This window comes from Sciurus carolinensis, chromosome X (genome assembly GCF_902686445.1).
Source record: "Sciurus carolinensis chromosome X, mSciCar1.2, whole genome shotgun sequence".
Taxonomy (NCBI): domain Eukaryota; kingdom Metazoa; phylum Chordata; class Mammalia; order Rodentia; family Sciuridae; genus Sciurus; species Sciurus carolinensis.
Genome location: NC_062232.1, coordinates 99815655 through 99886650, shown reverse-complemented (window position 1 = coordinate 99886650; position 70996 = coordinate 99815655). Strand labels below are relative to the sequence as shown.

The window sequence follows — 70996 nt, the reverse complement described above, 5'->3', positions numbered from 1 at the left end:
ATGGGCATTTGGATTGTTTCCAGCTTTGGGTACTTTATAAATAATGTAAAATTTGCCTTTTTTTAAAAAGTGGGAAGTAGGGTGATCCCAACTAAATCAAGTTGGGTCTTTTCCCTCACTTCTTATGGGGCCCCAGCACCAGGAGAGAATCCTTTTACTTTAAAAAGGATGATGAAAACAAATCTTATACATTTTGATGATATTGCTCCTTTATACCAGTATCTTGTGCGCTTGAGTATCTACAAATCCCAATCAATACATGGAAAAGAAACTAAAGCCTCCGAAGGTACACTTTGGATTCGACGATGGAACATACGGAACTGGGCACAGTGGCACAACTGTTAATTCCAGTTACTACGTAGGCAGGAGGGTCGCGAGTTCAAGGCAGCCTGGGCAACACAGTGAGACCCGCCCCCCTCCCTCCTAATACATCTCAAAAAAGAAAAAACCCACAATTTGTTCCCCAAGTGAGGCAAAATTGGGATAGTATTCTTTATCTGAGGACAATTATGCTAAGTACCCCCCCACAGAACCTATATTTTGATCTTAAAAAAAAAAAACTAAATTTTCAAGATGAAAAGATTCCATTTATTACAAATAGGAACATGAGATAGCTACAATTCCATTACTCCGAACTGAAAGCGGGTAACTGCTTTGTATGCCGGGATATGTAGTCCCCGAAAGAGTCGTTTCTAGTCAAGATGGCCGAGTTGCTAATGACGCGCGAAGGGGCGGGCCTCAAGGGAGTCCCAGTCGCGAGGGGATTGGGCGGCGCGGGGATTCAGCAGGCGGGAAGTAAAGACCAGGTGTTAGAACCTTTCCACTGAAGCCTCGCGAGATTTTGAGGCCCAATGGAACACGGAGCTCGGCTTATCACTAAGGGCATTTGTTGGGGGCGGAGCTCCAACGGGAGCTGCCCGCGAGTCGTAGGTGCCCAGCGTAACGGCGTTGACTGAGCGGCCGCTCGGAGGAGCGTAACCGTGGCCATGAAGGAAGAGAAGGAGCAAAGGCCTAAGGAGAAGCGAGTAACCCTGTTAACGCCCCCGGGGGCCACAGCCAGCAGCGGTGCGGTTTCGTTGGAAGGAGCCAAAGGGGACGATAAGCAAGATCGCAACAGGGAGAAGAAAGAAGCCCTAAGCAAGGTGCCCGGCCGGCAGTTGGCCCGAGAGAGGGCGGGACGGGTCCACTGCCCGTGGAGGTTGACTGGAATGGGGTTACTTCTTCCTTTTCGGGTTCTTCTGTCTCTTCGTCTGAATGAAAATCACTTCACTTTGTCTTATATATTAGCCCGAAATGGGGGGAATCCCTCCCGCTCAAGCTCTGGGGTGGGGTTAGGAAAAGGAGGAATTCCCCAGACAAGGGTTTGGGTTAGAGCTTCGAGATGATAATGGGAAGGGAGGGCGGCAGTAAAGAGAATGAGGAATAAAGTTTAATTGGAGAGAATTGTTAACGAAGGGGACATCGGGGTGGAAGTAGTTTGCGGTAGGAGTGTTAATCGGGGCGAGTTGGGGGAGAGGACTAGGGGGATTGTCTGCAGAGACAGATCGAGAACATCCTGTTTGAACATGAGAGCAGTGGGCGAATTTTTATACGCGTTACAGAGTTTTTAAATCTTTAAGCCTAATGGTCAAGGATTTTGTTTTAGGGTGTGTTAGACGTGGGTGAGAGATACTAAATTAAAATTTCATGGCAAAAGACCAGGGCTGGCATACTAATTTGCCACTAGATCTGTTGGGAAAATGAATAGTAGAAAATATTTCCCAAATCTGGTAAATTGTCCCACTGTGGGATAACAGCAGATCCGGAGATTTTCCTTACCCCAGGCGGTTCTCATTTCCAAGAATTTTAAAAAACCGCGTTATTATTACGTTTGACTAATTCTGAGCATTGAACTACAGAAGAATATTTTCTCTTGGGTTTTAATAAGTGATCTTTTATTTTAAAGCTGGTCTTCAGGGACTGTGATTCTTTCAGATATGACAGGAAATTGACTTGTACTAATTTTATTTTCCTTATTCGTTTCCTAAGGTGGTAATTCGAAGATTACCTCCCACTTTGACCAAGGAACAACTTCAGGAACATCTTCAACCTATGCCTGAGCATGATTATTTTGAGTTTTTTTCTAATGACACTAGGTAAAAGGAAAAAAAAAAAAGAGGGAGGGGTAAATGAAAAAGGTTTCTTCCATTCTTTTTATCCAGCTAATGTTTTTCATTTGATTTTTGATCCTGTCTTTTTAATATATGTGTACTTATAATTCAGCCAGACACATGCAAGCAGATTTACACTATTGCTTTCCTTTCTGCAGTTTGTATCCTCATATGTATGCCAGAGCATACATCAACTTTAAAAACCAAGAGGACATTCTTTTGTTCAGGGATCGCTTTGATGGTTATGTATTCCTTGACAATAAAGGTGAGTCTTTGTAACTGAACTAGAGAGGAGTTTGTCATTTTTATGTTTAAAACAATATACATATCCCAGTGTTTTCTCCATGACTTTGTAGGTAGCTTTTCTAAAATCCTAGGTGATAAAATGTACATTTAAAAAGCTTTACACATTTGATAAGCTTATTGCAGGCTTATAAATTGGTCGTCCTGGGGTATTTCTATTAACCTGTTATTTCTTTAATTTGATCAACTGAGTGAAATTGCCACAGTTTTCTCCTTGTGCGACATATTTTTTTTGCCCTGATTTAGACCTGCTGTTCTGACTGTTTAGTCACAGCAGCAATACTGGTAAATGACTCTTTAAACTTGTATGACAAGTTTTAAATATTTACTTCTCACCCTGCTTCAAGAACCATTTATTTAATTATTTAATTCATATCCTTTAAGATAACAGTTGTATATACCTAAAACATCAAACTTGATCTCCTGCATTATATCCAAGAGGGTCCAGTCTATAAGGAAGGAATATTTCTGCCTAAACTCACTTTTTATTTAAAACTTGCTGCTTGCAACATTTAGCCAGAAAATATCCAAGTTATCATTTCTCACCTTTTGGGGGCTTGTAATCATAGGTAAATGGTGTGGTTTTTTTTTTTTTTTTTTTCTTAGTATTACTTCAGTTTGGTAAGATTTATATCTCTGTCAGGTATCATGCCAATAAAAGCTTGAAGAAGGATCACCAACTGTGTTTATCCAACTTGTGTGTGTGTGTGTGTGTGTGTGTGTGTGTGTGCAGGGATCAAACCTGGGGCCTTGTGCAGGCTAAACTTGCACTCTCCCTACCCTTGTCCCACTTTTGTTAATTTCCCCAAACCATCTAGATTTCCACCCTATTTTTTGAATAAAAAATAGTTTTCCATCTTTTTAATTCCAATAGATAGTAATGATTTCTTATTTACTTAGCCTGGAAATTCAAGTTGTGTTTAATTTTTGCATTTCTTTTTTTGTAAATTTCAATTTCATACAAGTGATGAGTCTTGTCAATTTATTGTTTTTTATTATTCACCTAGACCTAATTATACTTCTATATTTTACGGCATCATCAGCTAATGCTTAGGCAACCACTGTCTGAATTTACAGGATTTCCTATTTCTGTATAATCCAATCTATTGCATAAAATTGATCTTTCTGAGAAGGTGATTTAAGTTAACAGTTGTGGGAAAAAAAGTGTAAACTCAGACTGTTAGCCAAAGCCTTCCATAGTCTGCTTTGCTTCTGCTTTTTCAGCCTGTTTTCCACAAATTCCCTCTGCTTTAGTCTGGTGTATTTATTCCATTCTTTCTCAGATATATCAGTTATTAAGCTGATTCTGCATTTGTTAGGATTTCTTTTTTTTTTTCTTTTTTTTTTTTTTTGCGGTGCTGGGGATTGAACCCAGGGCACTCTACCAACTGAACTATCTCCCCAGCCCCAGGATTTCTTTTCTTTTTTAAAGTGTGCTTTTTTAAAATTTTTTTAGATGTTGACAGATCTTTATTTTATTCATTTATTTATATATGGTGCTGAGAATCGAACCTGAGTGCCTCACACGTGTCTGACAAGCACTCTACCACTGGGCCACAACCCCAGCCCTCTTTTTTAATATTTATTTTTGTTGTAGATGGACACCATACCTTTATTTAATTTACTTAGTTTTATATGGTCCTGAGGCTGGAACCCAGTGCCTCACACATACTAGGCATGCATGCCACCACTGAGCTACACCCCAGCTCCATTTGCTAGGACTTCTAAAACCCTATTTCCTCCATAACTGCTTTGTGATGTCTTTAGGTCAATTCTTATTCTCATTTATGTCTACATGCCAATGATCAAAGTAGTAGTTTGTACCTTGTATGACATTGTTCTGTGGCAGGAATCTGGTGAACTTTTTCCCTAGTAATTGTTTGGGTTTTTTCTTTTTGAGATATAACTCACATACCATGAAATTTACCCACTTAAAGTATATGACTCCTTGGTTTCTGGTATATTCACAAAGTTGTGCAGTTAACTCCAGAATGTTTTCATCATTCCAGAAAGAAACCCATATCTATTAGTAGTTATCTCCTATTTTCCCCTTCCCCCAGCCCCTAATAACCAGTAATCTACTTTGTATCTTACAGATTTCTTTATTCTGGACATCTCATGTATACAGAATCATACAATATGTGGTCTTTTATGACTGGCTTCTTTAACTTAGCATAATGTTCTCAAAGTTCATCCATGTTATAGCATGTATCATCACTTCATTCTTTTTTTTTGTTATTTTCTGCATTTAAATTGTGGCAAAATTCATATAAAATTTATCATCTTAATCACTGTTAAGGGTACACTTGGTAGTGCTAGTATATTCATAATGTGCAACTAATCTTTAGAAATTTTTTATCTTGCACCAGGCACAGTGGCACATGTCTGTAATCACAGCAACTCGGGAGGCTGAGGCAGGAGGATCACAAGTTCAAAGCCAGTTTCAGCAACACAGTGAGACCCTGTCTCAATAATAAAAAGGTGTGGGGATGTAGCTCAGTGGTAAAGTGCATCTGGGCTCAATGCTAGTACAAGAAAAAAAATTTTTTTATATTGCAAAACTGATAATTTACCCATTAAACAACTCCCCATGTCCTCCTCACACCCAGCACCATCATTCTACTGTCTGTCTCTATGAATTTGACTACCCTAGATACCTCAAATAAGTGGAATCATACAGTACCTTTTTGTAACTGGCTTCACTTAGCATAGCATTCTCAAGGTTCATCCATGTTGTATTATGTATCAGAATTTCATTTTTAATGCCAGTATTCTATTGTACATATTTTGTTTATCCTTTCATCTATCAAGGGACACTTGGGTTGCTTCTACTCTTGGTTATTAGGAATGATACTGCTATGAAAATGGGTGTGCAAATATGGAATTTCTGTCATGCGGTAATTGATTTTTCTTTTTTTTTTTTTTAATTGATTTTTTTTTTCGTTTTCTTTTTTTTCCTGAGGATTGAACCCAGGGCTTCAGACATACTAAGCAGGCACTCTACCACTGAGTTACACCCCCAGCCTCTATTTTTTATTTTTTGAGGAATAAAAAATAGTATTTTCCCTAACAGGTACATCATTTTACATCCCCACCAAAAAATAACAAATGTTCTAATTTTTTCACATCCTCATCAGCACATTATTTTGTTTATTTGTGTGGTGGATTTTTTTGTTTATTTATTTATTTATTTATTTTTTGTACCAGGGATTGAACCCAGGGGCGTTCAACCACTGAGCTACGTCCCCAGTCGGTTTTATTTTTTTTTATTTTGAGACAGGGTCTAGCTAAGTTGCTTAGGGCCTAAGTTGCTGAGGCTGATTTTGAACTTGGAATCCTCCAGTCTCAGGCTCCTGAGCTGTTGGGATTACAGGTGTGCCCCACTGTGCCCAGCATTTTCAGTTTTTTTGATAGTTGCCATCTTAATGGGTGATATCTTATGGTTATAATTTGCATTTCCTTACTTACTAGTGATGTTGAGTATCTTTCCATAGGTTTGTTGGCCATTTGCATACCAACTTTGGAGATAAGTCTTTCTTTTTTTGTATTATTAGGGATTGAACCCAGGTCCTATGCATGTTAGGCAAGCATTCTAGGCATGTGTCCTACCACTGAGCGTATCCTTAACCCTAAGAAATTTCTATTCAAGTACTTTGACCATTTTTTAATTATTGTTGTTGTTGAGTTGTAGGATTTCTTTATATATTCTGGATATTACCCCTTGTCAGATAATATGTGGAAATATTTTCTTCCACTCCATGGGTTATCTTTTCACTCTGTTGAATTTGTCCTTTGGTGCAGTTTTTTAAATTATTTTTAATACCTTTATTTTATTTATTAATTTGTATGGTGCCAAGGATCGAACCCAATGCCTCACATAATAGGCAAGTGCTCCACCACTGAGTGCTCTACCCCAGCCCTGTTGCACAGTTTTTAATTTTGATATAGCCCAATTAATTTTTTTAACAAGAGTTTTAGTGTGGTGAGAACATTTCACATGAGATCTGCCCCCTCTTTTTATGTTTGTTGCCTGTCCTTTTCGTGTCTTGGAGTTTTTGGTTTTTGTTTTTTTACTGATAACAGGTTTTTTCTTTCAGCTTTATTGAGGTATAATTGACAAATTGATATATGTTTAAATTATATAACATGATATCGATATACATATGTATTGTGAAATTATCACAATGAATTTAGTTAACACACCTATCACTTCATATAGCTACCCTTTTAAAAATAACTTTTTGAGATATAATTCACATATCATTAAAGTTTACCCTTTTAAAATATATACTTCACTGACTTTTCATATATTCAGAGTTGTGCAACCATCACCACCATCTAATTTTAGGATATATTCCTCACCCCAAAGAGAAACCCCATTAGTCATTAACTCCTATTCTCACCACCACAATCCCCAGCTCTGAGCAACCATTAATCTAGTTTCTACCTCTTTAAATTTGCCTGTTGGATATTCCTAATTTTTTTAAATAAAAATTTGTAGGGTTTCTTTTCACATATCAAAATACTACATTTTATAAGTTGAATTTAAATGAATATTTTACTTACCTGCCATATCTTCATCAGTGTACTTTGAGACAGGGTCTTGCTATGTTGCCCAGGCTGATCTCAAATTCTTGGACTCAAGCTATCCCTGCCTTAGCCTCCCAAGCTATTGGTACTACAGGTGTGTGCCACCACACTGAACTTGCTGCCATATCACTAATTATGTTAATAGTGTGAATTTTGGGCTCCATTGTTAGCCAGTTGATTACAATTGTGCCAGTGCAATTTATGCAATTTGGGAGACTTTCAAATGACTGCCATCTAAGGAGACCTAGAAAATAGTGGGTAGATTCTCTTGTATCCACCTTTTACATTTTATTTGTTATAGCAAGTGTGTTTTTTTTCTAAACAGGTCAGGAATATCCTGCTATAGTAGAATTTGCACCTTTTCAAAAAGCTGCAAAAAAGAAGACTAAGAAAAGAGATACCAAAGTTGGGACTATTGATGATGGTACAGTATGGCTCTAGTTACATAATGCTGTTGCCATGGTTTTTTTTTTTTTTTAAAGAATGCCTTTGTAAGAATTCATTAGACCTCAGTACTTTAAATTAGAAAATATAGAATAAAGTTAATGAAAAATGTTATTTCAGTGAAAGCTTTGCTTAATTGTTAGAATAGAGATGGGTTTCTTGCAGAGTTTCTGCGTTCTGGCTAGTGGCATTTCATTCATCTACCACTAAGCAATATGATATTGACTACTGAGTGGGAAATTATCATGGGTTTATTAACTAGAAGACAATGGGGAAAATCAGATGTTTCCAAGTACAGTTGCTCCTGGTGACACCTTATCATTGTTATGATTATTTATTTGATTTTCAGTTTCCATCATCTTTATAAAGAAGGTTTGAACTATGATAGAAAAATTTCCATACCCAAGTAACTCCATATAAAGTTGTTGAAGTAGTCGGTACTATTTTCTAGACTTTGAATAGTAGTAATTAGGTTGAATAGAAATATAGGAATTAAAAAACTGCAGTAATTTCTATGTTAGGTAAACCAGCTCCAGATTTTAAGATCTCTGTATTGTTATGTTGGACAAGTATTGTGTAACTCTTGTTATATTGGATAAGGATTTAGTATAGATGCTTTGTATAAGAGATTGGTATTTTAGGATCATCTAGTTGGAATTTACATCATTTGTTATTATAAAAAGTATGTTATTAAACAGTAAAAACTCAATAACATAGCTGCTTATTGATGATACCACAGATTTAAATATGGAAGATAGATCAAGTGACATATTCAACAATGTACAGAAATGAGCAATATAACAACCCAGATGTATGGCTCTTTCTGATGTCAGAAGTTTCTAGGACAGAACTCCAGGAATTACTGTTACTTCCCATCCCATATCTAGGACTTTCCCTCCATCCCACCAGTTTATCTTTTTGGAACACCTGATTTTCCTATGCTGAATTTACTTAAAGTGAAGTGTATTCATACAGGAATTGCTTACATGTTATACCTAATACTCTCTGAAGGTTCCACATCTATAACTTTCAGTTCTCCCATAAGTGTGACTCTTGATTTTAGTAGTAGTTTTGATTTTTAACAGCAAACTGTAACATCCCTGGTGAGTCTGTTTAAATGTGTGGTGTCTCATTTTTCTTGACCCAGATTCCCATAGTGGGTATCCACAGTAAAGGGAGTTCCAAGAGTAAGTGACCAGTTAAGCCCTAAATAGTCTATCTTCTGTATTTTTTCAGTCTTTTATGAAGTAAAAATTATCTTCTTTGCTAAATAAGTATCCTAGATATTTCCTTTTCTGTTTAAAGTCTCAATTTTCTGGCTTCTTAAATGATTATTTAGATCCAGAATATAGAAAATTTTTGGAAAGTTATGCCACAGATAATGAGAAAATGACATCTACTCCAGAGACACTGCTAGAAGAAATAGAAGCCAAAAACAGAGAATTAATAGGTAAGTGGGCAAAGGAATTGGGGGCAACAGCTTTTACATCAGGTGCCTAAGTCTGTCTCCTCCTTCCCTCGCTTGATCTGTGTGACCTTGGGGAAGTTACTCCCTCCTCTGAGCTTATTTCTTCTGTTGGAACATGCAGATGATAATACCTGTCTCACAGAATCATGAGAATGCACTGATAAGATGGGACAAATTCTTGGTGACCTGCCTAGTATCACGTAAATAAAAAGTTTAAAGATTAATAAGGCATGTTTAGACAGTGGTAAGCCTTTGAAGGTCAACTAGTATTATATTTCAAAAAAATTTTTTGACCTGAAAATATCAAAAAATGAAATTAGTTACTGCAAAATTGAAAACCCCTTGGAAAAATTCTAGCTTGAGTGCTGGTTCTAAGTAAGGTTGACATTACAGTATCAGTTTTAAACAGGAGGATAGGATTGACCAGGATTTATACTCCTAGGAATTTATCTTCAGGATGTGTGTGTCAAAAAGTTGACTGCAGCCGGGCATGGTGATACACGCCTGTAATCCCAGTGGTTTAGGAGGCTGAGGCAGGAGAATTGCAAGTCCAAAGCCAGTCTCAGCAACGTAGCAAGGCCCCAAGCAACTTTGCAAGACCCTGTCTCTAGATAAAAAATAAAAAGGACTGGGGATGTGGCTCAGTGGTTGAGCATCCCTGGGTTCAATCCCCAATACCCAGCCCCGCCCCCCCAAAAAAATGACTGCAAGGCTTATAGCTTTTTTCAGAATGTTAAAAAATTAACTTAAATATTCTTCTAAAACTTGATTTTTATTAATGGCTGCATAAGATAAGTCCATTTTGGGTATCTTTCTTAGAATAAATTCCCTTAGTGGAAATATGGGGTCAAAAGGATTGGATATTTTTAGTCCCTTCACTCAGTTTGTTTCCACTTGAACAAATTTGTACTCCTGTCAGTAAAACAAGAGAATGACCTTTGTACTTAACTCTCACTAACTGCAAATTTATTCTTAAAAGATTGATTTGTTATTTTACTGGGAGTTTTTTTCACTTTTTAAAAGTATTTTAAACCTTTATTGTTGAAATCAAATACTATTAAACTTCTTTTTGATAATATAATTATGAACTGTCTAAGGGGTATAGTTTTTTCATCTTAGGTGGGTGGCATGAAATGCCAGAAAGTGGAATCCTTTCTAGGGGTTGATAAATATTATTAATAATCTGTTTACATTTATGTAGCTAAAAAGACAACCCCACTTTTGAGCTTCCTGAAGAACAAGCAGGTAAATCTTGTTTTTATAGTTCTCTCTTTAATTTCATTAGTTCACATTCTATAAACATTTTAAGAGCATTGGACTCATAGGAGAAATAGCCACTCTTTACATAATTATTCCTTAAAGAATTGGCTCCTTGGTCTCACTTTGTCCCTTTCCTTCATTCTGGTTGTGGACCCAGGGGTTCACTCTGCAAATCTGCAGAGCCCCTAACTCATCCCAAAGATATTCTTGACACACACTGAAAGACTCTGAAAATATAGAAAGGCAGCGGTGGGAGACTGATTTAGCAGGTCCTCTTCTACTTTCTCATTTTCTGAGTAGGGTGGGGGTTTAAGGAGGTGGTAGAAAGTAGGAAGGGAAGATGATCCAGTTTAGTGGGTGCCTACCATGTCTTTGGATTGATTAGGGTTTTACTGATGTTTGTTTTCTTTGAAGACTTATGTCGATGTCTCTTTCTAGAGAATGAGAGAAGAAAAGAGGGAAGAAAGAAGGCGGCGAGAAATAGAAAGAAAAAGACAAAGAGAAGAAGAGAGAAGGAAGTGGAAAGAGGAGGAAAAAAGAAAAAGGAAGGATATAGAAAAGCTAAAGAAGATAGATAGAATTCCAGAAAGGGACAAATTAAAGGACGAACCAAAGATTAAGGTATGAAAATAATTGAAACCGACTACATGTTGCTGAAAACTGCATGTATTTATTTCTTTTTGCATGTATCTTGTGTTTGTGTAAATGAGTTTTTTTGTTTTTGTTTTTGTTTTTTGGATTTTGTCCTTTTTTGCAGGGGGGGTGGTGTAGAAATAAAAATCTTTCCTGTTAAAATTATTTTTAAAATTAAGATCATTTAAAAGGGTTAAGTAGTTTATATGATATTTAGTGAAGATCTGTGTTTTTTTAATCATTGAAAATGTTTGATATTTGGATTATTAGTCTCAGTTCACAGTAAATGAGGGCTCAGGGCTGGCTGGCATGAATTTTGGGTTTTATTCAGCTTTTCCTTCATAATTGATACATGAAGTTGCCTCATCTGTTTGTTTTCCACTGTCTTCAGGTACACAGGTTTCTGTTACAAGCTGTGAATCAGAAAAATGTAAGGACCAATTACATGATACAGAGCACCTAGTATCATGTCACACACACAGGTCTTAGCTCCTCAGTCCTTCTGGTGGTGGTGGTGGTAGTGTTACCTGTTAAACCCCTTCAGCCTGATATGGGTCTTTTTAAAAGCTGAGCTATTTAAATTCCTACCTTAAAAGGAAGCCCAGGTGATTTCCTAATGCTCTGCTGTGTACCCAGAAGCTTCAATGACATACAGCCAGAGGACAACCAGGCCTATTAGCTCTTTCTCATCATCTTATATGCCTCTCATAACTGGCTGCCTTGTGGGAGGACTAGGGATAAATATCCTACAAGAAATATTCTTCCCTCTCACATGACTCCCATGTTATCTTCTTGCATCTAACTGAGAATCTGTGAGCTGCAGATGCTGATCAGTGCATTGCATGTAGGAAGAAAAAACCCTGTAGAAAGATCCCAACCTTGCTGCTTCCCTTCTGAGGGCATGGCTTGGGCAGCTCTTACTTCCTGGGGAAGTACTAGTACCTAGTACTTCAGAAAGTCAGAGAACATCTCACAGAGGTGGCAGCAGGGTCTCCTTTTACCTCCTAAAACTCAGCAGTTTATGTGGCTAGGGTTCCCTCGAGTCTCTATGGGACTCATTATTGGTAATAAGGTGCTTAGGGGAAAGGCGAGTTTCCCATTTTAATTCTTTCCAGCAATCTCTTTGTCTGCCGTGCCACAAGTGATTTGACTTGCTATTCCTGATGATCAGCAAGGCAGAAGGTAGAGCCAGCCATGCTAGAGACATTCATTAATGTTCTTATTAGAATAATGAACATCTTGGCTTCAAATACAGATGTTCATTAAAGAAATAAGAACACTTCCAATGAAACCTGCACATGGTATCCTCACTTTACACTGGTGCTTTCTTTGTGTCCAGTTTGGACTTCTATTTGCAGTGGCTGGCTGTGTGCTAGAATGCTCCATGCTTAAGTCTTCTGATGCTTTGCCTTTTGCTTGGTGACTTGGATGATGCCTTTACCCTGAGATTGACCTTATATGAAGCCCTCACTTTGAGACATAAAATTCTTCTATTTTGCCTAAGAATCTCTCTGACTACACTTAAGTGTGGGTATTCTAGAGAGATTTATAGCAGTGATGTGAGAAAGAATGGCATTTTTGAACATATATATATGTGTATCATATATATATGTTTGTGTATGTATGTGTATGTATATACATATATATGTATATATATATGCCATTGAATGGAGTTCCTACTCAGTAGAGATGGAACTTCCCCATCTGTAATAAAAGGCATTTGGATTTTTAAATCAAATACCAGGTAATTCTTGCTATTCATCTCTAATGATAATTTTTACCACCATAAGTATGTTATTCTCAGGCTCAAGGCAGAATTATTCCTGCAATGGATCTCTCCTTTGGTGACCAAGATATTTGTCATTCCAAGTACATAGACAGTTCTACAGTAATGATCTGCCTAACATTTTAAATTTGTGGAATATTTTCCCATCAAATTATATTGATAGACATACTGGTGTGCTACAAAAGCATACGTGGAGATGTACATTGGTTCACTTACAGGTTGACCCATTCAAAGCCAAAGGAGTCTTGATCCCATTGCCACAAAGTGATTAAGCCACTTAATTTGGGTGGATAACACTTTCACATTAATAGCATTACTATTCTGATGCACTAATTGTTCACCTGAAAGATTAAGAATACCTGCAGAGATAAGGGGGCCTTCTACAATCTAAATTTTAAATATTTAGTATATTGTTTTAATTGAATCAAAAGACAGTGACCCACCCTTCAAAATCAAACAACATGTTCTCTTTAAAGCTGCTCAAGAAACCAGAAAAAGGAGATGAAAAAGAGTTGGACAAAAGAGAAAAAGCCAAGAAACTGGACAAAGAGAATCTGAATGATGAAAGACCCAGTGGGCAAAGTTGTATCCTGCCCAAGCGTTCTGAGGGTGAATTTAAAGATGAAAAGCCAAAGAGGTCAGTTGAGGGCTCTTGGCTATATTTAATTGCTAGATGCTAATATCATCGCTATAACCTGGACTTATATCTGGATTAAGATAAAACTGTTTAATGTGGGATAGGGGGACAAGGAGGAAGGGTTTCAAATATTCTGGTATCTTAAACTGGGTCAATGGTTTTTGGGTTTTGTTTTTTTCTAAAACACTAGTATTTTTACTGTGCTCTAAAAGTAGCAACCTCATTGCAGTGGCCAAATCAGAATCAGTTTTCCTGCATTTGTGGTTATGATATGTTTGAGGGTTCAGTCTCTGTTTTCATGCAGACCTGAAGATGAGAGCTGCAGAGACTATAGGGAGCGGGAACGGGATTATGAACGAGATCAGGAGCGCATATTCCGTGAGAGAGAGAGACTGAAGCGGCAAGAAGAAGAGCGCCGAAGGCAGAAAGAGCGCTATGAGAAGGAGAAGGCTTTTAAAAGAAAAGAAGAAGAAATTAAAAAAGAGAAAGAAGCACTTCGTGATAAAGGAAAGAAGAATGAAAGTACAGAATCAATAGGCAGCTCAGAAAAATCTGAAAAGAAAGAGGAAGTGGTTAAGAGAGACCGCATAAGAAACAAGGTGCTGCTTTTCGTTAAATTTATTTTCATGAGGATTTGTTTTCCTCTTCTGGCAAACGTAAAGGAATAGCTCATGGTTTATTTTAGATTTTTTTTTTTCTGGTGCTAGGGATCCGACCCAGGGCCTTAAAAGCATTGTACCACTAAGCTACAGCTCCAGCCCCTACTGTAGATTTTTTTTTCAGAAAAGACCATTAGGAAATAAGTTTATTAAATTCAGCATTTCACATCAGAGCATATATTCTGTGCATATCATTCTTTCCCCTATGTTGGACACTCACAAACGACAATTTCCTTTATTGTTTTGATTTTTATTTGTTCTTTTTAGTTATACATGACAGTAGAGAATGTATTTTGACATATCATACATACATGGAGTATAACTTCCCATTCTTGTGGTTGTACATGAATGTAGAGTTACACTGGTCATATATTCATATATGAACATAGGAAAGTTATGTCTGATTCATTCTACTGTCTCTCCCTGCTACAGAATTTTTAAGGGAAAAATTATAACTATTCATGACTTTTTCAGTCTTGGATGGATTTTTTTATTGACTGTAGAAATTTCAAGCATTTACAAAAGTAGAAAAAAGAACAAAGTAAAATCATGAATCCCTGTGTACCCATCACCCAGCTTAAACAATTATCATTTTGTGGCTGGACTTCTTTCCGCTCCATCCCATCTCTACCTCTAGTGATTATTTTCAAGGAAATCCTAAACATTTAATTTCTTGTTTAAATACTTCAATATTAGAGGTAGTCTCTTTATTTTTCCTTTTTTAATAATATAACCCCACCAGCATTTTCACACCAAAAGAACTAAAAATAATTCCTCAGCATCCTGTCTACTCAGTGTTCAGATTTTCTCAATTGCTTCATTAATATCATATATTCATATAAAGGTCCAGAAATTATATTTTCTTGAAATATCTCCTTATCTCTTTATTTATTAGAGCTTTACAGTTATACATAGTAGTTGGGAGTTCTCTTTTAACTTAAACAATTCTCCCTTTTTTTGTTTTCCTACCATTTGCTTGTTGCAGAAACCAATTTTTCTTGCAGAACTTCTCACATTCCGAATTGCCAAGTTACATGCAATTGGTATCATTGAACCAATCTTCCATTTTTCCTTTAAAACTAGTAGTTAACAACTGATGTTCTAGCTCAGTGGCAGAGTACATGCTTAGCATGCCCAAGGACCTGGGTTTAATCCACAGCACTAAAAATAATTAAATAAAAAGTTAAAAAAACAAACCTAGTTATTATTCCTAGGGCAGAGGTCAGCAAACTTTCTGTAAAGGACCTGATGATAAATGTTTAAGGCTGGCCTCAGCCCTAGGAAAAAAAATGAGCATGACTGTGCCAATCAGACTTTATTTACAAAACCAGGCCACCCCTAATCTAGACACTTGAATATATTCAGCCATAATCTTTGGCAAGAATACTTTGTAGGTGGTACTGTACTTGCTTTCCATTGCATCACTTCAGGAACCATGATGTCTGGGTGTCCTTTTCTTTGTGATGTTATGATAAATCAATAGCAGTGTTACAGTGATTAGATAAAAGAATGTTGTTGGTGAAAATAACAAGCTGAATTATTTGGGGATGAAGGGTCTGTATCTGTAACTTCTATGGTTCTGCAGAAATAATTGTGTGTGGTGAAAAAAATATGTACACACAGACATTACAGACAAAACAAATGTGATAAAATGTGAACAGTTAATCTAGGAGAAGGGCATGTGGATATTTATTGTGGATAAATAAGACATTCTCTGCAGAGGTGGTTCACACAGTGCCTATACTGTACATTATCCTCATTTATCACTTTTCAAGTAAACTCCTGTCTATATTAAAAAATAATAACAATAATGCTTTAGCTGGGCACAGTGGCACTCACCAATAATCCCAGCTACTCAAGAGGCTGAGGAATGAGAATTGCATGTTTAACACCAGACTGGGCAACTAAGTGAGGAAAAAAAAAGCCTGTGTGTGTAGCATGTTCTATGGATCTGAGCTCAGAATTTCAGGGAAATTTCCAATTTAAGAGTTTTCATTCTTTTATTAATGTTTTCACTTCTAAACATTTTTGTGTGTTCAGTGCTAGAGATCAAACTCAGGGCCTCATACATGCTAGGTAAGCACTCTACCACTGAGCTACATCCCCAACCCCTCCTAAATACTTTAAAGTGGTGTTGTGTCTAAGTCAGTTTATGATGGGGAGGAGAGATGGTTGATGGCTGTGGTTTCTAATTAAAAAATTCAGTGTAATTAGTTCAAATTGAAATGGTTAAGAAAATTAGGCAGTTGATTTCTTAAAAATTTACTCTAGGCATATAAAATAATACTTACAGCAGAAGTGGTTGCTTTTCTTTGGAGACAGTGGATGGGCAATTGTTGTGCACCATGTGCTCACAGTTCTGGTCTTATATGACTTATTTTGGTATATATTAATACATAATTTATGACTCTGAAAACCCTATGTGAAAGCTTAATAGAATGTTGTAACATGCACTATTTCATTTTGCTTCAGGATCGTCCAGCAATGCAACTCTACCAGCCAGGAGCCCGAAGCCGAAATCGACTTTGTCCCCCTGATGACACCACCAAGTCTGCAGATTCAACAACACAAAGAAAGGAGGAAAGTGGTATTAGCCATAGAAAAGAAGGAGGAGAGGAGTGATAAGTTCAAATGGTCATAGGTGTCCTGACTGTCTAGGCAGCCAAAGAGCACGTATTAAGCAATCCAGAAGTGCCTTCAGGGCAAAGGAATAGAGAGCAAGAAAGGGGGTCGCTGTGCTGGTGGGATACACTGTAGAGGAGTATGTTTTGCGTCAAAGCAGGAATCTGATTGCAGGCTCAGAAATGGAAGTATAATTTCATTGTTTTTGCAATTTCTACAAATTAATTTTAAAGTGTCAGAAAAAGATGGTGGTAGATATACCTTGTAATTTACAGGTGGGAAATGTTAAGTGAGGACTTGATTTAATATGGCATGAGAAAAAGAGAGAGAGAGAGAGAGAGAGAGAGAGAGCCGGCTCTAAAATCAAAAGGTGTTATTAATCCTGGATTGAATTTTCTTCATCTGAGTGGAGCAGAGTCACTTTGAAGTCTTGTTCAGATCTACTTATATTGCATTGTTGGTGGTAACTATTGACTTTGTGTAGTATAAAAGCAACAAGCACGTAATTATAGTACAAGTACAGTGAAGAACAAATTTTTGCTAATGCAGAAAAACTTTTTTTGATGCAAAAATTTTAAACAGTCATGTTATATCTATATCCTATGTCCTAAAATTTTAGGATTATTTTTAGGCTTTTGTTTGCTTACATGATTAGCATCAATATTTTTAAACATCTCATTTTGCCTTTAGCATTTTTTCTATTAATAGGTATAACATAGTCCATGTTTGATTCTTGACGATATAGTCTTTTTTTTATCTTAGGTCTCATGGTCTGAGTACATACCCTCTCCAGGAAGGAAATAACACCAATATCTGTTCCTGTTAAATAGTGGCTTTTAGTCCTGGCTTGTTTTGTAGTGCTCTCAATAAATATCAATAGCACTCAATATAAAGCTAAGTGTATTCATTTATATATATTTATGTGGTAGTGGGGATCAAACCTAGGGCCTCATGCTAAGCACACTTTCTGCCATTGAGCTGCATCCCCAGGCCCAAGCTAAGTGTGTTTATTAACTTTACTAAATAGCTGTTAGTTTTGAGAAATTAAACTTTTTTTTGGGGGGGGGGTGCTGGGATCGAACCCAGGGCCTTGTGCTTACAAGGCAAGCACTCTACTGACTGAGCTATCTCCCCAGCCCCGAGAAATTAAACTTTTGATACTGAATTACCTTCTTGAAAATTTTGAAAGGGGATGAAATGATATTAGTTTCTGCTTTCATTAGTACCCCAAGAGGCAGATCAAATCATGGTTCACTGATCTTGTTCCATAAGAACCAAAATGTTTGGACAACATTCTTGTGCTTCTGCTTGATTTTCTTCCAGTCAGCTCTTCCTAATGTGGCTTAAATTGGCCTTTACTTAAGTCACTATTTTACATTTCCTCAGGTTTTAGAAACCAGTCCCAAGAAGCAGATAGAGCAGATGAAACTTGAGGACATTATGCTAAGTGAAATAAGCCAGTCACAAAAATAAAATAAATATGATTCCACTTATATGAAATACTTAGTCAAAGATCATAAAGTGGTTTTCAGGAGGTGGGCAAAGTGGGAATGGGGAGTTATTATTTAACATGTAGCATTTCAGTTTTATAAGATGAGAAACTTATGGAGATGCATGGTGGCAATGGTTATACAACATTATGAAAGTATTCAAAATCACTGAACTGTACTTTAAAATGGTTAAAGGGGCCAGGTGCAATGGTACATGCCTATAATCCCAGCAACTTGGGAGGCTGAGGCTGGAAGATTGCAAATTCTAGGCTAGCCTCAGCAATTTAGCGAGGTCCTAAGCAACTTATCAAGACCCTTTCTCAAAAATTAAAAAAAAAAAAAGCTGGATGTGGCTCAGTGGTTAAGTGCTCCTGAGTTAAATCCACAGTACCAAAAATAAAATAAAATGGTTAAAGGGTAAATTTTTATATTATGTGTGGCTTTGCTTGTTTTTGTGGTACATAGAATTGAACCTAGGGGCTCTTTACCATTAAGATAAATATACCCCCAGCCCTTTTTTTTTCTTTTTGGTACCAGGGATTGAATCCAGGGGCACTTAACCACTGAGCCACACCCCCAGCCCTTTTTTATATTTTATTTTATTTAGAGACAGGGTTTCACTGAGTTGCTTAGGATCTCTCTAATTTGCTGAGGCTGGCTTTGAACTTGAGATCCTCCTGCCTCGGCCTCCTGAGTTGCTGAGATTACAAGTGTGTGCCATCATACCTGACTACCCCCAGCCCTTTTATCTTTCATTTTGAGACAAGATCTCATAAGTTGACAAGGCTGGCTTCCAACTTGCAATCCTCCTGCCTCAGCCTCCTGAGTCTTTGGGACTACAGGTGTGTACCACCACACCCCATTATGTGTATTTTACCACAATAAAAAACAATTAGAAAAAATTAAAAGAAATTAAAAAAAATAGCCCACAGAGGAGCCATTAAAATGATAATGAAGGGGCTGGGGTTGTAGCTCAGTGGCAGAGTGCTTACTAGCATGTGTGAAGCACTGGGTTCGATTCTCAGCACCACATAAAAATAAATAAAGGTCCATTGACAACTAAAAAATATTTTTAAAAAATGATAACGAAATAGTCTTCAACTAGGACAAAGTACTAAAATAAGGGAAGAGAAAATTTCAAGGAGAATGGCTGATGGTGTCCTGTGCCAGAGAGAGATTAGGGAAGACAAAAAATGTGAAGTGTGAACTGGATTTAGCACTATTGAAGGCATTAGTGAACTGGTAAGAGAAAGCATGTTAGGGTAAGGGGTGAATGGCAGGGGGAAGTGAAGATGGGGACAGTTGTATAAATGGGTCTTAGAGTTCAGAGAGCGATTTGGACTGGAGATATATCTGGGAGTTCATGTATTTTTAGTTGTTCATTGATGCCATGGGCGTGGATTCGGTCACTTAGGGGGAAAGAGTGAAGTAAGAACTGAAGCAGGGATTGTAGCTCAGTGGTAGAGCACTTGCCTAGCATGTGTATATATATATACACACACACATACATATACATATATATATACACACACACATACATATATATATATATATATATATATATATATATATATATATATAAAACTGAAGCAGACATAGGGCTCAGTCTTGAAGAAATCTATTGCTGCTGTACTAGCAAGGAAATGTACCTACAAAGACAGAGGAGGAGTAGCCAGAGAGAGGAGAAAAACCAGAATACTCTGACCTACTTAATCCAAAAGAATATTTCAAGTAGTGAAGTGTAGTCAGTGGTCGAAAGCTTGCCTAGCATCTGTGAGTTTCTGAGTTTAATCCCCAGCACTGCAAATAAAGAAACAAAAGTAGCAGCCACCAGGATTGGATGTTAGTGAAAGGTAAAATATGTCTGAAAAGGGCCACAGGATTCAGTGACTTACAAGTCATTAATGGTCTGGAATTACGGGTAATGGAATCCATTGGGTTGAGAATTAAAAAGCATGTATCGTTACAGAAGTCTGACCATGAAATCAAATGGAGATAAGTAAGTAAATGATGCTGATGAAGCCTCATTTTAAGTATGAGAAATACTAAATTATGCTTAAAGGCCAAAGGAAAGCTCTAAGAGGATGAATGTGGAGAGCAGAAGAGAAGTGATACCCAATAGTGTAGGTTTCTTGAAAAGGCAGGTGAAAATGGAAGCCAGAGCAGAGGTCAGAGGAGTTGGCCTTAGGAGAAAAGGTGCTCCTGAACCATCAGTCATGATTTGGCACTTCTTGCCTCCTTAACAGCTGGGTAAACTCAAGGCAGTTTTCCTATCAGCACCTCCCTCTTTTCTGTTTGCCTTGTCAGTCCAGCTCTGGGTAAACCACACTTCCCCACCCTACCCCTTTAAATTTCTTCTTTATTCATTTAGCAAACATTTATTAATCACTGACTATGTGCCAGGCCCTGAGGGTCAAGGACTCAAAAAAGCCCTTGTCTTTAAGGAACTCATGGTTCACTGGTACCAAGAGACAAATAATCAGAGTACAATGCACAATGTGAAAAGGGCTGTAGTCGGACAGGAAGGTGTGAGAGCCTTCTGCCTCTGAGATGCCAAGAGCTGCTGGAGAAAATCCCTAAACCAGATCAACTGGTGAAACCACAGGAGGGACCTGGAGTGGTGATGCACACCTGTAATTCCAGCTACTGAGAAGGAAGGCTGAGGATCACAAGTTCAAGGTCAGCCTCAGCAACTCAGCAAGACCCTGACTTAACGGGGTGTGGTGGCGCATGCCTGTAAACCCAGTGCCTAGGGAGGCTGAGGCGGGAGGATCTCAAATTCAAAGCCAGCCTTAGTAACTTAGCGAGACCTTGTCTCAAAATAAAAAATAAGGATTGGGGATGTGGTCCAGTAGTTAAGTGCCCTGGGTTCAATCCCTGGTACAAAGACAAAAACAAAAACCCTGTCTCAAAAAATGAAAAGGACTGGGATGTAGCTCAGTGGTAGAGCAGCCCTAGGTTCAGTCCACAGTGCTGCAAACAAACCAACCACAGGAGGGCCCTCCCTTTTGCTAAGCAAATTTTTAATACATCTTGAATTAACATCTTTTTCACAATGCCACTTTTTCTTTCTCTAGTTTGCTTCCTTACTCTCCCTTTTTGTGTTGGGAGAGCAGGGTGAGGACAACTTCCTCATTATCATAATTTCATATTCTTTCTTTTTTGGGATATGGGGGTTTCCATATGCTACCCAGGTTGGTCTTGAGCTCCTGAACACAGCTGATTCTCCTGCCTCAGCCTCCCTAGTAGCTGGGACTACAGGGATGCATCACCATGCCCAAACTATAATTTCATACACTTAATAAAATTTATAGGTAGCTGGGAGTTGAGCTCAAGGGTAGTGTGCTTGCCTAAGATCCTGGGTTCCATCCTCAGCACACATACAAATAAATAAAATAAAGGTATTGTGCTCATCTACAATGAAAACTATTTTTAAAAAAGACTAATTTAGCTTGACAAAATTAAGGTCTACCATTCTATGGATGATTCACAGGTGTTATTTTTAGTGCAGCCTTTTGTTGATATATAGAACTCTGAAAGTATTTTTATGATTTTCTTTTTTCTCTTTTTTTGAGGGGGGGCATTCTGGGGATTGAACTCAGAGGTGCTTTACCACTGAGCTATCCCCAGCCCCTCCCTCCTTTTTAAAAATTTTAACACAGGATCTCACTAAGTTGCTGAGGCTGGCCTCAGCTGCCTGAGCTGCTGGGATTGCAGGTATGCACCACCATGCCAAGTCTGTCTGTCTGTCTTCTTTCCTTCCTTCCTTTCAATTATTCTTCTTTTTTTATTCCTCCCTCCCTCCCTCCCTTCAATTGAACCCACGAACGCTCTATTACTGAGCTATACCCCCAGCCCTTTTTAAATTTTGAGACAGGGTCTTGCTAGGTTACACAGGCTGGCCTGGGACTCACAATCTCCCTGCCTCTGACCCTCACTCCTCAAGTCACTGGGATTATAGGCATGGTCCTCTGTGCCTGGCCCTAGAATTTTCTTTACTGTCTCTGGGCTGTTCTTTACACCACAAAAATTTATTATACTACATATGATTATTAGAGAAGTCAAGGTAACAAAGATAGGCCTACACTTAATGAATTCTTAGAAAGTATATGTTGAGAGGTACAAACACAGGATTAACCTTAGAAATCTCACAGAATTCATTCACCAAATATTTATTAAGCTCCTACTACAGAAACATGGGTAAATACATAACTGGTTCATTGCAACTTTAGTACATAACATGTATTTCCAGACCTTAAGGCTACCCTCTGGATTTCCAGCCATGACCACTATGGTCTCAGATCTAGCTGCCCGTGGGACATCTACACCCAAATGATCCATAGGTATTTTGGGTTGCAAACTGATCTGCTGAATCTCACTCCCATTACTCAGAGGAACAGAGACTGAACCCAGGGGCACTGTACTACTGAGCTGGATCCCCATCCCTTTTTATTTTGAGTCAGGGTCTAAGTTGCTGAGGCTACCCTTAAACTTGAGATCCTTTTGCCTCAACCTCCCAAGGTGCTGGGACTACAGGTCTGGCTCTCAGAGGATGTTAACCACCTATCCATCCAGCACCAATAGTCATATTTGATTCCATCCTCATCCCCTATAGTCAGTCATACTGTTTGCACAATCTAGCCCCCTCCTCTCCATCCTCCCACTGCCCTGGGACAGGCTGCCATCTTTCTTTTATTCACTCACTATTTTTTAAACACACCATGTGCCATTCATCTTCTAGGCTTTGAAATTACATCAGTGAACAAAATTCCTACTTGGATGTAACTTACATTCAAGTGGAGAGAGAAAATAAAAGAAGCAAAATGCATATTGTTAGAGAGTGACAGGCGCATAGGAGAAAAAAATAAGTCACATAGGAATATGATGTTCATAGGTGGGGGCTGAAAGGCTTCCATGAGAAGGTGGCATTTGAGTAAAGACTTGAGAAAAATGAGGGAACCATCCTGTGCCTGTCGGGAAGAGCATTGCAAAGAACAAAGCATATGGAAAGGCCCTGGCATAGAAGTATGACCGGCAAGCCAGGCACAGTAGTGCACACCTGCAATCCCAGCAGCTCAGGAGGCTGAGGCAGGAAGATTGTGAGTTCAAAGTCAGCCTCAGCAACTTAGTGAAGCCCTAAGCAACTCAGTGGCAACCTGTCTCTAAATAAAATATAAAAAGTGCTGGGGATGTGACTCTCGCTAGACACCCTTGAGTTCAGTCCCCAATACCAAAAAAGAAAAAAAAAATCTGAAGCAGCAGTCTGAAAGGGGAAAAAAACAAGCAAGTATGGTGTCCTGGAAGCCAAGTGAAGAAAGTCAACTAAGACAAATATTGACATATCAGAGGTCACCCATTATATGATTCCCTTTATATAAAATGTTCAAAAGATAGAAAGATTAGTGCTTACCTAGGGTTGGAGGAGAAGAAGAATGGAAAATAATTGCTAATGGGTATAAATATCTTTTTGGATGACAAAAATGTTCTGGAAGTAGCTGCTTACAGTGACATATATCAGTAATCCCAAGGACTCAGGAGACTGAGGCAGGAGGATCACAAGTTGGAGGTTGAAATTTAATGAGCCCTTAGTAACTTAGTGAGACGCTGTCTCAAAATGAAAACAGTAAAAAGGGTTGGGATGTAGCTCAGTTGTAGAGCTGCCCTGGGTTCAATCCCCATTATCACCCCTGAAAGAAATTGTTCTGGAAGTGGGGATGGTTTTACAGTATTTGGAATATACTAAAACCCACTAAAGAGTATTTTTGGAAATGGTGATTTGATGGTATGTGAATTATATCTCAGTTTTTAAAAAGAATAGGAAGCCAGCATGTATGATTTTGTCAAAATGAACCCACCTACTGTGCATGACTATAATGCTTTAATTAAAAAAAAGAATAGGAAGGCAGATATGCTGATGCACACCTGTACTCCCAGCTATTTGGGAGGCTGGGGCAAGAGAATCAGGAGTTCCAGGCCAGCCTGGGCAACACAGCAAGACCTTATCTCTTAAGAAAAAACAAGAACAGGAGGAGAGAATTGGAAACAGTGAGTACAGACGAATCTTTCCCAGGGTTCTGTTTAAAAGGGAAGGACAGAAAGCAGCAATCACTAGAAAGGATGTGTGGGGGTAAAGAGCAGTTTTCTTTTTGAAGATGGGGAGAAATGAAAACATTTGTATGTTGATGGAACAGTCAAATGAAAAGCAAGGACAGAAAGGGAAGAGTTGTCGGAGCTGGATTGTGAAACAGGCAAGGGTTTGGACCAGGGGCTCAAACAAGCAGGTAGGTTGGCTATAGTATAAACACTTATCTGTAGTAATAGGAGGACAGCAGAGTACAGATGCTCCTCAACTTACAAAGGATAAAGCCATCCTAAGTTGCATATATCATAAGTTGAAAATGCATTTAATACACCTAACATACTACATGAGTTCATTTTTTTATTACCATCATGAAATACCCAAGGCAGGCTACTTTATAAAGAAAAGAAGTTTATTTGAGCTCATGTTTCTGGAGATGCAATGTCTAGGGGCCTCATCCAGCAATGGCCTTCTTCCTGACAAAGTCCCAGGGAGGTGCAGAGTATCACATGGCAAGAGACAGGAAGAATGCACACATGTGTATCTGTCTCTCTTCCTCTTCTTATAAAGTTAGCAGGATTCAATCATGGGGGCTCCACCCTGAGGACCCTATCTAAACCTAATCACTTTCCAAAGGCCGCCTCTACATGAAATAGTCAAATTTAAGTTTCCACTCCTACATGAATTGAGGGAGGAACCACATATAAACCATAGCACCTACGGAACAGCAAAGCTTAGCCTAGCCTACCTTAAATGTTCTTAGCACAATGACAGTAGCCTATGGTTGAGCAAAACCATCAAACACAAAGTCTCTTATAAAGTGTTGAATATTTGCTGGGTGCCAAGGGTACACGCCTGTAATCAGGAGGCTGAGGCAGGAGGATGGCAAGTTCAAGGCCAGCCTCAGCAATTTAATGAGACCCTGTCTCAAAAATTAAAAAGGGCTGGGGATGTAGCTCAGTGGTAAAGTGCCCCTGGGTTAAATCTCCAGTATGGAAAAAAAAAAAAAAAAAAAAAAAGATCGTATGGTTGACAGAGTGCTGCAGATCGCTGCCAGGGCCCAGCACCAGAAGAGAGGGCATCATATCACATATTGCTAGTCCAAGAAAAAGATCAAAATTCAAAATTTGAAGTATGGCTTCTACTAAATGTATTTCACTTTCACTTTATCATAAAGTCAAAAATCATGAGTCAATTGAGGCATAGTGGCACACATCTGTAGTCCCAACTACTTTTGGCAAGAGAATCACAAGTTGAGGCCAACCTGGGGAATCTAGTGATCCTATCTCAAAATAAGATGAGTACAATGGAGCACGCCTGTAATCCCAGTAACTAGGGAGTCTGAGGCAGGAAGATCACAAGTTCAAGATCAGCCTGGGCAATGTAGTGAGACTCTATCTCAAAATAAAAAATTAAAAGGGCTGGGGATGGAGCTCAGTGGTAGAGCACTTAACTAGCATGCACAAGGCCCTGGGTTTAATCCCTAGTACCACAGGAAATTAAAAGAAAAAAGAAAAAAATCCTACCATCTAACAAGATTCACAGATGAAAATGAAGTGTTGTTCTAGAGTCGCTGGACTAAAGTGGGCTGGGAGTGGAATTCAATGGTAGAGTGTGTACTGAGCGTGCATGAGGCCGTGGGTTCAATTCCCAGCACTGCAAAATTACACAGCACTTTAAAAAAAAGTCACAAGAAATATAGGATAGTGGGACTGCATTAAGGGCCCATTTTAAGTTATTATCATGAACTTGAAGCAAGGGCCAGTAGGTATCTTACAGCCTCATTCAGCTGCCAGGAGTGCAAGTCGTTCAGTAGATGGAGAATTGGACTTACCGGGTTTATGGATTGGCCAAGAGAGCACAACAGGAAAGGGCAAGGTAAGTGGATAGCTGAGTAAAGAGGGAAGACGTGGAAGGGCAGTAGAGAGGAAAGGGAAAAGGTAGAAGGGACTGGTGGTCTAAAAAACAGATGGATGGTTCCAGTGAGGTGGAAATAGGTTAGCGTTGGGGCACTAAAGAAGTGAGTTAAAAGGCTGAGATAGGAGTCTGTGGTAATGGGATAACATCAAGGTCAAAGGTTTGGCAAAGGAGCAAGTGGCTGGTATGTGTTTGATGAGCTCACTGGAGTGGAGCTGAAGTTCTGAAAGTAACTGCATGCATTAATGATATCACCAAGGATTGTTATAATAGTTTTTGAGAGAGAGACAGCCAGAAACAAAATCTGCAAGGAAGGAGAACAAAGAGCAGCAGGGTATTGGAGCTGTTGCTACCTGGATCTCCTTGTTTCCCTCTGGTCCCCACCCCCATGTGCTCTCTGTACTGCTGCCCAAAGGATCTTTCTAGAAAGCTTAGATAGCTGCCACTTCACCTTTAAAATTTTCAATGGCTCCCAACCGGAGAGGTAATTTTGAAAATATACCCTGAGGAGCTCTCTTGGCTGGGCAGAAGTGCTTCTGGAATTAAGAAATGCCCAGACCAGGGGCTGGGGATGTAGTTCAGTGATAGAGCACTTGCCTAGCATGGAAGGTGCCTGGTTCCATCCCCAGCGCACACACACAGAAATCCAGGCCAAACCATGAGGATGTAAACCAGTTGGGCTCGCTGGCACACACCTGTAATCTCAGCTCCTCAAGAGGCTGAGGCAGGAGGATTACAAGTTGAAAGCTCAGCAACTTAGTGAGGTCCTGTCTCAAAAAATAAAAAGGGCTGGCATGCAGCTCAGTGTAGTGCTTGAATAGCATGCACAAGGCCTTAGATTCAACAAAACTCCAGGACTATAAAACAAACAAATGAACAAAAGACAACAAAGAAAAAAAGATGTAAACTACCCTGTAGAACCAGTTCTTCAATTTTGTCTGTTTTATGTATTTGCACTCTTCCTTCATTCACCAAATACGAAGCACCTACTATGTGGGAGGCACTGTTCTAGGCTCAGGGAGGGAATGCACTGGTAAACAAAACTCACAGTCCATGTTCAGGTGAAACTTAAGGAGTCAAACAGTAAGTAAATGTATCTCAGATAAGCACTATGGAGAAAAAGCAGTAATAAGAGTAAGGAGAGCTGAGTGAGGGTGGGGATTGCAATTTGATGTACGTGGTTGGTCGAAGTCTCAATGAAGAGTTGATGTTTGGATGAAGACCTAAAAAGACTGATGAAGGAAGCTATGGGGTATCAAGAAGAGCTCCCAGGTAGAGGGTCGGCAAGTGCAAAGGCCCTGAAGTGGGAACATAGCAGGGCCAGTGTGGTGGAAGTGGAGTGAACTGAGGGCAAGAGTAGTGGGAGACGAGGTCAGAGAAGTGGGGGTGGGAGGGATGGATTGTGTATGCTTGTTGTAAGCACTTGGATCTTTACTGGGATGAGATATGAACCATTCACAGCCATTAAGCCACTAAGCCAACTGGCATGATCTGACTTAGGTGTCTTTTTGTTTGTATGTATTTTGTGTGTGTGTGTGTGTGTGTGTGTGTGTGTGTGTGTGTGTTGGGGATGGAACCCAGGGCCTCACACATGCTAAGCACATGCTCTACCACTGAGCTACATCCCCAGCCATAATTCAGGTTTTAACAGAATCACACTGGCTGCTATGTTGAAGAGAATATAGAGGGACAGGGTCAGACAGGAGGAGGGTTAGGTTTTTCTATTTATATATATATTTTTTTTAGTTGTTGATGGACCTTTATTTTATTTTGTCTATTTTTATGTGGTGCTTGAGAATCAAACCCAGTGCCTCACACATGCTAGGCAAGTGCTCTACCACTGAGCCACAAGCCCAACCCAGGTTAAGCTTTTTCAATCATCCAAGTGAGAGATGAACCAATGTAGGGAAGTGAGGAGCACTGGATTCAAGATATATTTTGAAAAGAGAGCTGATGGGATTTGTGATCAGATTGGACTAAGGGTGTCAAAGGAAGAGTAGAGTCAAGGGTAAATTTCTATATAATTTTTTTTGTGGTGCTGGGAATTGAACCCAGGGCCTTATGCTTGCAAGCACTCTACCAACTGAGCTATCTCCCCAGCCCCATAAAATGGTTTTAAAACAAAGAATTAGCTGGGCGTAGTGGCACATGTCTGTAATCCCAGCAACTTGGAGGCTGAGGCAGGAGGATCACAAGTTTAAGGTCAGCCCCCACAATTTAGCAAGGCCTTCTAAGCAATTTAGTTAGACCCTGTCTCAAAATAAAAAAGGGCTGGGGATGTGGCTCAGTGGTTAAGCACCCCTGGGTTCAAGCCCTGGTACCAAAACAAACAAAAAAAAAATAGTAATTAAAAAAAAAACAAACTAGCCAGGCCTGGTGGTACACACCCATAATTCCAGTGACTCAGGAGGCTGAGGCAAGAGGATCCTAAGCTTGAGGCCAGTTTCAGCAACTTAGCAAGACTCAGCCTCAAAATAAAAAATAAAAAGTACTGGAGCTAGGGATGTGGTAGAGTACTCTGTGGTAGAGTACTTGCCTAGCATGCATGAGTGGGTTCAGTCCCTAGCACCACCAAGAAAAAAGAAAAAAGTACTGGGAATATAGCTCAGTAGTAAAGTGCTCCTGAGTAGTTCAATCCCCAGCACCCCCAAAAATATGCTAAAGAAATCTATAAATTTTTGACCCCCCAAAATATAAACCTCAGACTCCAGGGATGCCCTGGATACCTGTTCTCAGTGTATCTTTTCAAGTATACTTCCCTGTTCCTGGATAGCCATCCCTCAGATTATTTCTCTGTGCCCTCTTCTTCCTTCAGGACTTCCCCCAGATAGAATGACTGTGTGACTGGAAACCTGGAAATCCCCGTTTTGTTTTGTTTTTGTACCAGGGATTGAACACAGGGGTGCTTAATTCCTGAGCCACACCTGCAGCCCTTTTTTATTTTATTTTTTTATTTTGAGACAGGGTCTTGCTGAGTTGCTTAGAGCCTTGCTAAATTGCTAAGGCTGGCTTTGAACTTGTAGTCCTCCTGCCTCAGTCTCCCAAGCCACTAGGCTTACAGGCATGTGCCACCATGCCCAGCAACCCCTGTACTTTCTATCAGCTGTTACCTCTACCTGGAACGTCCTCCCCGCCTCTGCATGACCTGACCCCACCAGTATTAGTTTGCTCAGGTTGCCATAACAAAATAACAGGACTCCTCCCTCATCCATGGTTTTGCTTTCTTGTGGTTTCAGTCAACCATGGTCAGAAAACATGAAGTGGAGGGCTGGGGATGTAGCTCAGCAGTAGAACACTTTGCCTAGCATGTACAATCCCCAGAATTCCAAAAACAACAAAAAGTTTGCCTAGAAAATATTAAGTGGAAAATTTCAGAAATAAACAATTCATAAGTTTTAAATTGTGTATTATTCTTAGTGGGAGATGGGCATTATTATCCCTTTGTCTAATGCATCCACACTATATATTCTACCTGCCCAGTAATCAGTAGCCTTCTGGGTTATCAGATCAACCCCTGTGGTAGAACAGTACCTGTTTGTGTAACCTTTATTTTACTACAAGAGCAGTGATGTTGGCAACTTAGATATGACAAAAAGCTGTAAACTGCTTCCTGTAAGTGAAAAAGTGAAAGTTTTTTACTTAGGAAATTTTTTAAACCATTGTATCCTGATGTTGGTAAGATCTACAAGAAGAAGGCATCTTCTTCTGGGCACGGTGGCACATGCCTGTAATTCCAGCAGCTTGAGAGGCTGAGGCAGGAGGCTCATGAGTTCAAAGCCAGCCTCAGCAACAGCGAGGCACTAAGCAACCCAGTGAGACCCTGTCTCTAAATAAAATACAAAATAGGGCTGGGGATGCGGCTCAGTAGTCGAGTGCCCCTGAGTTCAATCCCTGTTACCCAACCACCAAAAAAATAAATAAATAAAAAGAAAAAGAAAAAAAAAAGAAATCTATCCATGAAACTGTGAAGGAAAAAGAAATTCATGCTAATTTTGCTATCACACCTCAAACTGCAAAATACTGCCATAGTAGGTAATAAGGTATATATGTTTAGGGAAAAAAATTAGTATATATAGGGTTTGGTACTAACTGCAATTTCAGGTCTCCCTGGGGGTCTTAGAATGTATCCCCATAGATAAGAGGGGATTTCTATACCACAGACTGAGCAGCTTATACAATAGACTTATTTTCTCATCCATTTACAGGTTACAAATCTAAGATCAAGGTTTTGGGAGGTTTGGTTTCTCTTAAGATCCCTATCCTTGACTTGCTAAAGGCCAGTTTCTGTGTCATCATGTAATTTTTCTTTTCTTCTTCTGTGTGTGTCTGTGTGTGCCTATGTGAGTGTGTTAATGGGACTGAACTCAGGGTCACTCTACAATTCAGCTACATCTCCAGCCCTTTCTATTTTTTGAGATAAGGTCTCACTTATTCAGTTACTCAGGCTGACCTCAAACTTGTGATCCTTCTACCTCAGCCTCCCAAGTTGCTGGGTTAAACTATAGGCATGCATCAACATCTAACTAATCAACTCTTTTTCTAAGGACACCATCCATCCTAACAATTCTCATTTTAAGTTATCACTTTTTTAAAGCATTAAAAGCCCTCCAAATATCATCACATTCAGGTAGGTACTAGGGGTTAGGGCTTCAACATATGAGTTTGGGGGAATACAATTCAGCTCACTTTCTTTATTTTTTCCTCATTCTGGTGCTGGAGACAGAACCCAGGGCCTTATACTCTCCAGGCACGGGCTGTACCACTGAGTAACATATGCAGTTCCAGAGTAAAACATTTTTAAAAGTCTGCCCTGCTGGGTGTGGTGGCACATGCCTATAATCCCAGTGGCTTGAGAGGCTGAGGGAGGAGGATTTACGAGTGCAAAGCCAGCTTTAGAGAGGCCCTAAGCAACTCAGCGAGAACCTGTCTCTGAATTAAAAAACTAAAAAAGAACTGGGGATGTGGCTCAGAGGTTAAGTGCCCCTGGGTTCAATCCCTGGTACCAAAAAAAAAAAAAAAAACAACTCTCTGCCCTCCTTGATTATAATGACTGTGGGGAGTTAACAATAAATTGCACGGCATGCTAAAAGGTAATAAGTGGCATAAAAAAACCAAAGCATAGAACGAATCAGACATTATTACTCTGTATGCATACATGATTACATGACCTGTGTGACTCTACATCATGTACAAACCAGAAGAATGAGAAGTTATAGTTCATTTATGTATGATGTGTCAAAATGCATTCTACTGTCATGTATGACTAATTAGAACAGATAAAAAATTTTTAAAAATTAAGTACATGTTGGAAAGGAAAGAAAATCAAAGCAGGGAACGTAGGGGGATACAGAGTTCTCAGGAGGTGGTCTCACTTAAGTAGCGACATCTAAGCCCTGACTTGAAGGAGGTGAGGAGACAAGTCATGGATTCCTAAGTAGAAAAGGTACCTAATTTTAAGACTGCATGGAGGACTGTGGCATCTCTGAGGGAAAATGGGGTCAGTGTGACTTCAGCAAAATGAGAGGGATAGTAGGAGGAGGTTGGGTCAGAGAAGTAATGGGGTCCAGCCTGGTAGGACCTTTTAGGACACTATAAATACTTTTTATTGGGAGAGCAATGAGAAGCCATTGAGGATGCTGAGCAGAGGAATGACATGATCTGACTTGGGTTTTGAAGGAATCTCTGACCACTATAGTAGGTAAGGGCAGAAGCAAAGAGACTAGTGAGGGGCTACAAAATAACCTAAGTGAGAGGGTCATTTGGATCAGGGTAGAGGTGACTAGTTGCTGGATTCCATATAAATTCTACAAGTAACCTGATCAGTTTTCCTAACAGAATGAATGAAGTGTGTCAGAGTACAAAAAAGGTGGCAGTTTTGGTCTAAGCAATAGGAAAAATGAAGTTGCCATATGCTGGGATTGGAAGGACTGAATGACCCCGCTGGGTGAAGAGATCAGGAACTCTAGGGCTGGAGGTGGAACCCAGTGGTACAGTGCTTGCCTTAGCGTGCACAAGGCCCTTGGTTTGATCCCCAAAGATCAGTTCTCTTTAGCACATTGTTATGGTTTGGACATGAGGTGTCTCCCAGAAGCTCCTGTATTAATTCAGGGGTGTTCAGAGGTGAAATGATTAGATTGAGATTTATTCCCTAATCAGTCCACCACCCTCGTTTGAATGGACTGGATAGCAACTATAGGAAGGAGGAGTGTGGCTGTAGGAAGGTGGGGCATGGCTGCAGGAGGTCACTGGGGACCTGCCCTGGAAGGGGATATCTTCCCTGTGGCTCCTCCCCAATTCTTTGCTTCCTGACCCTACCATGAGCTGAGCAGCTTTCCTCAGCTGGGCCTTTCCCCCATGAGGTGATGTCTGCCTCACCTTGAACCCAGAGCAATAGAGTTAGGTCATCTATGAACTGAGACCTCTGAAACTGTGAATCCCAAATAAACCTTCCTTCTCTGCATTGTTCTTGTCACAGTGATGCAAAATCTGACTAAAATAAACATACTACATTTAACATGTTCACTAGACATTCAAGTGGAGAAGTGAGAAGGTAGGAGTCTGGAGAGAGGTCCACGTTAGAGGTAATACATTTGGCTTTTTTTTGGTTCTACTGGGGATTGAACCCCGGGCCTTGTGTACACAGTGAGGTAATGGTTAGTAATGAGCAGTGAAATGAGAATCAATAACAGCAGGGCCACAGGGTTTCTTTGAAATTGCCTTTAATGAATAATCAAGTAACCTGTAGAAGAACAACAGGTGTACTAGCCAAGAGAATAAATTGATGGAAACAAAGGGAACCAATTAAGAAATATGTCAAGAATGAAAGATCAGCTGGGTATGGTAGCCCACGCCTGTAATCCCAGCAACTCCTGAGGCTGAGGCAAGAGGATCTCAAGTTTGAGGCCAGCCTTAGCAATTTAGTGTGGCCCTAAGCAACTTGGTGAGACCTGACTCAAGATAAAAAATTAAAAGGGCTGGGGATGTAGCTCACTGATAAAGTGCCCTTGGGGTCAATCCCAAGTACAAAAAAAGTTTTTTTTAAAGACGAAAGAAAAGAAAAGAAAAGAAAAGGGAGAGGGGGAGAGAAAGAGAGAGAGAGGAGAGAGAGAAAGAAGAAAAGAAAGAAAGAAAGAGAAAGAAAAGAAAAGAAAGAGAAAGAAAGGAAGGAAGAAAGAGAAAGAAAGGAAAGAAAGAAAGAAAGAAAGAAAAAGAAAGGAAAAGAAAGGAAAGAAAAAGAAAAGAAAAGGGAGAGGGGGAGAGAAAGAGAGAGAGAGGAGAGAGGGAAAGAAGAAAAGAAAGAAAGAAAGAGAAAGAAAAGAAAGAAAGAGGAAGAAAGAAAAAGAAAGAAAGAAAGGAAAGAAAGAAAGAAAAAGAAAGAAGGAAAGGAAAAAGAAAAAGGAAAAGGAAAAGAAAGGAAAGGAAAGGAAAATCAATGAGGCTAACTCCTGGCAGGGTCTACCAATGTAAAGTTAGGATTATGACCACTGGTCTCTCAATGAATTTCAGAAAGGAGATTTCATAAATGGCACAGGTACACTAACTGGATGAAGTCTGTCCAGTTATTGACCCCAACACCACATTAACATAGGATTGTTTTTGGTTTTGTTTTGCTTTTTTTGGCAATGGGCATTGAACCCAGGGGCACTTTACCACTGAGCTATATACCCAGTCCTTTTGATTTTGGGACAAGGTCTCACCTAAGTTACTTAGGGCCTTGCTAAATTGCTGAGTCTGGCTTCAAACTTGCAATCCTCTTGTCTCAGCCTCCAGAATCTCTGGGATTACATGCGTGCATCACGGTACTGGCTAACATAGGACTGACTTGTAGATGAAGCCCGCCCCCTGAATAGGATGGTCACCATGATGTTCTGGAAAGGACCAACAAGGGTCAAAAATTCTTTCACCTGACCTGAAGTAGGAGGTAAACATCTGACTGGTAAGGAGGGCAGAAGGTGGACCCCAGTTCTCCTGGTATACATCGAACAGTAATAAATTTGGAAACAGCATTGTTTCCTTTGTCATTCTCTGCTAGGAGGCAACCCACTCCTCTTCTTGAGAATGCTTTTTGCTCAGGCCTTACTTTATTTCACTTAGAATAAAGTTTTCTTGTTTGTTTTTTTTGTGTTTGACTTTAAATTTTCTTCTGGGTACCTGGAATTGAACCCAGGGACACTTAACCAATGAGCCACATCCCCAGCCCTTTTTTATATTTTATTTAGAGACAGGGTCTCACTGAATTGCTTACGGCCTTGTTAAATTGCTGAGGCTGGCTTTGAACTCGAGATCCTCCTGCCTCAGCTTCCCAAGCTGCTAGAATAACAGGTGTGGGCCACAGAGCCTGGCTAAATTTTCCTTTGTTGGAACACAGGAACTCGGGTTTGGAGCTTCAGCTCCTCACTCTCCTATGACATATATTAAGCAAGCACTCTCCCTGACTGAGTCATATCCCCAGCCCTTAGAGGTAATACATTTGGGTGTCATCAACCAAGAGAATATTTAAAGCTATGATATTAGATGAGATCACTGAAAGACTGAGCATATGTAGAAAAGGGATGAGATCAAAACAATCTCAGGGATCTCCAATGTAAAAAGATTAGTGAGTTCAGGAAGAATCAGCAAGAGAGACTGAGAAGGGGTGGCATGCAAAGATAGGAGGAAACCAGGAAGAAGTGCCTGTATAAGAAAAGTATTAGCTGGGTACAGTGGTTGAGAGTCCCCAGGTTCAATATCTGCACCTGGGGCAGGAGGGGGTTATTTAGAGGGATGATTTAGAATGACTTATATAATCACTTAGCACAGAATCATTCACACCCTAAACCCTCAATAAGTGATAGCTATGATGAAGACAATGATAACCAAGGAAAGGCTTATCTGTTGTCCTTTAGGGTCATCAAAAAGAAAATGTTGGCTCCCCCCCCCTTTTTTTTTTGGTGGTATTGGGGATTGAACTCAGGGACACTCGACCACTGAGCCACATCCCCAGCCCTAATTTGTATTTTATTTAGAGACAGGATCCTATTGAGTTGCTTAGCAAGAGCCTTGCTTTTTCTGAGGCTGGCTCTGAACTCTTGATCCTCTTGCCTCAGCCTCCGGAGTTGCTGAAATACAGGTGTGTGCCACCGCACCCAGTCCCAGCCCTTTTTATTTCTTATTTTTGGGAGAGAGGGTCTTGCTAAGTTGCCAGCCTTCCTGCCTTAGCTTCCAGAGTAGCTGGGATGTGCCATCATGCTTGGTCTGACAGGCTTATTTATTTATTTATTTGGTACTGGGGATTGAACCCAGGGGCATTTAAACACTGAGCCACATCCCCAGCCCTTTTTTATGTTTTATTTAGAGATAGCGTCTCATTGAGTTGATTAGGGCCTCATTTTTGCTGAGGCTGGCTTTAAACTCATGATGCTCCTGCCTCAGCCTCTGGAGCCACTGGGATTACAAGCATGCGCCACTATGCTGGGCTCTGACAGGCTCTTAAAAAGTAAAATCCAGGTAAAGAAGCCTGAGGTCTCGCTGCAATTAAAAATAAAATTATCTAGATGAGGGGGCTGGAAGGTGTAGTTCAGTGGTAAAGCACTTGTCTAGCTAGCATGCAAGAAATCCTGGGTCTGATAGACAGTACTACAAAAAAATTATATGGATTAGGGTCTGAACTTTATTTTAGGTACCAGGGATTTAACCCAGGAGCACTTAACCACTGAGCCACATCCCCAGTCCTTTTTATATTTTTATTTAGAGACCAGGCCTCACTACATTGCTGAGGTGGGTTTTGAACTCCCAATCCTCCCAAATAACTGGAATTACAGGCATGTGCTAATAGGATCTGAAATTTAAAACTGGATGGGGTCAATGTACTAAAACTTTTATTAATAGTAATTAATAGTAAATTACTGTTAAAATAGTAATTATTGTTAGGCCTCAAGATTTCTATGTTTTCTGTATTCTTCCCTCTCTAGATCTCGAGCTCCAGCATCCTGTCACCCAGGGGAAAAATCTGGGACCAAATCCTGTTAATTTTATCTCATAACCATCTCTCGACTTTATTTCTTCTCATGGAGACTATCTTACTTTAAGCCACCATCACTTCTTTTCCAGACTATTTCCATGGCCTCCTACCTAGTTTGTTCAACCATCTGTCACTATAATCCAGTCCAGGTATCTGTAACCATTTATTTTTGTGTTGTGGAACCCTTTGACAGTTTGATGAAACCTATGGACTGATTTTCAGATTTTATTGTTGTTGTTCTTTGTTTTGCAGTACCAGGGATTGAATCCAGGGCTTTGCACATGCTTAGGCAAGTGCTCTACCACTGAACTACACCTGAAGCCCTTTTAAAAACTTTATTTAGAGACAGGGTCTGGCTAAATTGCCCAGGCTGGCCTCCAACTTGTGATCCTCTTGCCTCAGCTCCTAAACAGCTACATGCATGCACCATTATGCCCAGGTTCGGAATTTCTTTTAATGTATAAAGCAAAGTATGTACGATTACAAAGAAAACCATTACAGTGCAATATAGTTGTCAAGAGTATTTTTAAAGAAATATGTGCTGTAACAGGCTTTTAAAAAGTTCTATTTGTAGATCTAATAGCTATGCATTTTTAGAGTGAGTATGTAAACAATATTCTGAGATATCTACATTAACTGTAATGTACTATGAAACCATCTGTGATTTATATAGGTGACCAAGTCACAGGCACAAGTAACACCACTGTGGTCTGTTGCCTACATTCATAAATAAAGTGTTGAAATCAGTTTGGTGAAAATAGTTGTATTTTTCCCCATCCAAATTCATGGACTCTGAACTCTATAAAAGTACTCTTGTGGACCCAAGACCAAAAACTCTTGCCTTTATTCATTGGTGCAAAAATGCTTGAGGCTCATGTACAACCAGAAGAATGAGAAGTTACACTCCATTTATGTATGAACTGTCAAAATGCATTCTACTGTCACGTATAACTAATTAGAACAAATAAAAAAATGTTTGAGGTGAATGCAAAGATATACAAAGGATTTGTGGAGGTTTCCTAGTTGTTGCTCTGGCGGTGCTGGGAATGGAACCAGGGCCTCAAGTGTGCTAGGAAAGTGGTCGACCACTAACATACACCCTCAGCACGAGGTTTCTGTTTATAAATGGGGAAAAGAAAAAATGAAAACAAGAAACACTAGCATCCCAAATGCATGCCATTAATTGCTGTACATCCTGGCAAAGTTGGACTACAAAATCAGTCTCGGCTTTCTAGCAGCCAAGGAAAAGTTTCCGTCCCTAAAGTTCTCGGCTTCAGACCTTGACTGGCAACCTCTAACCTAGTCTAAAACCCCAAGGCCGTCCCTAGGCTTCCAGGCCTCAAGAAGTCCAGCCCCCGAACCAGCTCGAAATGACTTCTCGCTGACCAGGAAAGGGCCGGGCAGCTCCCACCCGCCCATTCCGTCAGGGCGCTCTAGCCACGCCCCTCCACTAGTGGCGCGCTTCAAGTCCAGGGCCGAAGTCGCCGGCGCACGGAGGTGACGGCCGTCTCCCCCGCCCTCACTAAGGCTTGGTCCCGCCTACTCTGTCCCCCAGCTTTTAATTTGGCACTTAGACTGCATCACCCACGAAATGGGGTGCACCTAGCACACCCACGGACTCCTGGGGAACCCACTTACGGAAGTGAAGCCAAGCGAATTCCACTTCTCACCAACAAGTGTAGGTTCCCAGGGCCCCAAGGACGCCGGGCACTGGGGCAGGGAGGTGCTAGACGCGGGCTGGCGCGCAGCGTCACTGCTTAAGCTCCACCTCTGAGTGGCGCCTTCTAAGCGCGTTCTTCCGCCCACTTCCCCCTCTTCTCTTTTTTTCTGCCATTGTGGTGTGTGCGCTGTATTCGGTTCCTCGCCATGGTAAGTCCATCGGCCGCCATCGGCTCGAAGATGGCTTCCCGAAACACAAAGCCGCCAAGGGCTGGCTGGGGCCGCGCGAAGTATCGCGGGGCAGGAGCATTTTAAAGGCATTTTCAAGGGACGGTCCAGCTGGGCCGCCGCTCTAACCCACAGGCCTAGCTGGAGCTTTCGGGGAGGGGCGGCTGCGCCGGCGCGGCAGATTCCAGGGCGCGCTATGGTCTGGCCGCCTTCGGCGAGCGCAAGGATTTTTGCTTGCCTTTTGGAGCAAGCCGTAAAATCTAGGGCCGAAATCGAGGTGCCCCCCGCCTGAACTTGGGCCAACTGCAGGCTGCCTGTAGTGTGCACGATGTGCTTGGCATTGGGAGGGGAACTTGGCACCCGGGAGTGTTGCACATTACGAGATTGCAGGACTTTTTAGTCATTTGTTCAGACACTTAAGCGTCGCCCCCGCAAAATTGCCTAGAACGGGGGTATTGTGTGAATCCGTGTGATTTGGGGGTTCTTAGTAAATGCCGACAGCGCACCAGTCACTGCCTTGTGACACAGACTACTGATGATGGTGGTTACTAGGTGTGGAGGGGATCGACATTTGATGTTTTCTAATTTATTGATAAAGTCTACAACTGCTGGGAGAGAGGTGTAGTTGTGTGATGCCTTTATAATGGCCCCTGTAATGCAAGGGTGTGGGTCCAAGTTGGCTAGGCTAAGGATCTGCAATTTTGCTGGAATGTCCTGAAGTGTGTGTGTGGGGGTGGACTTAGATGACCTCAGCCCTTCAAGAAAGCCAAAAGATGTGATGGAAAATTGTGAAAGTCATCCTTGAGACTGTGACGATTTAAAAAGAGGTAGGATTTCCAGGTTGGACATACCTGTAATCCCAACAACCCGGGAGACTGAGGCAAGGCATGTTGCCTTGGCAACATGGTGAGACCCTGTCTCAAACTTAAAGGGCTGGAAGGACTGGGGATTTGGCTCAATGGTACAGCGCCCCTGAGTTCGATTCCCAGTACCAAAAGAAGTAGGATTAATACAAAATGGTGAGTGGGTTAGAATGTATTGGATTTCAGGGACTTTGCATAAATCTTACCTTCACAATGACACTCAAAAGTAGGTTTCCCCAGTTTTACAAAGTAGGGCCACTGAGGCTCATTGACTTACAAGTGATAAGTTGTTCTGGTTAACCTAAAGCTCTGATCGTTCCATGAAGCCAAGTTCCCCAGCTCTAGCCAATTCCCAATTTGGTTGCCTGAGTCTTCTGGTGACAGCAGGGTGGACTGGAAAAATCATCCTGACTGTGGATGTCTCATTTTGCTTATCTACATTTGAACATAGCTTATATTTATGGAAGCTATGGTGTCTACTTTTAGAGAACTCATGAGGATTAAAGGGCTATATGATTTGGCATTGAGGTGATTTTTTAAAAATTATTTTTGTATATCTACTGAAATGTTTGTTAGATGAGGAAGTTCACAACTTTGAATCATTTGGGGTAGGCTCTAGTATCACTGTCTAAATTGTTTGCATTTCCTTGCAGTCTTCTCACAAGACTTTCAGAATCAAGCGATTTTTGGCCAAGAAACAAAAGCAAAATCGTCCCATTCCCCAGTGGATTCGAATGAAAACTGGTAATAAAATCAGGTAAGACCACACACACTATCCCTTTTTTTTTGTTTCAGATTACTTTTAGGACATAAACATGCAGTTGAAAGTTACATGCAATCTAATCTGCCCTCTACCAACATTCTGAAACTCCTTTTTTGTTGTTTTTAGTAACTTCCTCGGTTTCTGCACCCAGCCCACAGCCAGGGCAGACACACACACATATATGGTACTTATAGATGGACAGCATGCCTTTATTTTATTTATTTTTATGTGGTGCTAGGGATCAAACCCAGTGTCTCACACCAAACGCTCTGCCACTGAGGTATGTGTAGTCTCAGTCCCCCCAAATCTGTTTTTGAAGTGGTCGTCTTTTATAGAGATTGGAACACTGCCCTCTGCTGCAGAAGTAGTTGAATTGATGAATTTGGAAGAAAGACACCACTAGAATTGCTACCAAGTACCCCTAAGGTCAACTAGGCCTAAAATTCTGGTTTCATATATGTTTTTTTCAGCCTGCTTCTCATACCAGGTGGGCTTTGAGACAAATATTGAAGTGAGGAAAAGCAAGCATCAGAAATGAGTGAAATTTGCCCCAAGATCCCATAGCCTGTGATAGTCCCAGAGTGTTAAAACAACATTCAGAATTTGTTTAAAATGAAGTACTAGGTTTGCTGGCTCTTCCAGGTAACAGCCCAGAAGACCACAAACAGGAGGTGGAGTGTTAAAGCTGACAGTATACGGTGAGCTTAGCAAGTGGGTCCCTCTTAAAAGAGAAGACATGGCCCAGAACTGCAAGGTCACAAAGCTTAGTGTAAACTCTGTTGAGTTTTATGGCAAATCTGAGTCCTTGGGAGAAGTGGTTTGTTTAGCAGTTCAGCCCTTCTTGAAGCTTGCTGGATTTCTCTTGAGGACATAGGCAGTTGGGCATGGTGGAGCACTCCTGTAATCCCAGTGACTTGGCAAGCTGAGCTAGGAGGATTGCAAGTTCAAGGCCAGACTTTTCAACCTAGTGAGACCGTCTTAAGATAAAAGGAGTGGGGATGTAGCTCAGTGATGAAGCAACCCTGAGTTCAATTCCTGGTGCAGGAAAAAAAGAGAACATTGCAGGCATCAATACTAAGGCCCTTTTTAAATATATCTACATGAACATGAGTTTTTCCATGTTCCCATCAACTGATGAGATCTGTCTTTTGGGTTGAGGAATGAGCAAAATGTATATAAAATGAGTGCCTAGTTCAATAGATAATCCTGACTCTCTGGTCTTGAACAATTGGGAAGACATTTGCTGTCTTCCAACTTTTGTTTATTTGTGTGTATGTGGTGCTTGCTAAGTAAGTGCTTTACCATTGAGCCATAAGCTCCAGCCTCTCAGCTTTTAAAATGTATTGAGGGGGTGGGAGGGGTTAGTGTTAGGGTTAGAGTTAGGGTTAGGGAGGGGGGCAAGAATGGAGGAAGGAAGGACTGTATAGAGGGAAAAGAGGGGTGGGAGGGGTGGGGGGAAGGGAAAAAAATAACAGAATGAATCAAACAGCATTACCCTATGTAAATTTATGATTACACAAATGGTATGCCTTTACGCCATGTACAAACAGAGAAACAACATGTATCCCATTTGTTTACAATAAAATTTTAAAAAATGTATTGAAAGCAGGTTGCAATTACAGTGCTTCATTTTGTGGAAGTACTGCCATTATCCTGCTGAAAGAAAAGCTATGTTGATCATTTTTGATTTTGCCTTTCTGAGGGTAAAATCATGACAGATTGACATGGACAATTCAGAGATTGCTTTAACTCTGGAAAGCACTATTCCTATGGGGTAGTAATCTGTTGTAAAGATGGTGCAGGAGCTTTTATGTGTGTGTGATACATTAAGAGGGGGTTAAAGATACATTTGCATCTACCCTGAGTCTGTTGAATCAAAAGTGGGTGTGGGTACCCAGGGAGGGGAGGGGAAGAAAGAGCTTCCTTTCTACTTCAGTCCCAGTTAAGAACCTAGTCTGGAATCTTGAAAGGTTAAAATTTGTTTTGATCAAATTCTTAAACACATGTAGCAAGGAACCCCTGAATTTTGTCGTATGTAAAAGGCCAAGTTTGTCGTGAATGGTGAATGCAAATAGCTAAATTGTGGTCAGACTGCCCTTGTAACTTTCAGTTTCCTTCTGTGTAGGTACAATTCCAAGAGGAGACATTGGAGGAGAACCAAGCTGGGTCTATAAGGAATTACATGAAATGGCACACATATTTATGCTGTATCAAGACTGTGGTTGATCATCTTGTCATGTCTGCATTATCAGGACAGTTGGGAAGAATTAACTGGGAATATGAGCTTTGTTACAAAGGGGCTATAGTACTGGTTTTGTTTGGTTCGGTAATAAATATGTGAAACATTTGAAATGCTGTTTTGGTTTGTAAAGTATTGAATTTCCACTCCCTCTCCAGACCTAAAAACACTACTTTCTGCAACGACAGAATTTGTCTTTAGCCACCAAGTATTGAGTTGTTCTTAGTGTAAAGGACAGAATTTTAAATTTTTAATTTAATTGTAATTAAATAGATCCCTGTGACTAGTGGCTCCTAAACCTGCTATGGGTGGTACACATACATCATCACAGACCTGAGGGTGAAACAAGGGATTGGCAGGATCTGGGCATGAATCTACAACACATTTTACTTTTTTATAAGATGCTTTCACTATTGCTCTGACTAGTCACAAATTCCTAGACTGAAGCAATCTTACCTCACTCTCCCAAGTAGTTGAAACAATCCATGCGTGCCCTTCGTTTTTGTGTTTTTTGTGATACCAGGGATTGAACCTGGGGGCACTTAAACCACTGAGTCATATCCCCAGTCCTTTTTTGTATTTAGAGAATGGGTCTCACTGAGTTGCTTAGGGCCTTGCTAAGTTGCTGAGGCTGGCTTTGAACTCGATCCTCCTGCCTCAGCCTCCCAAGCTGCTGGGATTACAGGCATGTGCCACCATGCCTGGCATGTCTTAACTCTTAACACAACCATGTGTGTTCATTTACATTTTCATCTGTTTTTACTTTGATGCAGAGACTGGCTTGCCTGAAAGCCTAAAATATTACTACTTGACTCTTAAACAAAAAGATTGCCAATCCCAGATCCTAGATTCAAGAGTTCAGTTTGGCTTGAAAGATCAAGGTTAATTATTGGCCATGTAGCACGTTGTTAGTGGCATGGCCTGGCATAATAGCTGCAGCTGAATTAATAAGCACAATCTTACTGGCATTGTTGAGCTTTTTACCAGGTTAGTGTACTGCTGTATTACCCTTGACTCGCAAGTTTCCAGGGAATTGATGTTTAACACCTAACCAAGAACCACTAGCATATGTCTTTAGCAAGTTATTGGGCACCTGTGTGTTAGCCACCCTTCTGGGTACATGGGACTGATAGACAAATTGTGTGGTATATTAGGATATAAGAGCCAATAGACGAGTGTACAATCCCTTGCAGACCTCTTCTGTGAAAAAGATGGGAAGGGACAGTTCCCCAATTGTCTGGAATTGGGACAAAACTGCTGCATGCAGTGAGGGAAAGGAGACTTGGATTTGTAACTCCCTACCAGTTTGTTGGGGGAAGCATCTTTGCTGGCTGGACCTAGCTGACAAGGCAAATGGTGGGAAGTAGAAAATGCTGTTTATGGGGCACAGCGAGTGGTGGGGGTTGTACAGCAAAGGAGACCCTTTCTACAATCATACTAGGAGGTTCAGTTGACTAATCTGTAAGAACCACAACTTTCCTGAGGTTGGAAGAGTGAGCTACAGGATACCAAGTGACCTAGGAACTTCAAACAGATCTTTGGAACCTATCTCCTTCATAAGCCCCTACTTCGAATATTTTCTCTTAGTGCATCAGTGTTGCCTTTATATTCAAAGATAGCTGCCACAGTAAACAGCAGTTGGTATTCAAGGCCAAAACAGAGGGACTTGATAGGGATTAACCAAAAGTCACATGATTGGAACTTCCAACCATTTGATGTTACTAGAAATTCAGCCTCCCCATTCAGTATATGTTGGAACATCCTAACAGCTCAGGGACGTTAGGTGAGAAAGCCAGAGTCACAGCTGGGTGTGGTGGCACCCACTTATTATCCCAGAGACTCAGGAGGCTGAGGCAGGAGGATCATGAATTCAAAGCCAGCCTCAGCAACTTAGCAAGACCCTGTCTCTAAATAAAAAAGAAAAAGGGCTGGGGATGTGGCTCAGTGGTTAAGGCCCCTGGGTTCAATCCCAAAAAAAGGAATGGGGGATGAGCAGGATGAAAGTTTTAGTGCCAATTCCTTCCCCAGTGTATGTGCTATATGCTAGTGAAGGCACAGGGACCCAAGATGATAGGGAGAGGAGTATCATTGAGAGACTGGAGAATTCAGGCAGAGCTGGCCTGGAATTCAGCCAATGTCTGCTGCTAGATGATGCCAATTCCTTTCCCATTCCATGATTTTAGTAGAGTAAACCTTGAGGCCTTGCAAAAGAGGGGGACATGAGAAAAGACTGGGCATTGGGGTTGTGGGTATAGCTTGGTGGTAGAGTGCAAGAAAGCATATGTGAAATCCTAAATTGAATCCCCAGTACCAAAAATAAGAAAACGTTGGCTCTGCAGTCAAGTCTAGGGTTGAATCCCACTTCTGTCCCTGAACCAGCTGTGGGTTCTCTGAGACAGCAGAATCTACCTGACCTCCTCAGGTTGGTAAGCATTGATCAATAATGTCTATAAAGGATCAATTCTATCAGATACTCCCCCATTTTGCAAATGTGGTGACAGAACTGATTCTTGCTAATCACAACTAACCATTTTGAATGCTTTAATGTGCTAGGTAGTTGCTATTAGCAGGAATGGGAACCAGATTGAATAGGGAGTATATTGTATAAATTCCTGAAAAGAACAGGGTGGAATATTAACCATTTACACTACTTCCCCGATGATGTCCTGTTGAGTGTTGATGCAATGAAGTCAAGTTCCTAGGTAGGCAAAGCCTCAGTGGGGGTTTGGGAAGCCAGAGGCAAGTGTGACCTGCAAAGATGTCACAATCAAGAGCATACACATGCGTGTGCACCTCTGTATACCCTATAGGTGTGTCTGAGGGAGAGGGAAAGTAGCAAACCCTCATCCAAAAAAACTAAATGGTTTCTTTGCCTCAGCTTCTGGAATAGGTTGTATTTCAGGCATGCAACACCCCACCTGACCTCTAGGGGACATTTGATAATGTCTGGAGACAGTTTTTAGGTTACAACTAAGGAAAGGGGAGGTACCACTGGCATCTAGTGGGTAGTGGCCAGGGATGCTTCTAAACTTTCTACAATACACTGGACAGTCTCCACAACAGTCTCCAGCCCAAAGTATCAACAGTGCCATGGTTGAGAAACCCTGGCTCAGTAACACTGCAGCCAGCCAGAGTGAGTTTGTGAGATAAAAATCTACTCCCCCTACCTCTACTTGCTTCATATCACTCGAGAAAAATGTCCTTAAAATGATCCAAAAGGGCCAGATGCAGTGATGCATGCCTGTACTCCTAGTGACTTGGGAGGCTGAGGCAGGAAGATCAAAAGTTCAAGATCAGCCTCAGCAATTTAGTGAGACCCTGTCTCAAAATAAAAGGTAAAAAAGCTGGGAATGTAGCTCAGAGGTAAAGTACCCCTGGGTTCAATCCCCAGATCCAAAATAATCCAAAATGGGCACAGTGTAGGGCCTACCCCCTCTCTACTCACTAAGCTTGATTCAACTGCATAAGTCTCTTCCCTAAGCACCACATGTGAGCCAGGCACGGTGGTGCACACCTGTAATCCCAGTGACTCCGGAGACTGAGGCATGAGGATCGCAGGTTCAAAGCCAGCCTCAGCAATTTAACAAGACGCTGTCTCTAAATAAAATAGAAAAAAGGCCTGGGGATGTGGTTCAGTGGTTAAGCGCACCTGGGCTCAATCCCTATTACTGAAAAAGCACGTGCTATTCCCTCGACCAGGAATGTTCTCCTTCTGCACTTGGTTAACTCTCGTTCATCTTTCAGATCTCAACATACTTTTTACTTCCACAGGGAGACCTTCCCAGACTTTCCCTGTCTTCTCCCAATCCAATTAGGTCCTTCCACTTAGTAGCTCTCCCTGCCTCCCTATGGTACTAGGAATTGAATCCAGGGGTGCTCTACCACTGAGCTACATCCCCAGTCTTTTTTATTTTGAGACAGGGTCTCACTAAATTGTTGAGGCTGACCTCAAACTTGCAATCCTCCTGCCTCAGTTTCCCAAGTTGTTAGGATTATAGGCGGTGCTCCCACTTTGCTTAGAGTCCCTTAAATCACCCTTGCAGTGTGCTTCACAGTTGTGACTGGAAACTTTTTTGGGGGGGTAGGGGGGACCAGGGATTGAACTCAGGGGCACTCAACCACAGAGTCACATCCCCAGCCCTATTTTGTATTTTATGTAGAGACAGGGTCTCACTGAGTTGCTTAGTGCCTCTCCATTGCTGAGACTGGCTTTGAATTCACAGTCCTCCTGCCTCAGCCTCTGCTGGGATTATAGGCCTGTACCACGGTGCCCAGCGTGACTGGAAACTTCTGTGTGTGGTTAATTAATTGACGTCTGCCTCTCTCACTAGATTGTAGGACTGACAGAGATAGACCAAAAGGATAGGTTTGGCTCACTGCTATTTGCTTTCACCTAATACAAAGGAAGTACTCAGTAAATCTGTTGAATGAGTAAACGAGTGTGTATGATTGAATGAATAGAGAGACAGATGGGCTTTCAAGTGAGCAATAGCATTATAAAATGTATGCCTTAAAGCATGTATATAAAATGAGGGAAGGAGCATCAACATTTTTATTTTGAGACTAAGTCTCACTAACTTGCCCATGTTGACCTTGAACTTGCAATCTTCCTGCCTCCATCTCCCCAGAAACTAGGATGGCATGTGTGTACCACCATGTGTAGTTGGGGCCTTTATGAAGAGTGCTGCTGTGAACATTTTGTATTATCTTTTGTCCAGTATGTATTTCATTAAAAGTGACTTAGTTTTCATTTTTATACTTTTCAGGATGTACAGACATAAGGTAATGTGTTTTATGAGAAGAAAGTTAATTAAAATTTCTATAATGAGCATGTATTTATAATCAAAAAAATTTAAAGAACAGGAAAATTAACTTTCCATGAAAGAATGAGTCACTTGCATATATTGTCTTTTTTAATTATTTTTAAGCAAAAGAGAGTAATTTAACACAGTCCTTCAAAGGCATCTCATGGAACCCAAGGGCAGGGGATAGCCACACTTCAAGAAAAAAGAGAACCAGGACTTTGAAAGACATTGAGAAGCTGAGACACTGGGGATGTAGGATATAGCTCAGCGGTAGAACACTTGCCTAGTATGTGCTAGGCCCTGGGTTCCATCCCCAGTCCTGAAAAACAAAAGTTCTGAGAGAAGTTGGGTAGGCTGCTCTCCTCTGTAGGCCTCAGTTTCCTACTCAGCTTCTTTCTTCATGTCTACTGCACTCTTATTCCTCTTAGCAGACCTGCTTCCTCTGCTTCTCTGAACACAAGGCCAAACATTGCCTCCTCTCTGTCCTCAAGTCAGGTAACAATTAGAAATGGACTGAATTCCTGAATCCCATCAGCCCAACAGCAAGATCACAAGAAGGAGACCCATTGGCCCAACTTGGATCATGATCCAGTCAAGAATCAACCAACTAGCTGGACATGGTGACCCTTGCCTGTAATCCCACTGGCTCGGGAGGCTGAGGAAGGACGATCACAAGTTCAAAGTCAGCCTCAGTAACTTAGGGAGACCCTAGCAATTTAATGAGATGCTGTCTCTAAATAAAATATAAAAAGGGCTGGGGTTGTGGTTCAGTGCCCATAGGTGCAATCCCAGTACCAAAAGACCGAAACAAAACAAAAATAAACCAAACAGTCAGGCACGGTGATGCATTCCTGCAATCCCAGCAGCTCTGGAGGCTGAGACAGGAGGATCAGCAAGTTCAAGGCCAGTCTCAGCAATTTAGCAAGGCCCTAAGCAACATAATGAGACCCTGTTTCCAAATAAAACATAAAAAGACTAAGGATGTAGTTCAATGGTAGAGTGGTCCTGGATTCAACCCATAGTACCACAATTTTTTAAAAATTTTGAGACAAAGTCTCACTAAATTTCCAACACTGGCCTTGAACTTGTGATCCTCCTGCCTCAGAATACAGAGTAGCTTGAATTACAGATGTGTGCCAACATGCCTAGCTTTGATTTTCTGTGGGTATTTTCAGAGGCTTCCAAGGATAATGAGAAGTAGGAAAGATGCCGTATCAAATAAGGTGTAAATCCTGAAATGAATTAGACAAGTTTATAAACTGTGAGATTTGGAGAAGACGTACCCCATCTTTGGTTTGGGAGGGTTGTTTTTGTTGTCCTTGTGGTGCTGGGGATGAAACCCAGGGCCTCCCACATGCTAGGCAAGTGCTTTGTCACTGAGTTACATTCGCAGCCCCAAAATATAACCTTTTAACCAAAGACCAAATTCTTGGTTTTGAGTTGCAGGCCAGTTAAAAGTCTAAGCTATAATCAAATGTTACCACTCTCTGGAGACTCGGGATGACTCCCACATTCTTATCTGGGACTACTACTTCCAGAGGAAGTCATTGTGACTGCTTTATGGATTATAGCCTGGCAGGCACCTGTCTTGAAGAGTTCTCTGAGATGCTTACTTTTTTTTTTTCTTGCAGTACTGGAGATTGAACCCATGGGCCCTCTACCATAGCTACATCCCCAGCCCTTTTTAAAAATCTCTGGGACAGGTGGGAGGCAGTAGCATATGCCTGTAATTCCAGCAACTCAACTCAGGAGGCTGAGACAGGAGGATCACAAGTTCAAGGCCAGCCTCAACAACTCAGTGAGACCCTTTCTCAAAATAAAAAAGGAGCTGAGCGCATTGGCACATACCTGTAATCCTAGTGACTCGGGAAGCTGAGGCAGAAGGATCACAAGTTCAAGACCAATCTAGGTAATGTAGTGAGGCCCTAAGCAACTTAGTGATACCCTGTCTCAAAATAAAAAGGGCTGGAGATGTGGTTCCATGATGAAGCCCCCCGTGCTGATGAAATGACTCATCTTGTTGGGTGCTTGCCTTCTATTGCGCAGGGCCCGGGTTTCAAATCCCCAGGGCCACAGGTTCAAGAGAAGGAAAGTAAACAATTCTGAGGATGCCATGATAAAGCCCCCTGGGTTCAATCCCTAGTATCCCCCCCACCAAAATTTCTGAGACAGGATCTAAGTTGCTTGTGATCCTCCTGCCTCAGCCTCTCAAGTAGCTGGAATTACAGGTGTGCAGTCATGATACCTGACTCTGAGATTGTTATTTTGTTAAGTTCCAAACAGCCCTGGATAGATACAACGTTTCTGATTGTGATTAATTTCAAATATTTAGAAAGGTAATACTTTGTGTGTGGATGGATGTGTGGTGCTGGGGACTGAACCGAGGGCCTTACCCATGCTAGGCAAGCGCTTTACCATTGAGCTACAGCCCCAGCAGTCTTTGTAGCATTCTTGCTTCCGCCCTGACCCTGTATGAAACTGTATTCTTTCACTCTCTTTCTTTTTGCTTTTTTGAGACAGAGTCTTGCTTTGTTGCCCAGGCTGCCCTTGAACTCCTAGGTTAGCCTCCTGCCTTACTGGGACGGCAGGGACCACACCCCCTCTCACAGCTAAACTGTGGTCTCTTGATCAATTTCAATACGTCAGTTCTATAAATTTAAAAAGTATTCTAGGATGGGGACGCAGCTCAGTAGTAGAGCTCTTGCCTAGCATAGGAGAGACCGTGGGTTTGATCCCTAGCATTCCCCCCCCACAAAAAAAATCCAAAGTGAATGTTCATTTAAAAATTAAAATAATAGTGAAATGGATTAAGTATGCATTGCTTTTGGCAGTACTGGCAATTGAACCCAGAGCTTCATCCTTGCTAAATAATCACTCTGCCACTGAGCTACACCAGCAGCCCTTTGTTATTTTATTTTAATACATGGTCTCACTAAGTTGCTCAGGCTGGCCTGATCCTCGTGCCTCAGCCTCCTGAGTGGTTGGAAGTATGTCTTTTAAAGTGTTCTGCTCATGTCTGGAGGTGTAATTAGTAGTAGAGTCCTGGCTTAGCATATGTGAGACCCTGGGTTGATCCCCAGCATGGCAAAAAAAGAAAGGAAAGGAGGGAGGGGGAGGAAGGGAAAGAGCAGAGAGGGAGGGAAGAAAGAAGGAAGAGTGGCATTCAGGGAAGCATTCTGATGGGAGAGGCAGTTCCTGGTGTATTTGCAAGTCACCAAAAGTTTTGAATTCCACTGATGATACCTTCGTCGTAAACACCTACTTAAAGGTATGTCCACATGAGATGGTTCCCCATAGATTCATACAGAAAATGTTCTATTTATAGGATGTCCAATCTAGGTAAATCTCTTCATATGCAAAAAGCTAGAAGAAAGGACTTTGAAAGTTTTTACCATACAGGAATGATAAATATTTGAGGAAATAAATATGTTGAACCTGATTTAAATATTCCATAATGTATACATACAGCATAACATCACATGGTACCCCATTTATATATATATATATAATGTATATATATTAAATATATATGTATATATATTTATGTATCGGTTAAATAATAAATTTAGCCAAGCACAGTGGTGCATGCCTGTAATCCCAGCAACTAGAAAGGCTGAGGCAGGAGGATTGAAAATTTGAGGCTAGCTTTAACAACTTAATGAGACCCTGTCCCAAAGTAAAAAACAAAAAGTACCGAGAATATAGCTCAGTGGTAGAGCACCCCTGGGTTCAATCCTCAGTACTATAATAGTAATAATAATAATCATAAATTTAGTTTTTTTATATGTAAAAAGCCTTTCCTGTAGGTGCTTTTTACCGCATGGAGGAGCAACATGGAGAGTTTGCAAAGCTCTGGAGCTGGGCGGCCTGGGTTTACATCAAATGACTTTCACTTACTAGTTGGGTGGCTTTCAGGGAGTTACTTAATCTCCCTGAGCATACGTAAAATGGGACTAAAAATACTGTGCTAATATATTTGCTGTGACAATTGAGATGGTACATCAAAAGTGCCTGGCCTATTAAGCAATAGTACCAATTCATCTTTAAGTATTTCTGGTGTAAACCTATAATTGAAATTTTTCTTTTATTTTTTTTCCCTTTTTCTCTCTCCGTGTGTGTGTGTGTGTGTGTGTGTGTGTGTGTGTGTGTGTGTGTGTTTTGCAGCACTGAGGATTGAACCCAGGGCCTCATACATGCAAGGCAAGTGCTCTACCCACTGAGCTACATCCCCAAGTCCCCTACCTCCTTTTAAAAATATTTTTTGACACAATTAGGAAGGGAGAGGACAGTCTCGTTTTAGACAGTTAACAGAGAACTCACACTGGTGTAGATAATAAGGCCCAAACTGAAAACGAAAGTAAATGGGTAAGAAATAAACTACTTATTAGACTCCCTAGTTTACTGAGGAAGTGGCCTGGAGCCTAGGTCTATTCTTAGGAAACAGTAAAGGGTTCCAAGAAGATAAGGATGTTCAAGCTGAGCGATGTGGTGTGTGCCTGTAATCCCAGTGACTCAGGAGGCTTAGACAGGAGGATGGCAAATTCAGGTCAGCTTCAGCAATTTAGGGAGGCCATAAGTGCCCTTGGGTTCAATCCCCAATACTAAAACAAACAAACAAACCAACCCCACTGATGCCAAAACAGTCCTATGTCCCTAGTGTGAGGTGCATATTTATGTATTTTAATTCCCAAAGTGATATTCATATGTTTGCAATATGCATGCACATATATTTAGTATGTAATTTAATCTCTGAAAGGCAATGCTTTATATAAAACAAAAGCTTCATGTTGTAAAAGAGCATTTCACTGGCATTTTGAAGAACACTAGAGACATTATATGTTCTTATTATCTACTTCTATGTAACAAACTATCTCAAAACTTAGTGGCCAGAAGCAAATATTTTGTTTCCATCATCAATTTGTAGGTAAAGAACTAGGGAAGACCTTGGCTGGGTGGTTTGTTTCTGATCCAGTGGGGCGGTATGAACTGGAGGAACCACTTTCAAGATGTCTTCATTTTTTCTGGTACCAGGGATTGAACCCAGGGGCACTTAACCACTGAGCCACATCCCCAGTCCTATTTTGTATTTTATTTAGAGACAGGGTCTCACTGAGTTGCTTAGGGCCTCGCTAAGTTGCTGAGGCTGACTTTGAACTCATGATCCTCCTGCCTCAGTCTCAGTACTAGATTACAGGTGTGTGCCACCACACCCAACTAAAGATGTCTTCTTCACTCACATGCTGGGTGCCTTGGTGCTTCTAGGCCTTTCAATCTCTGCCTGTGACATCTCGTCCTCCAGGGTTTCTCCATGTGCCTAGGGTGTCTTACAGCATGGTGATCTCAGGGCAGGTGACTGTTTACCTGGCAGCTGACTTGATTATTTCAAGAGGCAGGAACTGGAAGCTGTGAGTCTCTTAAGACTGAGGCCCTCAAACTAGCCCCAGGGCCAGCTTCCTGAGCATGGGAATGGTGCAGTTGCACTGAGGCTTTGTGTTTAGTTTGATACTGTTTTTGCCACATTGAAATTCTTTTTTTTTTTTTCTCTTAATGCTGTGGATGGAACCCATGGCTTTGAGCTTGCTATGCAAATACTCTACCACTGAGTTATACCCCCAGCCACCATCTTGAAAAATATATAGTTGAACCTAGCGGCACTTTACCACTAAGCTACAACCCCAGTACTTTTTATTTTTAATATTTAGACCAGTCTCACTAAGTTGCTGAGGCTAGTCTCAAACTTGTGATCTCCTGCCTTAGCCTCCAGAGTCACTGGGATTACAGATATGCACCACTGTACCCAGCTAAATTCTTAACAATATTTTTATTTATTTATTTGGGTACTGGGGATTGAACCCTGGGGTGAGCCACATCCCAAGCCCATGTATACTCAGTACCTCATACATGCTAAGCAAGCACTGTACCACTGAGCTACAATCCCAGTCACCAAGCCCTTTTTTTTAAAATTTATTTTTATTGTAAACAAATGGGATACATGTTGTTTCTGTTTGTACATGGAGTAACAGCATACCATTTGCGTAATCATACATTTACATAGGGGAATGATGTTTGATTCATTCTGTTATTTTTTCCTTCCCCCACCCCTCCCACCCCTCTTTTCCCTCTATACAGTCCCTCCTTCCTCCATTCTTGCCCCCCTTCCACCCTCCATTATGTGTCATCATCTGCTTATCAGTGAGATCATTTGTCTTTCGGATTTTTGAGATTGGCTTATCTCACTTAGCATGATATTCTCCAATTTCATCCATTTGCCTGCAAATGCCAAAATTTTATTATTCTTTATAGCTGAGTAATATTCCATTGTGTGTGTATATATATATATCACAGTTTCTTTATCCATTCATCAATTGAAGGATATCTAGGTTGGTTCCACAATCTGGTTATTGTGAATTGAGCAGCTATGAACAATGATGTGGCAGTATCTCTGTAGTATGCTGATTTTAAGTCCTTTGGGTATAGGCCAAGGAGTAGGATAGCTGGGTCAAATGTTCGGTCCATTCCAAGTTTTCTAAGGAATCTCCACACTGCTTTCCAGAGTGGCTGTACTAATTTGCAGTCCCACCAGCAATGTATGAGTGTACCTTTTCCCCCACATCCTCTCCAACACCTATTGTTGCTTGTATTCTTGATAATCGCCATTCTAATTGGTCACCAAGCCCTTTTTATGTTTTATTTTTTGACAGGGTTATGCTAAATTGCTTAGTGCCTCACTGAATTGCTGCAGCTGGCTTTCCTCTTGAATTTGCAATCCTCTTGCCTTAGCCTCCCAAGCTGCTGGGATTACAGGCATGTACCACCACATCCAGCTTAACAATATTTTAAAGGAGTCCCACATTGTGAGTTTTAGTCCCACAAATTATGTAGCTTGTCCTGTCCAGCCCAGATTATATCCTTTGGAGTATTTTATTGGTCTAACAGATGTCATGTCTCAATGGGAAGGGTATCAAAGGATTTGTGGTTAACTTTAATCCATTGCAACACTGAATAGATAAAGGGAAGGAGAACAGGAATCAAAAAATCCGAACCGGGCTGGGGATATAGCTCAGTTGGTAGAGTGCTTGCTGCAAGCACAAGGCCCTGGGTTCAATCCCCAGCACTGCAAAAAAAAAAAAAAAAAAAATCCGAACCACTGCCAGGTGCAGTGGCACACTCCTGTAATCCCAGTGTCTTGGGAGGCTGAAGCAGGATTGCAAGTTCAAAGCCAGCCTCAGCAATTTAGTGAGGCCCTGAGCAACTTAGTGAGACCCTGTCTCAAAATAAAAAATAAAAAACATTGGGGATGTGGCTCAGCGGTAAGATGCCCGAGTTCAATGCCTAGTTCCAAAAAAAAAAAAAAAAAAAGGTCTGAACCAAAATACAGCTACACACAGAAGAAATGGTCTATACTTCAGTAGAATGACCATCGTTCATAACAATTTGTAGCTATTTTATAAAGAACTACAAGAGGTCTGGGGAGATAGCTCAGTTGGTGGAATGCTTGCCTTGCAAGCACAAGGCCCTGGGTTCAATCCCCAGTACTGCAAAAAAAAAAAAAAAAAAAAAAAAAAAAAAACTACAAGAGAATCCAGATGTGGTGGTGTTCACTTTTAAGCTACTCAGGAGGCTGAACTAGGAGAATCACAAGTTCAAGGTCAGCCTGGACAACTTTGCAGGACCCTGTTTCAAGGTAAAATTGAAAGGGGCTGGAGTTGTAGCTCAGTGGTAGAGCATTTGCCTAGAACATGCAAGACCTAGGTCTGATCCCCAGTATTCTAAAAAAGAGATAAATGTTTAAGGAGAAGGAAAGCTGGGTGTGGTGGTGCATGCCTGTCATCCAGTGGCTTGGGAGGCTGAGGCAGGAGGATCATGAGTTCAAAGCCAGCCTCAGCAAAAGTGGGGCGCTAAGCAACTCAGTGAGATCCTGTCGCTAAATAAAATACAAAATAAGCTGGGGATGTGGCTCAGTGGTTGAGTGTCCCTGAGTTCAATCACCGGTACCAAAAAAAAAAAAAAAAAGAAAAAGAAAAAAAAAGGAGAGGGAAATGCTAATTATGCTGATTTTATTAGTACACATTTAATACATATTTCAAATTATCACACTCTACCCTATAACTATATATGTACAATTATTTTGTGTTGGTTAAAAAAATAAAGAATGGGCTGGGGATGTAGGTCAGTGGTAAAACTCTTTTCTAGCATGTAAAAAGTCCTGGGTTCAGTCCCCAGTGAGACACACACACACACACACACCAAAAAAAAAAAAAGAAAGAAAGAAATCTGAGGCTTAGTTCCAGTTTTACAGCTACAACTGTCCTGACACTTAACAAATCATGTCAGCTTTTGGGACTCCAATTTTCATCGGTTTGACATGAGGACATTTGGTTTGACCAAGCTCTAAAATCATGAACCCATGATGCCACATTGTAACTCAAAATGTACATCTAATATGGAGTTTCCATGGGACTCCCCAAAAGGAGAGGGGCATGGGAACAGAAAGCAAATAAGCTACAAAAAAACAACTATTAGTTTAATCAGAAAGCCTGTGGATCTAAATTCAAGGTCAGCAGCCTCCAGTTCCCACTTGTTCCATGAACCCCAATCACAGATGATGAGGCAGACACACAATGCTGGGTGCTGGGCTGTAGCAGTGAGCCATGCTGACAGCCCCATGTTTGCACAGCTCACAGTCTACAAGGGGACACAAGGGAGTCCAGACAGTTCCAGCCCCTAGTGCTGAGTGTGATGCCACGTAGGCCACTAGGTACTTGGGAACCTGTCTCAACATGGTAGAAGTTGCAGAAGAGCCCTGAAAGCTGCAGAAGAGTTAGATTTGGGGGGCAAGGCTGCAGAGTGGAGTGTGGAGTATTCTTGTCTTAAGCAAAAGAAACAGATTGTGAGAAGGCTCAGGCATGAGAAAACCTGGAGACTGGGGAACTGAAAGTCACTGTGTGGCATGATTCTAGAAAAGAGACATATTCAGTGATGGGGGCGGGGATGCCAAGAGGAAGTAGTGATCAGGGGTGAATCTGGACAGGCAAGCAGGGGCCAGGTCCCACGGAGCCTCCAAGTTTTGAGAGGGAGCTTGGATTCTACCTTGAGGCCAAGAAAAACATTAAAGAATTCAAACAGCCAGATGCTGTGGTGCAAGCCTATAATTCCAGGGACTTAGGAGTCCCGAGGCAGGAGGATTGCAAGTTCAAGGCCAACCTCAGCAATTTAGCAAGACCTAAGCAACTTAGCAAGACCCTGTCTCAAAATAGAAAATCAAGAGGGTTGGGATATGGCTCAGTGGTAAAACACCCCTGGGTTCAATCCCCAGTGTATATTAAAACAAAATAAAATAAAATTAAGTAATAAGCAAGAAGTATGAAAGAAAAAATAAATCATCAAGGGTAGTATGAGGATTTCTGAGAACAGTCCAGGGAGAGGTTGGGATAGGCTTGAAGTAGAGACTCATTAGGGGCTGTAGTTTGTAGTTCAGATGCGAGGACATGCTGGTGACCAGAACTAAGGCAGAAGCAGTGGAAATGGAGTGAGATGGACAGATAAGAGAGATTTAGTAGGAACAACAAAATTTGTGATTGACTGTAGGGGAGAAGGCAGAGAGGTAGCAATGATGATACTCAGGTGTCTGGCTCGTGCAACATTGCAGTTGGTAGTGTTATTTACTAACGGGGAAAGGCCATGAGAAGAATAAGGTATTTGAGGTCAGGGTGGGTGCATCGAAGGCTCAATCTTGGCCAGTACAGTGATGCACCCCTGTAATCCCATTGACTCGAGAGTCTGAGGCAGGAGGAGCACAAGTTCAAGGTCAGCATTGTCAATTAGTGAGATTCTGTCTCAAAATAAAAAATAAAAAAGGGCTACAGAAGAATTGGTAGAATGTCTCAGGGTTCAATCCCTGGTACCAAAATAGAGTTCAATTTGAGATTTATTAAGTTTGTGATGGCTGTAAGACATCCAGATATCCAACAGACAGTTGGGTATATGGATGTGCAAGTTGTCAAGAAAGAACTGGAAAAAAGTTAAAAAAGAAGAATGAAAGAAGAAGGAAGGAAAGAAAAGAAAGAGAGAAAGAAGGAAGGAAGGAAGGGAGGGAGGGAGGAAGGAAGAAAGAAACGAACAAACTGGAGGCTGAGCTTGGTGGTGTATGCCTGCAATACCCGATGCTTGGGAGGCTGAGGCAGGAGGATGGCGAGTTCAAAGCCAGCCTCAGCAAAAGTGAGGCGCTAAGCAACTCAGTGAGACCCTATCTCGAAATAAAATTTTAAAAAAGGGCTGGGGATGTGGCTCAGTGCTTAAGTGCCCCTGGATTCAATCCTCAGTACCAAGAGAAAAAGGAAAAGAAAAGAAAGTAAGAAAGAAAGAACTGTTTGTGGGGTTAGGGGAGGAGTTTTGTTTTTACTTGGAAAGTGTCAGCTTGTCTACATTGTTTATAATGGCATGAAGGACACAAAAGAGAAGAAAACAGGCAAAGAAGTCAATAGGCAATGGATAGAAGTCCTGAGAGGTGGGAAGCATGAGTCAGAGGATTGGACTAGGGATTTGTCTTGCAGAGGAGAGTTTAGCAGTTTGAGAGTTTGGACTCAGACTGATTAAAAGTTGGTTCTACCACCTTCAAGCTATGAGACCTTGGGGCAAGTCACTCTTCCTGAGTCTCAGTTTCCTTAACTGGAAAACAGTGATATTATGAGTACCTACTTCATAAATTCAGTCTGATTCAATGCGATAATGCACATAATATGATTACCATTTTCCCTGGAGCATGGTAACCTTAATTGGTGACACATAAGTATATTATGTGCCAGGCAACATGGTAAGCAAATAATAACTCCTGTTGTTATTAAAACAGGAGTGCAGGAGGGAAAAGTGGATGCACATGCAAGTGAGTTCACAGGTTTGGGGACAGGAAGTTGAAGACACTCTCTTTTGGGGGATACTGAGAATTGAACCCAGGGGTACTGTACCACTGAGCTACATCCCCAGCCCTTTTTATTTGTTTATTTTTTAATTTTGAGACAGAGTCTCACTCAGTTGCTGTAGCTCACTAGTGATCCTCCTACCTCAGCCTCCTAAGTCAGTGACATTACAGGCTTGTGCCACCACACATGGCACTGAACACACTCTTTTTAAGTGGTTTCTATTTTGTGTGTGTGTGTGTGTGTGGTGTTGGGGATTGAACCCAGGGCCTTGTACATGCTAGGTAAGTGCTTTACCACTGAACTACAGCCTTGGCCCAGGTTTCTATATTTTTGATGAGAGAAGGTGAGTTGATCTGCTACAGGGCTATGTGATCTGCCAGGAACAAGGACAGTCACTCCCAACACAGGGCAGCTTAGTGAGACCCTGTCTCAAAATAAAATTAAAAGGATTTGGGATGTAACTCAATGGTATAGCACCCCTGGGTTCAATCACCAGTATAGGAGAGAGGGGTGGGAGAGAAGAAAAAAAAGGAGGAAGAAAAAGGAGGGGAGAGGAATAGAATAGAATAGAAGAGAATAGAGGAGCCATTTGGGAAGTGATCAAGTCATAAGGGCCTTGTGCTCATGAAAGGATTAATGACCTTATAAAAGAGGCTTCAAGGAGTTGCTGGCCCCTTCCATCTCTTCCACCATGTGAAAACACAGGGAAGGCACCATAAATGAGGACTGGGTCCTCACCAGATGCCAACTAAGGCTGCCAGTGCCTTGATCTTGGACTTCTCAGTCTCCAGAACTGTGAGCAATAATACATTTCTGCTCTGTATAAAATTACCCGTTCTAATTTATTGTAGCAGCAGGGATGGTCCTCATGAAGACCTGCCTAAAAGCAGTTACTCTGGGGTGATGAAGGCAGAAGCCAGAATGCAGAGAGTTGAGTGAACCAGAGATAAGGAAATAAAGACAGTGAGGAGACCTCCCTTTGGAAAGACTTGGCTATGAAGGAGAAAGAGCGAGTCACACATTGGGCCAGAATGATGAGAGAGGTTTTTACCTGTTTGTCACCCAAAGTGAATGACACTGAGGATGAACTTGAAGATTCAAGGGAAGGGACAATTGAATGAAGTAAACCATGGGAGGAGAGGAGATTGAAAACATGAGTTCAGTGTTTCTTTCTTTCCTTTACTTTCTCTCTCTCTCTCTCTCTCTCTCTCTCTCTCTCTCTCTCTTTCTTTCTTTCTTTCTGGGGGTTTGGACTCAGACTTGCTTTTCCATTGAGCTACATGCCCAGCTCTTTTTTTGATTTTGAGACAGGGTTTCACTAAGTTGCTGAGGCTGGCCTCGGATTTGTGATCCTTCTACTTCCACTTCCTGAGTCACACACCTGTTTTTTTTTTATTATTATTAATAAGCTGGGTCTCACAATGTTGCCCAGGATGGTCATAAGCTCTTGGGCTCACGATCCTCCTGCCTCAGCCTCCCAAATAGCTGGGGCTACAGTTGCAACCAACCCCATGAGTTAAATCTTGAAAGAGGACAGGCATGCTCCTTTGTTAAATTGAATGGGAAGGGGGAAGATAGGGAACATATGGTATGTTAGCTAGGGTTGGGGGCATTTCTGCAGTTAGAATGAGAAGTTTAAGGGATTGTATGATTTTTTCCTCATCAGAGAATTTCAGGATTAGCTCTGGCTCCAATTTATGATTTTACTAGAAACAAGATCTAACATATTTAGTATTTGGGGGGCATTTATTAAGTTACTGCTTTTATTTCTGTGAGTGGAGAACAAGGTAAGTCAACTTATTACAATTATGTCTAAAGTAAGTCTATAATGGGGCATGGGGTGTAGCTCAGTGGTAGACTATGTACTTAGCATGCTCTGCGTTCCATCTCCAGTGCCACAAAAAAATAAATAAAAGTCTATAGTTTATGAAGAACATCAGCAGAGGAACCAACATCTCCTTTGAGAAATAGCCATTCCTCCATCACTGATGGAAAAGAACTTGGAATAAATGTGAACCCATTTTAAAGGTGGGATAATGTAGGTCAACCACAAGATCCATCGTGGGCTACCCTAGCAGATAAAATAGCTTCACCACAAACACGTGCTAAGTCCCTTTCAATTCCTTCAAACAGCTGTTATTTTCTATTCCCTGTGTGTCACTCAATGTGAACATATTCCACATATACAATCTTAAATTCTCTTAACATCCTGCAAGGGAGATTGTATTGTTCTAATTTCATAGATGAGGACACTACAACTTGGAGAAGTGAACACTTTACTCAAGGTCACCAATCAAGAGTCAGGATTTGAACCCAGGAGAGGGTACTTTGTATTCTACCAATGGTTTTAAATTTTGCTCCAGAAGCAACTGTGGTCTGTCTCTGTAAGATAGAGTAAGGACCAGGTGTGGTGCAAACACTGGTAATCTCCCAGTGGCTCCCAGCAGCTTAGAAGCCTGAGGCAGGAGTATTCCAAGTTCAAAGCCAGCCTCAGCAATTTAGTGAAGCCCTAAGCAACTTAGGGAGAACCTGTTTCAAAAAAAAAAGGGGGGGGGCTGGGGATGTGACTCTGTGATGAAGCACCCCTGGGTTCAATCCCCAATACCAAAAAACAAAACAAAACAAGATAAAAGACTGATGCTGAAACAGTTGTATGTCCCTAGTGTAAGTTGCATATTTACAAATTTTAATCCCCAAAGTGATATTCATGTACGTTTGCAATATGCACACACATGTATTTAGTATGGAATTAGGGAATCTCTGAATGGCAATGCTTTCCACAAAGCAAAATCTTTGTGTTTTAAAAAGACAGCATTTCACTGTCTCAAAATAAAAAATAAAAAAGGAGCTGGGTGTGGTGGCGCACACCTGTAATCCCAGCAACTCAGGAAGATGAGGCAGGAAGATCACAAGTTTGAGACCAGCCTCAGCAACTTAGCAAGGCCCTTAGCAACTTTGTGAGACCCTGTCTCAAAATTAAAAAATGAAAATGGCAGGGGATGTGACTCAGTGGTAAAGGGCATCTGGGCTCAATTCCAAGAACCCTGCCCTTACAAAAATAGAAGTAGCAGGTGGGGAGAGGAGATCTCAACCAGCTTCAATCTGGTTGTCAGTTTTACACATGGGGCTTCTAGGTAAGCTTCATTAGAGCACAGGTTTCAGAGGAAAGAGAAAGAAAAGCATAAAGGCACTGCCCTCCTATGGGTCTCAGACCAAAGTATGACTTTTCTTGAAGCAATGCTCCAGAAATACATGGCTTGTGATGCATTTGCACTGAGTGTTCTCCCCTAGCACATCCATCCTCCATGTGACTGCCAGTGACTTCTCAAAGCCTCACGGTACTCTTCTGCTTAGAAACTTCCATGACTGCCAGCCACCTTTTGGCTAAAACCTATTTCCCCCTTTCAGCATAGCCTTCAAGACCCTTAGTGATCTGGACCCTATCCACTTTTCCAGTGTTGCCATCCACCACTCCCCAGATCCCATCCTCCTGCCAAACTGGCTCACTTACAACTCCTGCTCTTGCTCCATCCACTGGCCAGCTCCCACTTGCCCCTGGCACTTCAGATCCGGCCTGACCTTCCCCTGCTTCCCTGCACTTCTGGTTGGTTCAGGCCCCTGCTTCAGTGCTCCCTCAGCATTCCCTTCCCCCAACCTTCGTGCTCGTCGTCACAGTTCAGCTTCTGTCTCCTTTTTGCGCTTGTCTGCCACTAGAATGTACTTTTGTATCATCTGCTTAACTCTGCTTCACTCCCCTGGAAAGACGTTTCTCAGGGAATTTGTTCTTTCTCTTGGGATAAGCATACCAGTCTTGCCTTGAAAAGCATACCAGAAATGCCAATGGCTTGATGTTAAGCACGGAGCGTTTTCAGCCTGGAAGTTTGTCCTCTGCAGCCAAACCTCAATTTTACATGGAGGAGGTAGGCTAGGCAATATCACATGGTGAGAAAAATCTGTGGGGAAGAATAGCTGACTACAGGAAAAAAGTATTGAAAGCCACTCTCAAATCTTCTGACTTGGTTTTCATTTTGGAAAGAACCAGGCAGATGCTGGTGTCAGGTCCCCAAATCTGCTAATAGTTAAGATGTTTAGCTTCAGACTTTTCCTATAAAGAGGGGATGGCTGTTATAAGTGTCCTTTGAATGCTCAGCACACACCAATCTTCCTTCCAAACCAGGAGCCCAAAGACTCAGCCATGTGGCAGGAAGGCCCTGCCTGACAGCCTTCAGGGAGCCCAAACCACCTTGGCAGCTGTCAAGGGGGAGGTGGTCACAGGGGTGGAGGGGACTAATGCCAATGCCAAACGCCAGAATCTGGGAACTGCTCAGCATCCCCACTTCAACCATCAAAGAAAAGTTTATTTCAAAGACTAAAAAAGAAATGTTCTCTAACACTGTGTAAATATGTTTAAGGTGTAGTTTCCAGAGACATAGGGCAGGTTGAAAACAGCAATAGGAAGGGTCTGGATCATCCCATGGATGAGAAAAACCTAACAGGTTATTAAAGAAAGGCAAGGAAGTTTCCAGCATGGAGGGGGCAAACAGGCCCATCAGGAAGAGGTGGAAACCTGGGTCAGTGGGCTCAGCATGGTGTTTCTGGTATTCTGTAATGGCTATTTCTCCTGATGTTCGAGGACTGGGCTGAGAGGGCAACAGTCCATTGTAAGGGTTCCCCAAGCCCCCAGAGACAGTGCTATTTTTAAAATTCACTGTTCTGTAAGGCAGCATGGATCTCTAGCCACCAACTGCTTTTCCCTCCTTTCAGGTCGAGTCATCTCTCTGGTGTTCGGTTTAATTCACGTTATTTCTGAATGGGAGCAATTTTCCAAACTACAACTTGTGTATTAAACTTGATTTTTTAAAAACACGGAGGAGGAAAGCCTTATCTTGGGGGACAAAAGTGCCAGTGGGTGTGTCTCATTGGAGGACACAGGTCAAGTAAATTACATGACTCACCATGAAATATCAGAAATGCAAATTTGTAGACTTTTCCTTTTTACAAACCCTAGACCTCCTTACATGACAAGTCCACGAGGGTGAGACTTGCATGCCAGGCCAGACCTGAAGACAGCCCAGGACACAGGTGCACAGCTCTGGCCATCTGCTCTGAGAATGAGACCCAGAGCCTGCCCTTGGATCACTAGCTCGTGGCCGTGGGTTGACCTTGCAAACATATGCCACTCCCCCCTCTGTGGTTAATAAGGGGGTAAAAAAGTCACTCAAAGGACAGCTTTGTCATATGAAAGGAAAAAATATTCCACTTTAATATGCTTAAAAAGTCATGCATGATACAAACAGGTACCGGTAAGGCCTGAGTAGTTTCAAGAGCAGGTGGCCAGGGACCGCCTCTACCCGCACAGTGAGATTCATTAGTGGCAGAGTTAAGCATACAGTTAGGAGTTCCCTCTGCGTCAGTGGTTTGCAGTCTTAACTCATTTTTCTAGTGAATGTTTCCTAATAAACTCAGCGCTTCCGCTTGCCGGGCAGCGGCTACTGGAAGGCTTAACTTTCCCTCTCCCAAACGTGACCACGCTCCCTGCTCCTAACTCGTCCGGTAGCTTTGGGACTCCACGCCAGGCCGGCTTGGTCCTCGGCTCTCTCGGTCAGGGGTTGCCCTAGGCCCTGGGTGCCTCTGGCGGGTGGCTGCAGGAAACCTGGGACAGGTACCTGAGTTGGGCCCCGATGGAGTCTGCCCCTTGCAGGCCCACGCTGTGTCCAAGGCGCGTCTCCTTCAGTGGGACCCGGAACAACCAAGGATGGAGGCCTCCCCAAGCGTCGCGGCCCCTCCAAGCTCCGTCGCCCTCAACGATCTTGGAAGAAGGGGAACAGATGGCGGAAAAGGCCCTGGATTTGTGCCACCCGGCTGCCCGCAGCGTCCTTCTCTCTGGCTGGAGGAGCCGCTCGGGTTTTTGTCTCCATGGTTGTCCAGTTCCCTGCGCTCGGGGTCCGTCTCAGCGTCCACACAGCGCCGCCGCCGCCGCCGCCGCCGCCACCGCCGCCGCCGCCGCTGCCGCTGCCGCCGCCGCCGCCGCCGCCGCCGCCGCCGCTGCCGCTGCCGCTGCTGTTGTTGTTGGCGTTACTGCGCTCGCTGCCGCGTGCGGTCTCCCAATCCTCTGCACCCGACAGCTCTCGCAGCCTCCGGGGTGCGTCGGGCCGCAGGTAGTGGCAAGCCCGATGGCCGCTGTGGTCGCGGCGCGTGGGGTCGGCACCCAGGGCGCCTACCAGCACTTTGATGACCATGTCGTGGCCCTGCAGAGCCGCCAGGTGCAGAGGCGTCAGGCCGCCGCTACCCGGGACGCTCACGTCGAGTGGCAGTCCCCGGCGCTGGGCGAAATCATGCACCAGAATGAGCTCCTCGTGGCGCCCGTGCTTGGCCAGCCAGTGCAGCACGGTGTAGCCCGTAATCGGGTCGCCTCGCAACAGCAGCCCGGGCTCAGCCTCCAGTAGCTCCTGAAGCACCTCAAAACGACCCTCGGCGGCCGCCAGAATCCACGCGTGCTCCCGCGGTTCCAGGCACAGCCCGCTGCCGCTCGGCCCGCTTGGCCCTCCGGGCGCGCCAGGGCTCAGCTCCTCGGTGCGCTCTTCCGACAGCCACCCTGCGGGAGCCGCCCCCTGCAGCCCCAGCAGCTCCCGCAGCGCTCCCCGCCTGCGCCCAGAGCCCGCTCCGGAGAGCATCAGCGAGCTATGGAAGGGGGACTCCCGCGAGACGGCGACAGCGGCGTTGCCTCGGTACCTGCCCAGGCTGCTGAGGTCCACTCTCGAGGGGCGGGGCTGCGGGGCGCTCCGCAGGTTCAGCCCGGTTCGCGCGCGAGAGGTCCTGGGCACCGGGCCCACGACCCCTCGGGACTGGGCCATGGTCTTACTGTTGCTGCCGCGGCCGTTCCAGTGTCTAGCGTTCGTTGCCCTTCCCGGGCCCCACCGGGAGAGGAACTGGCGCTGGCGGTGGGGAAGGAAGCAGCTTGAGCAATTGGGCTCGGAGGGAGGGAGCAAAGGAGGAGAGGAGGAGGGAGGGAGGGAGGGAGGGAGCACGCTCCGGGAAGGCCCCCGCGTGGGCGGTGGGGGGCGCCGGGGGATGGGAGGTCCAGCCAGTCCCCAGGGCAACCCGGGCTCCAGCACCCCGGGTAACAACCACCGCAGATCCCCCGGGGCACGGGCGGCCCCGCCCCAAACAGCCAGGTGAGCCCGGCAGCCCCGCCTCCCGCACTGCGCGGGCAGCGGAGGGCAGGCGCGTGGGCGGGGTGGGAGCCAGCCTGCGGCCCCTGCAGCCGGAGTTCTGAGCATCCCAGCAGCTGCTGGAGAAGAGACTCTAGGGCGCCTCCTCCCCGGCGGGCTGAGCTCGGCCCGCCGCAGTCTCCGGGAGCGCGGTCTTTGAGCTCCTGGACGCTTGCTCCCCACCCCCTTCCTTCGCCCTTCCCTCTTATCTCTCCAGGAATCTCCCTGAACTTTGTCCCTGAGCCGCCTTTGTCCTGCGCCTAGCATTCAGGGAAGCAGCCTGGCCGCCCCATGTGACTCGGGTTCGTCTGTCCTGCCTTTTATGTGACCTTGATCCTCTCCGCAGAAATGGGCGCTGCCTTGGGATTCCTGCGGAGACATCAGAGAAGACTTTCCAGGGAACTGACAAGGGGTATTCCCCTGCCGCCCCGCAGCTTCCTGCTCCACTCTGCCTTCTTTCCCACTGCTCCCTCATTGACTCCCAGAATGGCTTGGAGAAGCAGCTACAGGTGAATCAGAGTCCCAGGAACGCCCCACCCTCTTCAGAGATGCATCCTGCTCTTTTCCGAGGAACTCAGGGATTTCGGCAAATTCAGAGCCTCGGACTTTTGAAAAAGAACGATACTTAACACCCCTCTCCACTTACTAGGGAAGCACTACCACGGAATTGTACCCCAACCCTGATCTTGCTCATAACACCAACCTCCTCTTTATTCTTCCTTTCCACCCCATAGAAGGCTCTTGAGCCAGGGAGGGGCACAGCCATGGTTAAGGTTGTGTTAGGAAGATGGTTCTGGGAAAGGCAAAGGCAAGAAACAGCAGCCTATATCAGATGGGGTGTTTCCCACCCAGGCAGCCCACTCCAACTGGGCCTAATAGTGGCACCAGTGATGGTTTCAGAGGCTTTCTTCCTTGATTCTCAAATATCTGGGCTCTAAATATCCTTCCTGACAGTTTATGCATTTGTAATCCATTTTTGAACACTGACCACGTGCCAAACACTGTGCTAGATGCTTTATATACGGTAACTCTTAATCCTCCTGATAACCTTAGAAACTAAATATCATTACTATTCCCAGTTTGCAGAGGTGAGACCATTTGGTCAAGGTCACCCAGCAGGAAGTGGCAGAGCACATCTGTGTGACGCGTGTCGCAGTAGCCTTTGTTCTGGCACAGAGGAACTGGCATTCAAGCCAGGCTTATCAACTGCAAATCACCCATACAATCCCCAAAGTCCAGCCAAATGGACGAGTTTGCCCCAATTTGAGCATATCTTCCACTTGCCCTTCTCTACCAGGAACGTCCTCCCTCACAGTCTTGGGCTGTGAAGTTGTGTCTTTCAAGGTCAACCTGAGTGTCTACCTTCTCCAGGCAGTCTGTTTACCCTGACCCAGAGTGATGTCCTGTTCCCCAACCCTCTGTTTCTACTACTCCTTTGGCACCCAGCACAGATGGCCTTGTATTATATTTCTCTCCTCTTGCTCTGACGTGTCAATTAAACTATAAACTCTGATGAGTATATCATATTATACTTGTGCACCTAGTAAGAAATATTTGTTACCTTGTTGTGATTTGACAGTCTGGGAAAATGTGGCATGTATGTGTGTGTTTGCGTGTGTGTTGGAAAAAATGCAACCACAGCCAGCGCCTCCATGCCCACTCCCATATCCCTACCTCAAACTGACTCTGCAGGACACCAAAAGCAACTCAGATTTAGTCAATTCATGAAAATAAAATAAAATAGTGATTAAGTGGTTTCTTCTTTAGGCTGACTGGTCAAAGCCACCTCTTGGTCTTTGGTGACTCCTCAGAGACCAGGCCCCAAGCTTTTCAGGCTTTCGTTTTCAAAATGAACCCTGACTGACAAGCAGCTACTTCCGTTGCTCTGGGAACTCCCCTCCACAACCCCAAATCTGTAAACACCAAACCACACACATGCACACATACTTCCAGAATATGCAAACAGCTGCAGCAATATTTTGTTAAATCAAAATGCCAACATGGAGAATGCAGGACAGAAGAATTATTAGACTATTAATATACTTCACCATTAAGCAGGCAATTCCCTTCCTGTCAGCACTAATAATATCTCTGATTCCAGTTCAAAAACTGAAAAGGCAACCAGTCCCAATGACATATGTGCCCTTGCTTAACTCTTTTGAGACCAAAGCCACAGTGCCTCCCTAGAAACTCATTTTATTTTACTTAGCAAGTGCTTTCTACCTCAGGATACCAGTTGGATACACTGTTCCTGATCACCACAGCACCCATCTCTATTTCAGTAGAGAGGGGCTCTGGAATGTGGTGCCAAGGAGTGGGATAGAGGGATTGGAAAAGAGAACCCACTTACAACTCAGATGCCAGCCACCTGAAGCATCTGCTACACATTATCGTCATGTGTGTGTGTGTGTGCGTGTGGTACTAGGTGTAGACCAGGGACTTGCACATACTAGCCAAGCAGTCTACCGCTGAACTATACCTCCAGTCTGCTAATCTTCCAGGGGAGTGGAGTGAAACCCCTCAAAATCTTGGAAATGACCGGTATGTGGTGGTGCATGCTTATAACCCCAGTGACTTTGGAGGCTGAGGCAGGAGGATCCCAAGTTCAAGGCCAGCCTGAACAACTTAGCAAGGCCCTGTCTCAAAAAATACAAAGAGCTGGGGGTGTAGCCTAGTGGTAGAGCACCTCTGGAATTAATCCCAGTGCGGCGTGGGGAGTCTCAGGAAGAAATGACCTCCCCAAAAGTTAGATATAGGCTGGGTATTTCCATTGCAGGTGGCAATACCTGGTGTCTTCTCCAAATAACATTTTCTTTAATGCTTTTATGGGTTTATTTACAGATCCTGGACTAATTAGAACTAAAAGATATCTTAATGTTTCACTGTGTTCATTTTACTGATGAGTTTTAACTGTCAAAGAGGTTGGCCCAGACACAAAAATTTAAAGCTGAAGTGTTAAGTGTACATCGAAAATCAATCTTGATGGAGAGAGACAGCAGCTCAGAAATATTACCAGAAGTCAGGGGGGGATTATAATTGACCTGAAAAAAATTTAACTTACTTGCAACTTCTCGGGAACATGCCCCTAGGGTGAAGCCAAAGGCTCTTGTATCCTGGCCCACCAATGGAGCTTACCAGTGGGGTTTATGGACTTAGAAAAATCCCCAAGTGCCCAACAGGCAAGAGAAGGATGTGTGGAATATGGGAAGTAAACCCCTCAGGCTTTTGTAATCCTCAGGGAACATCCTTGAGGTTCCTTTATAAGAGGAGATCTGATATCAAATACCTCTTCCTTAGACTATTGAACAAGTCATATTTAGTAGACACTTTACAAATTCTTGCCTGGTATTTCAGAATTACTTTTTTCCTCAGTCCTTCAGTCAAGTCTGATATACCCACTAGAAAAAGAAGTTATGATCTTATTTTGAGAGTTGGGTAAGTTTGGAATAATGGAAGGTAGTAAGACCACTTAGACACATATGTGAACCATGTGACCAGAGCTACCGAAAATGACTGGGGACAGGGTGGGCAGGGAACAGAAAGAAATCTTCAGGCCTGAGTGGAAGCAGGAACTTGCCTAAGACTTGGGCTGAAATGGCTTGACTGAAACCCATTTGTCAAGCCTGAACCCTAAACTGTGACAACATTTTTTTTCATTTCACATTTGATTGATCCTGTGATTAAAAGAACTCCTGTGCATGTATGAATACATGACCAATGTAATTCTACATCATATACAACCAGAAGAATGGGAAGTTATACCACGTATATGTATAATATGTCAAAATACATTCTACTGTCAAGTATAACTAATAAGAACAAATACAAAAATTCAAATAAGATGATAAAAAAAAATGCCACGTCCTGGAAAAGACCGAGCGTAGTACCATGTGCAGACACACGAGGGCGCTGTAAACAACTAGCGATTGAGGAAATCAAAAAGGCCACGCAGGTTTCAATCTGGGAGGAAAGAGGCATTACAGGGCCTTTCTTACTGTGAAAGCAGGTTTGTACACCGGATCAGGCTGGATTAGGCTGCTCATCCCTGACCCTTAAGTAACTGCGTGCACCAGGGGTTGAGATGTGAAGGCCTGGATGTCATCTTGGAGAGAATGTGAACAATCTGGAAAGAGGGAGGATAGTATACTGTACTAAGTGGTTCCTAATTTTATTCAGGAGGAGTTAGTTGGTTTCTGTAACACATAAGGCTTGGAGTAATACTCTCATGCTTTTCAATGTGATTTCATGTATTGGGGGCAGGGCGGGACCTCACTACGTTGCTCGGGCTGATCTTGAACTCCTGGACTCAAGCCATCCTCTCCTCTCTATCTCCCCAGTGTTGGGGCTGCAGGCACACACCACCACTCCTGGCTGTTTCATATTTTTAATTCTTTGACCCTAGCAGCAAACCTGTGAGGTATGTAGAGACCACGGTATTTACATCCAATTCTCACGCAGGGTGAGAGATTAAGGGACTTGCCCAGAGCAGATGGCTCAAAAGTGATAAATCAGAGCCTCCACGTCATGCTGCCCTACACATATAGGTGCAAGGGTCAAAGACAGCTCTCAGAAAAATTGTGCAGTGAACGTTGGCCTCAGAGCCTTCAGCCTTCCATTTCTGACATTCAGGCACCTGTGTCCCAAATTGTCCAATAGAGCACTGGCTAATAAGTGTTTATTGAGCACTTAGGTGACTGGTAGGTCCTGTGCAAGCATTAAATAAATATACATTATGCTACATAAATGTTCACAGCAGCCCTATTCACAATAACCAAAACAATGGAAATGACCCAATGTCCATTGCTATGATTTGAATGTGTCCTGCGAAAGTCCATGGGTTGGAAGCTTAATCCTCAATATGGCATTCAAGAGGTAGGGTATAATGGGAGGTATCTGAGGAGTGAGGGTGGAACCCTCATGAATGGATTAATGCCTTTCTCCTGGGATTGAGTTAATTTTCTTAGTAAGTGAGGTTTTGGTTTAGTTTGTTTGGTTTTTGGTACTGGGGATTGAACCTAGGGGTATTTAACCACTGAGCCACATCCCCAGCCCTTTTTTGTATTTTATTTAGAGACAGGATCTCACTGAGTTGCGTAGGGCCTCACTAAATTGCTGAGGCTGGCTTTGAACTTTGCAATCCTCCTGCCTCAACTTCTCGTCTCTGGGATTACAGGCATGCACCACCATGCCTGGCGTCTTGTTCTTGTGAGACTGCATGAGTTCCTGTGAGGGAGGGTTGTTATAAAGCAAGGCTGCCCCTTGTTTTTCTCTTTTGCATGTACCTGCTTACCTTTTACTTTCTGACATGAGTTGAAGCAGCATGAGGCCTTCATCATGTGCTTGGACTTCCCAGTCTCCAGAACAATGAGCCAAAATAAACCTTTATTCTTTATCAACCATCCAGATTCAGGAATTCTGTTTTAGCAATAGAAAACAGACTGACAGAAAATGTCCATCATGACAATATCAAAATCTGTGAATGGATAAACAAAATGTAGGATAGCCATACAATGTAATATTATTTGGGGCTGGGGATATAGCTCAGTTGGTAGAGTGCTTGCCTCACAAGCACGTGGCCCTGGGTTCAAGCCCCAGCACTGCCAATAAAAACCAAAGTAATATTATTTGGCTATCGAAGGGAATGAAGGGTTGGGGAAATAGCTCAGTGGTAGAGTACTTGCTTAGCATATGCAAGGCCCTGGGTTTAGATCCCCAGCACTGCAAACTATAACAACAACAAAAGGAATGAAGTATTGACACATGCTACAATCTGGATGAACTTTGCAAACATTATGCTAAGTGAAAGAAACCAGACATGAAAGACTCTTCTAATTCCATTTATATGAGATGTCCAGAAAAGGCAACTCCATCAAGACAGAAAATAGGTAAGTGGCTGTCAAGGTAGGCATGGGGAATGGGGAATAGAGAGTGACTATTGATGGGTATGGGTTTCTTTTGGGGTGTTGAAAATGTTCTGGAATCAGGAAGTAGCAATGGTTGCACAAACTCATTCATGTACTAAGAACCACTGAAATGTATACTTTAAAGTGGTTAATTGTATGGCATGTGAACTATATCTCAATAAAACTGTTCCAATAAAGTGCATTATCTCTCTTAGTCTTCACAACTCTAAGAGACTAATGAGAATCTGAGCCCTATTGAAGTTAATTGGCTGTGTTCACTCTGGTAGGAACCCAGCCAAATTCACCTGATGCTTTTTTGTTTTTATTGTTTATATGCTGGGGATTGAACCCAGGGCCTCACACATGCT

General features: G+C 42.4%; 3 protein-coding genes and 2 non-coding genes across 6 annotated transcripts; 4 read left to right on the top strand and 1 right to left on the bottom strand.

Annotated features, from left to right (window-relative positions):
• The first annotated feature begins 924 nt into the window (after window positions 1–924).
• Upf3b (UPF3B regulator of nonsense mediated mRNA decay) lies at window positions 925–17524 on the top strand. 2 transcript variants are annotated; one of them, XM_047537073.1, is made up of 11 exons: window positions 925–1142; window positions 2029–2135; window positions 2309–2415; window positions 7369–7467; window positions 8827–8937; window positions 10157–10200; window positions 10654–10836; window positions 11240–11278; window positions 13111–13271; window positions 13576–13870; window positions 16403–17524. In XM_047537073.1, the coding sequence occupies exons 1-11, from the start codon at window positions 987–989 to the stop codon at window positions 16550–16552; spliced, it is 1452 nt and encodes a 483-aa protein (XP_047393029.1). In that variant the 5' UTR covers window positions 925–986; the 3' UTR covers window positions 16553–17524. The 2 variants fall into 2 exon arrangements, with proteins under 2 accessions (XP_047393029.1, XP_047393030.1); XM_047537074.1 differs by lacking the exon at window positions 11240–11278 and having other exon boundaries at window positions 16403–17522.
• A 20270-nt stretch (window positions 17525–37794) lies between these two features.
• Window positions 37795–41907, top strand: Rpl39 (ribosomal protein L39). The gene is made up of 3 exons (XM_047536388.1): window positions 37795–37907; window positions 39442–39545; window positions 41677–41907. The coding sequence occupies exons 1-3, from the start codon at window positions 37905–37907 to the stop codon at window positions 41723–41725; spliced, it is 156 nt and encodes a 51-aa protein (XP_047392344.1). The 5' UTR covers window positions 37795–37904; the 3' UTR covers window positions 41726–41907.
• Window positions 41154–41285, top strand: LOC124972744 (small nucleolar RNA SNORA69). Its single transcript, XR_007106524.1, has one exon. It is a non-coding gene; the product is annotated as a small nucleolar RNA SNORA69 (small nucleolar RNA).
• A 21242-nt stretch (window positions 41908–63149) lies between the features above and the next one.
• Sowahd (sosondowah ankyrin repeat domain family member D) lies at window positions 63150–64881 on the bottom strand. The gene has a single exon (XM_047536319.1). The coding sequence runs from the start codon at window positions 64792–64794 to the stop codon at window positions 63316–63318; it is 1479 nt and encodes a 492-aa protein (XP_047392275.1). The 5' UTR covers window positions 64795–64881; the 3' UTR covers window positions 63150–63315.
• A 5374-nt stretch (window positions 64882–70255) lies between these two features.
• Window positions 70256–70328, top strand: Trnav-cac (transfer RNA valine (anticodon CAC)). The gene has a single exon. It is a non-coding gene; the product is annotated as a tRNA-Val (tRNA).
• Window positions 70329–70996: the final 668 nt, after the last annotated feature.

What these genes read in the sequence shown, in the direction of transcription:
- Upf3b (XM_047537073.1), top strand. Translation starts at nt 987, where the DNA reads ATGAAGGAAGAGAAGGAGCAAAGGCCTAAGGAGAAGCGAGTAACCCTG. An exon ending in GCTTCCTGAAGAACAAGCAG is followed by an intron (nt 10,201 to 10,653) that starts GTAAATCTTGTT and finishes GTCTCTTTCTAG; the next exon opens with AGAATGAGAGAAGAAAAGAG. An exon ending in AAGCTGTGAATCAGAAAAAT is followed by an intron (nt 11,279 to 13,110) that starts GTAAGGACCAAT and finishes TTCTCTTTAAAG; the next exon opens with CTGCTCAAGAAACCAGAAAA.
- Rpl39 (XM_047536388.1), top strand. An exon ending in AAAACTGGTAATAAAATCAG is followed by an intron (nt 39,546 to 41,676) that starts GTAAGACCACAC and finishes CCTTCTGTGTAG; the next exon opens with GTACAATTCCAAGAGGAGAC.
- Sowahd (XM_047536319.1), bottom strand. Translation starts at nt 64,794, where the DNA reads ATGCTCAGAACTCCGGCTGCAGGGGCCGCAGGCTGGCTCCCACCCCGC.